At 36.0% G+C, this 61,736-nt stretch overlaps 1 long non-coding RNA gene and 1 pseudogene across 1 annotated transcript; one reads left to right on the forward strand and one right to left on the reverse strand.

Moving 5' to 3' along the window:
- Positions 1 to 6,211: 6,211 nt before the first annotated feature.
- On the reverse strand, positions 6,212 to 7,768 carry LOC138156068 (E3 ubiquitin-protein ligase HACE1 pseudogene; annotated as a pseudogene).
- Positions 7,769 to 10,934: 3,166 nt separating this feature from the next.
- On the forward strand, positions 10,935 to 60,087 carry LOC138155743 (uncharacterized). The gene is made up of 2 exons (XR_011166981.1): positions 10,935 to 10,975; positions 59,419 to 60,087. It is a non-coding gene; the product is annotated as an uncharacterized lncRNA (long non-coding RNA).
- Positions 60,088 to 61,736: the final 1,649 nt, after the last annotated feature.

A 61,736-nucleotide genomic window follows, 5' to 3' on the forward strand; every position in this document is an offset into this window, starting at 1 on the left:
TAGGGGTAAAAAAGCACCCCTTTTTATTTATCCTTTCAACTCTTGTCATGGTTACTCCTAAAACCCCAACTTCCACAAGAGTTAGGGCCACTAAAATTACCTTAAAGCTTCCATGAGTCTCAAGACAAAACAAGAAATGGTACAGGGGAAGGGACTTCTCCCCCATTAGCCTCCTTATATTTATAAGCTTTCATAAAATTAAAGCACAGAAATATACTGCATTAATTTTTTTTCATTACTAGCTTTCAATTCATACTGTAAATTGGAGTAGTACACCTTCCTATATTACTACCTTTATTTAGCTTTCCCTGCTCTAAAGAATCAGGTACAAACTGAAAGAGAAGATAGGAGAGAGGAACAAAGGGAAGGGAAGAGAAAACTATGTACAACGTAAATATGTATACAAAACAATCTTAAATGATCAATGGGTTCAATAGTTCATTTTAAGTTCAATTCAATAAACATTTATTAAGGACCTACCATGTTCCATGGGGCACCTAGGTGGTACAGTGGATAGAGTGCCAAGTTTGGAGTAAGGAAGTCTCATCTTTATGAGTTCAAATACAGCCTCAGACACTTAGTATCTCTGACCCTGGGCAAGTCACTTAACCCTGTTTGCCTCAGTTTCTCATCTGTGAAAATGAACTGGAGAAAGAAATAGTAAACCACTCCAGTATCTTTACTAAGAAAGCCCTAAATGGGGTCTAGGCCTTGTAACTGCCTCATCTTGTACATAATAAATATTTATTGATTCTGACTTTGAGCTTACTCTACTCTTATGGAACTCAACAAATGAGTATTGAGTGTAACTCCCTATTATGTACAGGATCAAATATAAACACTGTCTTTGAAAGCTCTTCAAATCTTGGCCCCTTCTTTCCTTTCCAGTATTATTACACTGGACTCCTGTCTAAGCACAGGATGGTCTAGTTACATTGACCTACTTGCAGTTCTTCAAATAAGACTCTCCATCTCTGGTCTCCAAATATTTGCACTCTCTGTCCCCCAAGTCTAAAATGCTTAATCTTCTCACTTCCTGACTTCCCTTCAGGATTCAGCTCAAACCTGCCTTCTGTAGGAGACCTTTTCTAGTCTTCTAACTTCTTTCTCACTATTCCCCCCCATCTCCATATTAATACTTCCCTCTTTCAATCATCCTTGAGCCTACTCTAAATAAATCTTTTTCATACCTAGTTATTTACATATTTCCAACATTAGAATGTGAGCTATTTAAGTGTAGAGATTATATCAGCTTTTCTTTGTGTCTTCAGTGCTTAACACACACTACCTGATACATACTAAGCACTTGATAAATATTTGTTAAGTGACTGATCTTTCACCTCTAAATCTGTCATCAATATCCTTAGCAATATCTCATATGCCACATTAGTGGCATATTACCATATACTTATAGCCACTGTGTGACTTTCTATTTCTCATGGCACTAGTTATAACTTTTATGTCCTTATAATCAGAATGTCCCCTAAATATTTATTACACAAAATAGTGTTTCTGTCAGGGGTGTATTGGCAAACATTTAACAGTTAACTTTCTGGGGGGGGGGAGTTAGGGGGATGTGTCCACTACATACTTTCATTAATCTTCATTATTAAGTTTTCATATTGCTTTCTTAAATTGAGGCAATCAATTAAATAATAAATCAAGCCCAGATTTTTAGTGTTTGCTAATTCTCTAGGTTTAAATGCTCAAAATGAAAACTAAACAATTGTTTGTTCAAGTTGGCTTAAATACCAATCAGAAATGTATCCTATGTTAATTCTGTTATTTGGAAAAGCTCTCTCATATCATCTATAGACATTTCCCAACATTGAATGACAAGACATGAAATCTAACAAAGTATTAAGAAGTAATAATAATAAGAGCTAATTTTATGACTTTTCAAATATTATACTCCATTTCCCCCATGATAACTCTTTGATATAAGATTATAGGAATTATTGGCATTAACAGATGAGGAAACTGAGTCTTGCCCATGATCACATAACTACTTTTTAATTGTAGGGTTAGAATTTGAATCCAGGTTTTTATGACTCCAAGTAGAGCATGATAGCCCCTGAAGTTCTCTTCCTCTCAAAGTAGTCAAGTTATATATCCTAAAGTGATGCCCATTTCAACACTATTTTCCGGAGTTGGCCACAAGTAGAGGACAGACACCACACTATTATTGTAAAACTACTTAAAGAAAAAGTGAGCATAAATAGGGCAAAGACATCTTGAGATAAAGAATAATACATGAAAACAAAAAAAGGTTTATTCATCAAAGTGTATAAATTAAAATGCACATGGAAGTGGATAAAAATTCCAGCAACTATGCTTCTATCTATCTTTTACATTGAAGAAAATACTTAGGGCTGATCTGTCAAGCATGAAAAAGGGAACTTAATGTGAATCTGAAACCAACAAATAATTAGCATAATATCCTTTTTGTTCAGCTGGGAGTCAATGTTAGTGATTGTACAACCTGTGAGGTTGAATTTCTAACAATGATGACTTTTAAAATATTTATCATTTTCTTTCATCTTAATCTATTTAAAATTTATCAGAAGAAAAAATCAATCATGTAGTAGCAATGAGAAAAGCAATATAGAAGTATACATTCCCATTAAAATGGGCATATCAAGGTTACGAAGCAAGACTGGGGAATTTCACATTATTTTAGCAAGAACCTTAAAAGGAAAATATTTTCCTTCTTCAAAATAAAATTCAGACTAATAGCAAACATGTTAAAATTTTGGCCAAGGCAAATAACAAAATCATTTGAAATCTCTACCTGGTAAACCAATCCTCTTTATATCATTTTCTAAAATCTCTAGTAATGCTGAGCTTTTTAACCTGACAGTCAACTGGCAGTTATATGCTGTAGTAGTAATGTAATTTCAAGATCCCCCTGTATTGGCTTGGTTTTTGGTTTGATTGTGTTAAAACCCAGAGCTTGTGAATCCCACTTGTGGGATGGACTTGTTGACGTGAAAAGAGAGGGCTGAACTGGGTAGAGCTGGTGAAATAAATTTAGAGAGACACAAGAAAACAGAGAGGCAGAACAACCTTTTTGGAAGCAGCACCTTTGGAGGCAGAGAGAGAGAGATGGAGAGGATTGCTGAAGGCCACTTTGAATTGCCCAGGACTTTGGGAGCTGCCACCCAGAGCTGCCAAGGACTGAGGAGACATGGCTGTTATGCTGGTACTTTGTCTGTTTTGATGTTGTTTTGCCAGATTTGTCCACTGGTGAAGGACAGTCCTGTTGTTGCAGAGGTTTTGGAACCTTGCTGTTGGTTCAGAGCTCCTAAGACTGTTCTGCAGACAGAGAGTGAATTCTGTTCCCTGGAGAAGGACAGTGCTGTTGTTGCAGAGGTCTTGGAACCTTGCTGTTGGTTCAGAGCTCCAAAGACTGTTCTGCAGACAGAGAGTGAATTCTGTCCCCTGGTGAAGGACAGTGCTGTTGTTGCAGAGTTCTTGGAACCTTGCTGTTGGTTCAGAATCCCTGAAGAAGGATTTTCTTGTTGTATGTTTACAGAAATCCTGGAAGAGAGTTTTGCTAAAGTTTTTAGGGGTGCTAGGACTGGTCTTCAGACAGAGAATGAATTAATGAAGAGTCTGGCAATGTATCTTGTGGCCTTGCTAAGCTTTGTCTCCTCAGGAACAAAGATTGCTGAGAACTTGCCTTGTGTCAAGATGAAGAAAAGACTTCCATTTGGGTATTAAATGCTCTGCTTAAGCTTGTTGTAACTCTGGGTAGATTCAATTGTGATCCAAGTGTGGGGAACTTTTGACCTTTTTGTACTCTGTGATTGAACAAATGAATGTACTTTACTTATGATTGGAAACTAATCTCCATTTGAGAAGAGGGGCTTTGTGATGGACTAAATGAATGTAAAGCCTAAGGGTAGAGTAGTACTTAGAGATTATTGAATCACACTTGGTAAATGCTGTATTTTGAATGATGTTAAATTTTGATTCTATCTGTTCTTAATTTGTCACTGAATAAAATGGAGAGCACCTATGCTGGTATTTTGAACCTTGGGAAGTTGCCTTTGCTTAGCATTACATATGCTAAGGGATTAGCTCCCTTCTGATTTACCTTTGCCTCAATGATGATGGGTCTAGATATCAAATATCCATTAGATAATAATATTTTTCTTTAAACATGTGGTATAGTATAAAGAATAGTAGTTTGGAATGAGAAGACTTAGGAGCCCAGTTCTGGAGCTTACAACATGTATAGGGCAAGCTATTTAATACCTCTATGACTCAACTTCCTGATAGGTAAAAGAGGGTAATTGGACCACTAGATGATCTCTAATATTCCTTACAACTGTATCTCCTGTGTCTTATATACGGCCCTATGCTTCTCTGCTAACTGTTTCTGTCCCATTTGTCAGAAACAAGAAGGACTTGCATTTACTTTAAAAACTTGGATTACAATAGATTCCAATGGGAGGCTTTGTGCAAAGCTCTCAGAAATAGTAGCAAATGACAGTTTGGAGACATTACTATCAACAAGATGACTTGAGCAAAATTTCCATTTATCATAGACCAGAGAAGCTTTTTCACTTGCTTATATCATGCTGCAGTGATTTCTTGTAAGTTCTAGGATCCCAGGTTCTACTTTTCTGATGATAATTAGCTCCATTTACTCTAAACTAAATGATATCTTTGATATTTTTTAATGATACAGGTAGATCTAGAGTAGTACAAAGAACAACTCTCTTGAAGGGGTTGCATTGCTCAATTTTTCACTGCATGTTTCAATTGAGTTGAAATCAATGACAGTATCTTACATAATTATAACCTTTAATAGTGAAAATTCAAATACATGTAAACAATTCAGGATATTTATTTTTCTTACTAATTGAGACCAAGTTTAATATATTAATATGTCTCTGATCTCATCTATGTAAGTATACCTTCCAGTAATGCACATTGCACCCCAACCATACTTGTTTCTCCTGTGTAACTCTTGTCTTGTGATTTGGATGACTGATCACATAAAACTAGGGGAATTGGGAAAATTTTATATTGTCATAACTGTTCAGAACCCATTCTTACTAGTGGACCCAAACGTTACTGTATTCTTTCCCCAAATTATTTCTATAGATAGTCATCCTATGGTAACCTTTAAGAAGGAAAATCTTTTATTAACCCCAAATTACATATTGATCAATGTGTTTGACATTCTTTCAAAATCATAGATTTTTGGAGTTAGAAGAGAGAGTCTAACAGAATCTCTTTGTTTAAGGTCATATAGCTATTTAATGACAAAGCTGAGAGGAGAACCCTTAATCCCAATTCCCAATGAATTTTTCCATTACTCTACACTACAAATACCAGCTTGCTCTAAAAGGTAAATTGCAGGAATGGATTTTCCAAAATAATGTCTTACATGAAGAATATGCAGGATCCAGACACATATTATACTGAGGATCACTGTTAAATCTTGTTCTAATCTATCTTATTAAGGAAGGGGTAAGAACTAAAGATTATTTGACTTGTTTAACATAAAAGGATTTTTTTGTCCAATGCAGTGTAAACTTTAATATGCAAATTAGATGTCATTTCATCACCTATTTATCAATGTCATTGGTCTAAACTTTATTTTTTATGTTAAAATATTAAAAAGCTTAACATCGCACTATAGATACAATGTGAGGAAATACATATTTTTAGCTTTATATACCAATTCAACCCATCTCACTTTTTTCTAACAAAAAAAAAATACTTTATATGCAGCAAAAAAAAGTCTGGGAGAGTCTATATAAGATTCAAGATGAGAACAAAAATGGAAATAAACAAACAGAAACTACCCTTTGAAGCCTAACAGTTAAATGGCAGAAATGGAATGTAAAATAGGATTTTGGCTTAACATATTTGGTGTAGATTAAGGCTACATGAATAAGGAAAGAAGCTATTTCAAATACAAAACTATATACATGTTGATAGGTACACATGTAAATGTATGTGCTTGTATATATATTTACAAATGAAATTTATTGTAATTTGTATTTTTGGTAAATGTAACATAAACTTTGACAAATGTACAATAAAAGGGAATATAAATAATTCTTTAGGAATTTTAAACCCCAGCCCTGAATTAAACCCCTGAATTTAGACTGCTTCTCTGTTGATAGTTTCTTAAATGACTTCTGTCACCCTGAATCATGCATCAGTAGTCAGATGAGTTTACTAGACTTCATTATGCCATCATGTAACCACAATTCTCACAATGTAATACCACAAGCAACCTCTCCTTAAGGATTTCCTTACTTGGATATTCAGGCATGTTGATGCATGTCCTTGATGTTGGTAGCAGATTTGGAGTATAGGGCCAGATATTTATTGTAAAATTTTCCATTCCATTTCCACCCCTGATATTAAAAAAGACAACTTGCGAGATCCTGGAAGAGCTAGTAACAAATTGCAAAAGAAGGACTTTTTCCTCTTGAGTTATGCTTTCCACAAATTCCCCAAACCAGTGAACAAATGAATCATCTTTTTCAGATCCACTTGTGTATTCTGCATTTTTTATCTAATCAGTCACATCAACTTCTGGCATACCAAAAAGCAGAAACTCCTCTTCATATTCATCAAAAAGTTGTATAAGGGAAGGTGGAATAAACATGTGAAAGCCTTTTAAGAAACCACTAATCTGAGACTGAATAGCTTTTGTCTTTGGGAGTTCAGTAAAAAGTTCAACATATTCCTTGTTGCTTTGTTTCACAAGACATTTGCATCCCCAGGTTTCAGAAGTACTTCTTCCTTTGCTCCAAACACATCATGATTCTGCCTGTAGAATGATGTCAAAAAGTAAATGTTGATTAGCTGCTGTGGACAACTAGGTTACGCAATGGGTAGAGCACTGGGCTGGAAATCTGTAAGACTCATCTTCCTGAGTTCCAATCCAGCCTCAGACACTTATTGACTGTGTGACCCTAGGCAAGTCACTTGACCCTGTTTGGGGTTCTGTTCCTCATCTGTAAAATGAGTGGGAGAAGGAAATGGCAAAGCACTCCAGTATCTTTGCCCAGAAAATGCCAAATGGAGTAATGAAGGGTCTGACACACAAAGGAACAAGCTACTGTGTTTCAAAGCTAAACTTAAGATCTGTCCAGCAAACCGAAAATAGTTCCAGTGATCAGGATTGACATGAGTTGCTATTAGGCTGAAAAGTTGTTCAATCAGTTGACTAGGTGAATAGAGTATAATCAGGATTAACTATCTCATTAGATAAAATATCAAACCACTGAAGCACAACACCTGACTCATGCCTTCTCCATGGAAACACACAGCAATCCCCTGTTTTGCTGCTGTTCAGTTAGCTTTGCACAATTTGCTTTAGACAAAACTTCACAGATACTCCTAAAATAGAATCTCTGAACCAGAAAGATATAATTTCCATTCACTTGCCTGTGTACCACATCTGAATCTGATTTCCCTGCATGCAAATGTTTGTAGAACCACTCAAAATTATATTTAAAAGACTGTGCTTTTATGATATGTGTGAACCTTGGTATCAGTTCAGGACACTCAAGGAAGAAGTGAAAAAAACTTAAAAATATATTTGGGGCTTTAAGTTGATTGCATTTTTATTACCTTCAGGCTGCTCCAAGGTGGGGGCATAGAGTAGCTAGCCAGTCAGGCAGCTGAGCTGCTCCAATGCTCTCTTCATCTTCCTGTACCTTGCTCTTTCTCTCTCTCAGTCACTTGGGCCAGTGCTTGGAACCTACTTGCCTACATTCATGGTGAAACCCATGGTGCTCCAGAGAGGTTAGAGTTCCCCAGGACATGAAGGGTTATGGTTCTAGCTCTAGTTCTGGGGATTCAAGTGGGACTAGCAAACAGAACATTCAACTGGGGGAAAGAGTAAGAACTGATCAGCATAGTGAAAGTGTGGCAACTAGGGATTTGTTGTATAACTTCGGGGAGGAAAAAAGTTATTTCTCCTTGATTACTGGAGAGAAGCAGTACATTGGTACCTTACCCTCAGGGTGGGGTTGGGAAGGTGGAAAGAAAGACATAACATTTGTGAAGGGATGTTTTGTCTAGATACAGTGTGTGATACAGTACCCCCATTGGTAGAAAATGTAGTGTATATATAGATATATTTGGATTCATCAATTTTCATAGTACCTCTAGATGCAAGCTTTGGGGAGGAAACAGTCCTTTCACACTATTCTTTTATTTACAGTGAAAAACTCATTTCTTCTTCTTTTCCTCCTCATCCTCCTACTCCTGCTCCTCCTCCTTCTTCACTTCTCTTTTCCTTATCCCTCTCACTTACTCTCCCTTCTTTCCTCTCCTCATATTTCTATCTCTGTCTCTTTCTCCTTGATCTTCCCAGAATTCTCCACTGACCACTCCTAGTCATGTACATTTATTCACAATTCCAGAGGTTTTCCCTAGACATGCCTTGCTCTACATCCTGGGATGGCTTTGCCTCAAAGGCCATTTTGCATTCATAAACATTAACAAAGTATGTGGCAAAGTGCATGATACTGTGACATGTTCTAGGCCAATTGGTTCTCAACCTTTGTTGGTCTCATGATCCCTTTACACTCTTAAAAATTATTTGTGACCTCCTTCTCCCTATTAATATTAATTGTATTAGAAATTAAAACAACTTGATATTATTATGAAAAATAATTTGAATCCATGGAAGACTCTGGAGGACTCCCAATGATTCCCATACTGCACTTTGAGAACTATGAATGGTTCTACATCCTGAATCTAAATACTACTCATGAATTCAGAGCTGATAGGAACGGAATCATGATAGATATATTTCCAATCATTAATGGTATCAAAAGAGTTTTGTGTTCTAGAACTCCTTTTTCATCTTTATTAAAATGAGACAATTGTTAAAATGTACTATGAACTTGTGTTAAAACAAATAGGAACAGGGTGGCTAGGTGGTGCAGTGAGTAAAAGTGCCAGCCCTGGATTTGGGAGGACCTGAGTTCGATTCCAGCCTCAGACACTTAACACAAAAAAATTAGCCGTGTAACCTTGGGCAAGTTACTTAACCCCAATTTCCCTCCAAAAGGAAAACAAAACAAAACAAAACACCCAAACAGGAACATTTACATCCTCCTTCTATAGGTTGACAATTTGGTATTCTTGTCTTTAGCTAGGAGAAATCTTCAGCAGTAGGAAAGATGTGGAATGGTTATTGCCAGTAGGATTGACGATATGAATTTTTAAGAAAAATCAGTTGCAGCATCTATGTTTCAAAATTCAGACTTAAACCCAGCTCTTCATGCTTCTTATGTCCCTGCTTTCTCTGCTATACCTCACTTCTTCACAGGCAACTATTGTTTAATCATAACAATCTCTGATTCCCCATGAAAGAGTTCACAGATCATCCTTCCAACAATATATTAAAAAATTTTAACAGGATCTAAGATTAGGATTGTCAGTTGATAGTTTGAAGAAGATTTACCTTCTTCAAAACTGGAATGATATTTGACTGCCTGTAGTCTTGTAGAACGTATTTCAATTTCCCAATTTTTTCAAAGATTACTGACAGAAATCACGTTGTTCAGTTCTTTCATTACCTGGGATGGAATTCATTTATAACTAGTCATTAAAGTCATTGCAAGTGGTTAGATTCCTTTTTGCCATTGCCTAACTTGTCTTTCAATTACTTGTTAAACACTCCTTTGATTCTATCCTTCCCAGTTTGAAAATCATTCTCATTGGAAGAGAAAATAGAAGTAAAATAGAAGTAAAAAGTTCTACCTTTTCTGTCATCAATTACTATTATTCATTCCATATTCAACATAAGTCCAAGCCCATCCTTGATTCTTTTCTGATCTGTTCTGTGGTTCTCAATTTAGCTAGCAACTCCATTTTGATCTTATTATTGATCACATCTCAGATTATTTTAGGATTTTGTCTTCCTTATCTCACAGAAATATGTCATTCTTTCATGTCCATATTCAATTATCTACCTTTGCTTCAATTTTCCTTAGGTGTATTTTAAAGAAGAGTTACTCAACAAGTTCCGTATTTCATCAATATAATTAAATCCTTCCCCCACCCCACCCCTTTTCATTTGTTTTATGCAGTCAGGAAGTATTACTAAAGGTGAAATTATTGTGATCAAGGGGTATACTTATGTTTATGAATTTTTTATAAGTTACTTAGTACCATGAGGTTGCCTTAAAAAAGATGAATTTGTAATTCTAAAAACAATGAGTGGGTGTATATGTTTCCTCCAAACCTGTTATCATTGAGTTTCATTGCTTTTAATTATTTCCCCAGTATGAGGGATATGAGATGATACTTCAAATTTCCTTTATTTATTCATTTGTTTGTTGGATAGAACATTTTTGAGTACTTATTAATTTATATTTCCTCTTTTGAAGACTGTGTTATTTGACAGTCTATCCATCACTGGCCCTTCACAGTCTTTAATATATCTCAAAAGTAATTTCAAAAATGCAAAATCCTTCCCCTTCAAAAGCTCTAGAAATACTGCTATTTCCATCATGCTAATCCCCATCCTTGGGTTCCCACTAAATTTCCGGTTCCCACTTTGAAGTCCTAGTTGGGATAATTTATTAAGTAGTTCTTAGTTGGTATGTGTCATGGCAAGCACAGAAGTACTTCACACCTTGTTTCAGCTATTGAATTAACACCTTCTTTCACTTCAAGTTTCTTTTGAGTGTTGTATCAAAGTCTGTTAAGAAACAGAATGTGTGAACCCCACAACTTGTTAACCCTAGAACTCATGAACTTCTGCAACAGGAAAGGGAGGAGCTAATTACCACATACAAGGAGACAGCAGAACTGAGAAGAGGACTCTTGTGGTGGCAGAGTCAAGAAGGAGAATACTTGTTTATCCCGGCACTCTGTCTGCTCTGTCTGTGCTGATATTTTTATGTGATACTTTATACAGAAGCTCTGGGACCTTACTGGAAGCCCTGAAAGAGGATTTTCTTGTTGTATGTGCATAGAAGTCCTGGAGGAGGGTTTTGGAGGTTCTGGGACTTTACTGATGATTTGTGCTGACCTCTTAAGCTTTACTTGTAGGTCTGTGTTGATTTCTGTGTTGATGATTTGTGCTGACCTCTTGGACCTTGTTTGTGGGTCTGTGTTGATTGCTATGTTGATGATTTGTGTTGAGTTCTTAAACCTTGTTGGTGTGTCTGAGTTGATCTCACAGTCAGATAGTGAATTGATGATGGTGCCAGCAATGTGCATGAATATTATTGTGGCTCTGTCAAGCTTTGTTTTCCCAGAAACAGGAACTGTGAAGGACTTGAGGTGGACTGCACACTGTGAACTTCAATATGGAATGGGAACTGGATGAAGAAATGGACAAGGAGCTGGACAAGGAACTGGGAGCTGCCTGCCTTTGAACCCAGGTGACAGTTGGAAGCTGGGACCATGGAAGAGGAACCATGGAAGCTGAGAGCCAGCCTCGAGTCAAACTGAAAGAAGATTTTACTTGGATACTGTGTACTGACTGAGAAGATTATGATTTACTGTTAACTAGGGGTGGAGAATTTTGACTTTTGTACTTTGTGATTGAATTAAGGATTTTGTGATTGACTAAATGAATGTGCTTTGTTGAAAACCATGTGGCCACTGTGGTGAAAACTATGTGGCCATTTTAGTGATAAGTTGTTGAGTTGTGACATGGTGAATGCTGTACCTTGATTTTCTGTGAATGTTTTGCTCTGATTCATTATTGAATAAAAAGAGAGGTCACTATACTATGTAATCACAACCTTGAAAGCTATTCAAGCTGCTCATGCATGGCTTTACAGTGTGTTACACATTTATACTATTTAACCTAAAATTAGCCCCAAACACTGCATAATATTCTTTCTTTTCACCTTCAGTTCATCCCTATCATTCATTCCACAGCTATTATAAACTTTTTCCATTTTTCTCAAACTAAAACATTTGAGATAAAAAAGAGGGAAATTACATAGAAAAGGGCAACCCCCCATCCCCAAAACCAAAATGCATATATGTGTTTCTATAAACCAAAAGAGAATGCTACAACTGAATGTCTGGAGAGGAAGAATTCATCTGTGAATAAGCTAGCAAGGAGTGCATAGGCATGGGTAACATGGTAAGAGGTGAAAGAAGATCAATGTGCATTCAAGAATCATGTTTTGGACCCAGTGGATAGTTATCTTGGGATCTTGACACTATTACTAATTTTATACAGGCACATGTGAGAAGCCATAATGGGACTTAATAAAGCCAATGAAGTCCAAGGTATTTATAGAGAGAGGTAATTGTTTGATTTCCTACCCCTTATATTGTAGTGGGAGAGGCACCATTCGAAAGGCTTCATAGAACACAAAAATTTCTCAAATGGGATGCCTCCTCCAGACAGAGGAGATTACAGAAAAAGGAGATGATCTCTCACAGATTAAGAGCAGAAATATACCCTATCTAAGAAAGGAAGACTTGCAAAATCAGTAGTTTCTGGACCACTACAATGTGTTTTCTTTAAATTTAAAATTTACTATTTATTTATTTCAACATTCTTTTAAAAAAAATGTTGAGTTCCAAATTCTCTTCCTCCCTCCAGTCCCTCCCTACTCACTAAGAAGGTAAGTAATGTGATAGAGCATTTTTCATCATGAATTTTTCAGAATTGTCTTAGATCATTGTATTGAAGTCTTTCACAGTTGATCACCATTATGATATTGTTGTTGCTGTGTACAGTGATATGTTTCTGCTCACTTCACTCTGCATCATTTATATAGATCTTCCTACAGTTTTCTGAAACCATCCTTATAATCATTTTGGATAGCACAAGAATAATTTATTACAATCATATGACACAACTTCTTGTCATTTCCCAGTTGATGGAAATCCCCTCAATTTCCAGTTTTTTGCCACCACAAAAAAAGCTGCTATAAACATTTTTGTGCAAGTAAGTCATAGATCTGTCATATTGACCTTCTAAGGTGTATAGGTCTGGAAAAATATTTTGCCTTGACATTTTCTTGGCTAGGCCACTCCAGAATGAGAATTGACCATATTTCAAAGTTGTTTGGAGAGGACTGTTGGAAAAGTTCATCTGGGTTGCTGCTTCTACTCTGCCATCTTGGCTCTGTCCTTACACTGGATTTCTGTGACTTTTGCTTCTTGGTATTTTTTATTGCTGTTTTTACTGGAATATTAAGACAATATTGATCCTAGAGAAGCAAGCAAAAAATTACTTGAAATAATAAACAATTTTAGCAAAGTTATAGGATATAAAATTAACCCACACAATCCACTGACATTTCTACATATTACTAACAAAGCTAACAGGAAGAGATAGAAAGAGAAATTCTATTGAAAGTTACTGTAGACATTACAAAAATATTTGGGAGTCTACCTTCTAAAAAAAACCCAGGAAGTATATGAACACAATTACAAAATACTTTTCACATAAATAAAGTCAGATCTAAATAATTGGAAAAAAATACCATTTGCTCATGGGTAAGCCAAGTTAAAATAATAAAAAATACATTTCTAAATTAATTTTTTACTTCAGTGTCATACCAATCAAACAAGCAAAAATTATTTTCTAGACCTAGAAAAAATAATAACAAAATTCATCTGGAAGAACAAAAGATCCAGAACATCAAAGGAATTAATGAAAAGAAATACACTGGAAGATTGTCTAGTCATACCAGATATTAAATTGTATTACAAAGCAGCAATCCCCAAAACCACTTGGTACTGGCAAAGGAAAAGAATGGTGGGTCATTGGAATAGGTTAGCTATATAAGACACAGTAGTCTATGATAATTGTAATCTAGTGTTTGATAAACCCAAAGACTCCATCTTGTGGAATTTGAATTCACTATTTAACAAAAACTGCTGGAAATATTGGAAAATAGCATGGCAGAAAGTAGACATAGACCTACATCTTATACCCTACAATAAAATAAAGTCAAAGTGGGTACACGATTTAAATAAAAAGACTGATACTGTAAGAACTGAGAGAGCAAGGATAAGTTTGCCTGTCAGATTTATGGATAATGGAAGAATTTATGACCAAACAAGAGAGAACATTATGAAATGCAAAATGGATAATTTTAACTATATTAAATTGAAAAGTTTTTGTAGAAGCAAAGTCATGCAAACAAGGTTAGGATGGGAGCAGAAAACTGGGAAAGAGTTTTTACTACCAGTGTCTCTGATAAAGGTCTCATTACTAAAACATGTAGAGAACTGAGTCAAATTTATAAAAATACAAGTCATTCCCCAACTGACAAATGGCCAAAGGATTTAAAAAGGCAGTTTTAAGATGAAGAAATTAAACCTATCAATAATCATCTTTAAAAAAAGCTCTAAATCACTGTTGACCAGAGAAATGCAAATCAAAAGAACTTGAAGGTATCACATAAGATCTATCAGATTGACTAGCATGAAAAAACAGGAAAATGACTAATATTGTAGAAGATGTGGGAAAATTGGAACACTGTTTTATTGCTGGTGGAGTTGTGAACTTGTCCAACCATTCTGGAGAGCAATTTAAAATTATGCCACAAGAGCTGTAAAACTGTTGGCCCAGCAGTAGTACTTCTAAGTCTGTATCCCAAAAGATCATAAAAACGGAAAAAGGACCCATATGCACAAAAATAATTATTAGCAGCTGTTTTTGTGGTAACCAAAATTGGAAATTGAGGGGATTGCCATCAATTGGAGCATGACTGAACAAGTTGTGGTATATGAATGTAATGGAATACTATTGTGCTATAAGAAATGAGGAGCAAGTGAATTTCAGAAAAACTTGAAATATTTATGTTAATAGATGGTGAGTAAAATGAGCAGAACAGGAGAACATTGTACATGTAACAACCACAATGTGTGATGAATAACTTTGATAGACTTAACTCTTCCCAGCAATGCAAGAAGCTAAGACAACTCCAAAAAACTCACAATGGAAAATGCTATCCACATCCAGAGAAAGTACTTTGGAGTCTGAATGTAGATGGAAGCATACTATTTGCTCTCCTTTTCTTTTGTTGTTTTGTTTCTTCTTTCTCCTGATTCCTCCCATTAGTTTTAACTTTCTTTACATCATGACTAAAGTGAAACTATGTTTAATATGAATGAATAAGTAGACCCTATATAAAATTGCACACCATTTTGGGGATTGTTGGGGGAGAGGGAGGGAGAAAAAATTTGAAATGCAAAGTCTTATGGAGTGAATGTTGAAAACTAAAAATAAGTAAATTTATTAAAATGGCTTTAAAAAGACAATATTGACAGATGTCCTAACTAATCATATCATGACAGGAAGTGATTATGGGATCTCAAAGACTATTCCAGAAGAATGCAAGTTCAACCAAGTGAAAAAAGACTTTGAGTATGATTCTTAGAACAGGTTGTATTTCTTTTCAGAGAACTAGTCATACTAAATTTGGAAAGACATCATCAGTATATTGATAATTAGGTGATGAATTTTTTGCCCACTGGGACATGTAAAAATTTTTTGTTAATTGCCTTAATTTCTATGTAAACCTTTTAGTTTTTTTTCAGTGATGGTGGGAGAATAGCAAAAAAAAACCATGGAATATTAAAAATTATATAACTTTTAGACCATCTCTGAACATTAATTTAACTGTTAGTATTTCGTACGTGATATTCTCTTCAAATGGCCCAAAGTTTATATACCGCTAAAAGTTTCTAAATTACATTACTACTGGCATGTTCTCCATAAACAAAACTAGAACACATAATGATGCTTTCATTAATTGGAAGAATAGCTTTCAGGTCATCTTTGCAAAGATATATGTGGGAATTTGAAAAGTTTTTTTTTTCCATGACGTACTAAAAGGCAAAAATAAATTTTATTTGATGGAATACATAGTAACCTCACTTTGCACTGTTCATCACAAGCATAAGCTAAAAGACTATCAAGAAGATAATGTCAGTTTATGCACCATCTTGTTTTAAGAATAAAGGTATAGAGAGCTTCTTTGATGAACTTTATGGGATTTTCCAGATCGATTACTAATGATCTATATTTTTTGAAAATGGATGTAGCAAACTGTAAAAACATGTTGGAAAATACGCTTCAGAATTAGTAATTAAAAGTGACTGTAAGTTTGTGGGTCACCTAGAAGTCTCATGGAGATTTATCATGACTGGTATTCATGTGCTGTGAATGATAACACAAAATATGAAATTAATTTCAATAAGCAGAAAATTATCAGTTGCTCCTGTCAGAGTAATTTTCCAATGTGTTGTCCACTTATAATTAGACTATTGACTCATAGAGCAAAGTTCAAAATTAATAACTAAATAGAAGAATTGGTAAATAGAAATGAATAACTCTTACCTGTTCAACCAAATATTAATGTAAAAAAATGAGAAATAAGGTAAAAGAAAATAGTGACACAATCTATCACAATTTTAACATAAGTCTAATAAAGGAAAATAAATAAACATAACATAAAGCCCCAAAGATCCTAGAAACTGCCTCAGCCAGCAAACACTTATTTTCTTTGTCAATGAAAGAGAGATGACTGGAAGAGCTAATCCTGAGTTAGAATAAAAAGCAACTTTAAAAGCATTGCAAAGGAGGATGTTGAATGTTGCTAATAGAGGATGACATTGTGTGCATTCTAGATTTTTAAGGCATTATTTTCTTCAGTATTTTTATATCTCTTTAACCTAATTAATTCTCATTTCATAATTATTTTGAATAGCCCCTAATTCTTTTCCATTTTTTTTCTTATGCTGCTTGATTTTGAGTTTTAAAATCCTCTTTTTTCTTGGAGTGGCAAAAGAGGTCAATCTCACTTGGTTAAAAAAAAAAAGAAGCACATTCCAGGACAAGAAATATCCTAGCAAGTCATCAGCAAGCCCCATCTCAGCAAACCAGCAGGTTATTCTGTATCCCAGTGTGGAGGAACAGGCAAATGTCAACAGCCAGGGGTAGCAGACTCCACATTCAATAACCACCATGTCCTTGAGTGCAGACCAGAAACCTACAGTGAATGGACATCTTTCAGTCACCAGACCTCCATATGCCTCAATGCATCTAGGGTAAACAGGCATCCTCCAGCAACTAGATCTACACATACTTCAATGTAGCCCAGGGAAATGAAGAAAAATCCCATCTGTCCTCAGTACATGCCAGACACCACCACTAGGACACCAGCTTAGTTCCAGGTAAAGTTCAGGGCCCTACAACCTCCAGCAGTGAAAGCTACAACCACCCTACTCCCCCAATACTGTACCAGATATGAAAGTCTCTCATGGGCCTCAGGGCAACATTGTCATAGCACCAGGTAAACAGCCAGGACCTGCAGCTATTGGCACAAAAATCCTGAAAAAGAGCCCTTTCCATTCTGGGAGCAGAGATCAAATTTAAAAGAAAGAAAGAAATACAGGTCAAAAAGATGAGCAAAAATGATTTAAAAAAATTGAATATGACTATAGAAAGCTATTATGGTGACAGGGAAGATCAAGACACAAACTCAGAAGAGGACAACAATGTCAAAACATCTATGGGCAAAAACTCAAAGAAAAATAGGAAGTGGTCACAAGGCCAGAAAGAACTCATGGAAGAGCTTAAAAAGCAGACTAAAGGGGCAGCTAGGTGGTGCAGTGAATAGAGCACTGGCCCTGGAGTCAGGAGGTCCTGAGTTCAAATCTGGCCTCAGACACTTAACACAAAAACTAGCCATGTGACCTTGGCAAGTGACTTAACCCCAATTGCCCTCCAAAAAGCAAAAAAAAAAAAAAGCAGACTAAAAATAATCTGAGAGGTAGAAGAAAAATGGGGAAAAGAAATGACAATTTGAAGCAAGAGAATTATAGGGAAAAAAGACTCAATAGCTTGGAAAATTGCTTAAAAAGTATAATTGGTCAAATGGAAAAGGAGATACAAAAATCCACTGAAGCGGACAACTCCTTAAAGAGTACAATTGGTCAAATGGAAAAACACACACACACACACACACACACACACACAAAAGCTAACTGGCCTGGAAAATAGATCCAGGAGACACAATCTCAGAATCATTGAACTACCTGAAAGCCACAATCAAAAGTAGGACCTGGATAGCATCTTTCAAGAAATTTTCAAGGAAAACTGCTCTGATGTCCTAGATCCAGAGGTCAAAATAGGCATTGAAAGAATACACCAATCACCTCAGGAGAGAGACCCCAACACAAAAACCGTAAGGAACATGATAGCCAAATTTTAGAACTATCAGGTTAAGGAAAAAAGTTATACTACAGTGGCCATAGACAATTCATATATCTGGGAGTAACAAACAGGATCACACAGGACTTGGCAGCTGCAACAATTAAAGGACTGGAGGTAATGGAACATGATATTCTATAGGGAAAAGGAGGTAGGACTACAATCAAGAATCACTTACGAGGCAAAATTATGCATAATACATCAAGGGGGGAAATAGTCATTCAACAAAATAGAAGGACTTGAAGACTTCATAAAGAAAAGACCTGAACTAAAGCAAAAATGTGATCTGCAATATCAAGACACACGAGAAGTATAAACAGGTAAAAAGTGAAAAGTAAACAAGAAATTCAACAGAGCTTAACTGTTTATATCCATACACAGGAAGATGACACTTGTAACTCTTAAAAATTATATTACTGACAGTACAGATAAAGGAATATGAATAGACCAAAGGTATGGGTATAAGGTGAATCTGAGGGAATGATGTAAAAAAAAGGGATGATAAAGAGGAATACAATGGGTGCAGAAGGAAGGGACAGATAGAATGGGGTAACTTATCTCATATGAAGAGGTTAGAAAGACCTTTTACAGTGGAGGGGAAGATGGGAGGGGGGCAATGGACATTGTCTGAACCTTATTCTCATTAGTATTGACTCAAAGAGGGAATAATATACACAATCTGTTGAACATAGAGATCCTATCTTACCTAACTGGGTATTAGTAGAGAAGAATATTAAACAAAGATGGGTGTGTTGGAACTGACAGAATGGAAGACAGATCAGGGCAGATAGTAGACAGAAACAAAACACTGGAGAGGTGAGAAAGGGTGAAAGGATAAAGAGTACAAAAATAGGAAGTATGGGGTGGAGGGGAATACATAGGTAGTAATCATAACTGTGATTGTGAATGGGATGAACTCTCCCATAAAATGGAAGCAAATAGCATAGTGGATAAAAAACCAGAATCCTACAATATGATGCTTAGAGGAAACATGCTTGAAACATAAAAACACACACAGAGTAAAGGTAAGGGGTTAGAGAAGAATCTATCTATTCAGCTGAAGTGAAAAATTAGCAGGAGTAGCAATTATCATTTTAGCAAAGAAAAAGAAAAAAGTAGACCTAATTCAAAGAGATAAGAAAGGAAGCTATATCTTGCTAAAAGGTACCATAGACAATGAAGTAATCAAATTAGAAGAATAAAGAATAGTTTACCTGTCAGATGTATGATGGATGGAAGAATTCATGATCAAACATAAGATAGACAGCATTACAAAATGTAGAATAGATAATTTTGATGATATTAATTGAAAAGCTTTTGTACAAGCAAAGCCAATGCAACCAAGATTAGAAGGAATGCAGAAAGCTGGGATGCAATCTTTACAGCCAGCATCTCTGATAAAGTCCTCATTTCTCAAAAGTATAGAGAGTGGTGTCAAATTTGTGAGAATACAAACCATTCCCCATTTGATAAATGGTCAAAGGATATGAATAGGTAGTTTTCAAATGAAAAATCAAAACTCTCTTCAGGCATGAAGAAGTGATTTAAATCACTTTTGGTTAGAGAAACACAAATTAAAACAACTCTGAAATACCACCTGACACCAATCAGATTGGTTAATATGACAGAAAGAAGAAAATGATAAATGTTGGAGAAGATGTGGGAAAATAGGGACACTACTGCACTGTTGGTAGAGTTGAGAACTGATCCAACTATTCTGGAGAGCAATTTGGAATTATGCTCAAAGGGCAACCAAACTATGCATATACCCTTTGTACATACCCAGCAATACCACTACTAATTCTATACCCCAAAGAGATAATAAAAAAGGAAAAAGGACCCACATATTAAAAATAAATTGATCTTGGCAATATATTGGAATTGAGGTAACATCCATCAATTGGAGAATGGCTGAACAAACCATGACATATGAATGTAATAGAATACTATTGTGCCATAAGAAACAATGAAGAGGCACAATTCAGAAAAACCTGGAAAGACCAATACCAAGTGATGTAAAGTGAAATGAGCAGAACCAGGAAAAGATTGTACACAGTATCAGCAATGTTGTGTGATGATCAGCTCGGCTTTTCTCAGCAATGCAGTGATGCAAGATAAGTGCAAAGGATTCACAAAGGAAATTGTTATCCATATCCAGATAAAGAGCTGCTGGATTCTGAATGCAGATTGAAGCATATTTTTTTAATTTACTTTATTCTTTTCCCCCTTTTGATCTTTTTCTTCTTCCACAACCATGATAAGTATGGAAACGTTTTACAAGATAGCATATGTATAAACTATATCAAACTTCCTACCATTTTCAGAAGAGGGGAAGAGAGGGAGAAAAATTTGGAACTCAAAATCTTGTAAAAATGAGTGCAAAAATTTTTCTTGATACGTGATTGTGGGAAAAAATAAAATAGAATTTAAATCAAAACAAAAAAGTAAATAAAATCCTTTTCTCTTTTGCTGACATCACAATCCATGGTGCTTTAGCCTGTTGTTGGGTCACTGCTATTGTGTTGCATACCTGGTTAGCCTTTACTCTAGTATCTACAGATCTCTCTATCTTTCTAAGCTTCCCTGGGCTGTGGGGGAAAAAAAGACTCACTTAGGTTTTTCCTTGGCTTTCCCAATCTGAATTCATTTTGGAATGCTTTCTAGGTCATTGTGAAGGAGGTTGTGAGAGAACTAAGGCAAAATTATTATCCCTCACTCTGCTATCTTGACTCTGCCCAACTCCCTCCCCTATGCACATTGTAGTATTCTAGAATTAAGTATAATTAGCACAACACCTATTCAATGAGTTAAACATATGCATGAAAGAGATTGACCTAAACAATTAAACAAAATATGGAAGAAAACATATTTAAGAGAGGAACCATGAGTCTTGTCCAAATGATTACTTGCTTTTGGATTTAGACCATCAGTACCAATTATCTTCGGCAAGTAATAAAGCTAGTAGGTGATCTAGACCCAGAAATGAAAAAAAGGAGAGAAGAATATGAGTTTTATTTAGAAAAATAATGATCTAGAATGTTCAGAATACAAAGCTGCTTCTTTTCATTAAAAAACATTCATTTTTGACTATTTATTTTTTAAAATGTGTTTGCTTTTAGTTTACAATATTCAGTTCCACAAACTTTGAGTTCCAAATTTTCTCCTCCTCTTTCCCCTCCTACCTTCCTCCCTATAGCAGCATGCAATCTGATATAAACTTTACATATAACTTCACACCAAACACTAGTCAAGTTGTGAAGAATTATGACCAATGGAATGAACAACAAGAAAGAAGAAACAAAAGAAAACAAAAAAGAGACAAAGTAGTTTGTTTCAATCTGCATTCAGATTCTGTAATTCTTTCTCTGTATGTGGATAGCCTTTTCCATCATGAGTCTTTTGGAGTTGTCTTATAGCCTTGTATTGCTGAGAAGAGGCCAGTCTATCAAAGTTAGCTGTCACAGATACAATGTGTCTGTAATTGTGTACGATGCTCTCCTGGTTCTGCTCCCTTTATTCAGCATCATTTTATGTCTCTCCAAGTTACTATGAAGTATGTCTGCTCCTCATTTCTTATAGCACAATAGTTTTCCATTACATTCATATGGCACAGCTTGTTTAGCCATTCTGTAATTCATGGGCATCCCCTTGATTTCCAATTCTTTGTCACCACAAAAAGAGCTGCTATAAATATTTTTGTTCATAGAAATCCTCCTTCCACTTTTATGATCCCATTTGGATATAGCCCTAGAAGTGGTATTGCTGGGTCAAAAGGTATACACATTTTTGTAGTTCTTTGGGCATAGTTCCAAATTGCTCTACAGAACAGCTGGATTAGTTTACAACTTCACCAACAATGCATTAATTTTCCAATTTTCCCACATCTTCTCCAGCATTTATCATTTACGTTTTGTTTTGTTAGCTAATCTAACCAGTGAGATGTAGTAACTAAGAGTGTTTTTATTTGTATTTCTATTTTTTAATTTTTCATTTGTTTCTAGATGTCTTTAATTTCTTTAAAAAAAACCATTGGGGGTAAGTAACTTGCCCAAGTTTTCACAGCTGTTTTTTTTTGTGTGGGTATTGAGTAGGCGAGTCCAGAACTGATCCTGGGTCCTCCTGACTCTGGGGCCAGCACTCTTACTCACTCTGTCATCTAGACGCCCCAATGTCTTTAATTTCTTACTCTGAAAACTGCCTATTCATATCCTTTGACCACTTATCAATTGGGGAATGACATATTCTTATAAATTTGACTAACTTCTCTTTATATTTTAGAAGCGAGGCCTTTATCAGAGATACTGATAGTAAAAATTCTTTCCCAATTTTCTGCTCCCCTCTTAATCTTGGTTATATTGGCTTTGTTTGTACAAAACCTTTTCAATTTGAAGTAATAAAAAATATCCATCTTGTATTTTGTAATGCTCTCTATCTCTTGTTTAGTCATATACACTTTGCTTCTCCATAAATTTGACAGGTAAACTATTCTTTGCTCTCCCATATTGCTTACAGTATCAGCCTTTAAATCTAAATTGTGAATGAATTTTGACTTTATTTTGGTATATGGTATAAGACATTGGTCTATGCCCAATTTCTGCCATACTATTTACCATAGTCATTGGCTACTATGTCTTAAGTACCTTATCTATTCCACTGATCCAGCACTATATTTCTTAGTCAGTACCAAATAGGTTTGATGATTGCTGCTTTATCATACAGTTTAAGATCTTGTATGGCTAGGCCGGCCCTTCCTTAGCATTTCTTTTTTATTCATTCCCTTGATATTCTGGACCTTTTGTTGTTTCAGATTAATTTTGTTATTGTTTTTTCTAGCTCTATAAAATAATTTTGGTAGTTTGACTGGTAGGGCAGTAAATAGGGAAATTATTTTATCTAGAATTGTCATTTTTATTATATTAGTTTGGCATACCCATGAGCAACTGGTGTTTTTCCAGATATATACATATATATATATATATATATCTGACTTTATTCATATGAAAAGTGTTTTGTAATTGTGCTCATATAGTTCCTGGGTTTCTTTTGGCAGGCAGACTCCCAAATATTTTGTAATGTCTACAGAAACATTAAATGGAATTTCTCTTTCTTCCTATTGGGATTTGTTAGAAATATTTAGGAATGCCGTTTATGTGGCTTTCTTTTATATCCTGCATCTTTGGTAAAGTTGATTATTTCTTCAAGTAGTTTTTTACTTGATTCTCAAGGATTCTCTAAGTATATCATCATATCATCTGCAAAGAGTGATAGCTTAGTGTCTTCTTTGCTTATTTGAATTCATTCAATTTCTTTTTCTACTCTTATTGCCACAGCTAACATTTTTAGTACCAAATTGAATAATAGGGGTGATAGTGGACATCCTTATTTCACTCCTGATCTTACTGGAAATGCTTCAAGCTTATCCCCATTACATATAATACTTGCTGATGGATTTAGGTAGATGCTACTTATTATTTTAAGGAAGATTTCATTTATTCCTGTTTCCTAATGTTTTTAATAGGAATGGGTGTAGTATTTTGTCAAAAGCTTTTTCTGCATCTAATCAGATAATCTTATTATTGCTACTAGTTTTTGTTGATATGATCAATTATACTGATAGTTATCCTTATATTGAACCAGTCTTGCATTCCTTGTTTAAATTCTATCTGATCTAATTTTATTATTCTCATGATAAGTTGCTGCAATTTTTTTGCTAATATTTTATTTAACTTTTTTTGCATCTATATTCATTTAGGAAATTGGTCTATAATTGTCTTTCTCTGTTTTGCCTCTTCCTGATTTAGGTATCAGTACCATACTTGTATCATAAAAAGAATTTTGTAGGACTCCACCACTTTTCCCAAATAGCCTATACAGTATTGAAATTAATTGTTCTTTAAATCTTTAATACAATTCACTTTTAAATCCATCTGGTCCTGGAGATTTTTTCCTAGAGAGTACATTGATGACTTTTTCAATTTCTTTTTCTCAGATGGTGCTATTTAAGTATTTTACCTCCTCTTCTGTTCATCTGGGCATCATATAGTTTTTGTAAATATTCATCCATTTCACTGATTGTCAATCTTATGGGCATTGAAATAGGCAAAATGATTTCTAATAATTTTTTTAATTTCCTCTTCAATGCAGGTAAATTTACTCTTATTATTTTTGATACTGGAAATTTGGTTTTCTTCTTTTTTTTTAATCAAATTGAGTAAAGGTTTATTAAAACAATTTATTTTATTTCATTGAACCATCCCTTAGTTTTATTTATTAGTTCAGTAGTTTTCTTAATTTCAAATTTACTAATCTCTACTTTGGTTTTCATTATTTCCAATTTGGTATTTAATTGGGGGTTTTTCCATTTGTTCTTTTTCTAGCTTTTTCAGTTGCATTCCCAATCCATTGATCTTTTTTTCTCTATTTTGTTTATGTGTGCATTCTGGGATATAAAACTTCCCCTAAGAACCACTTTTGCTGCATCCCATAAGCTTTGGTATGTTGTTTCATTATTGATGTTGTCTTGAATGAAGTTTTTGATAGTTTCTGTGATTTGTTGTTTGACCCACTCATTCTTAAGGATTAGATTATTTAGTTTTCAATTAGCTTTTAATCTATCTTTCCATGGCCCTTTATTACAAGTAATTTTTATTGAATCATGATCTTAAAAGTATGTGTTTAATATTTCTGCCTTTCTGCACTGGATTGTGAGGATTTTATGCCCTATTATATGGTCAATTTTTGTGTATGTGTCATGTACTGTGGAGAAGAAGGTATATCTCCATTCACTTTTCTCCAAAGGTCTATCATATCTATCTTCTTTAAAATTCTATTCACCTCCTTAAATTCTTTCTTTTTTATTTTGCAGCTAGATTTATCAAGTTCAAAGAGGGGGAGGTTGAGGTCCCCCACTAGTATAGTTTTGCTACCTATTTCTTCCTCTAACTCCCTTAACTTCTCTAAGAATTTAGATGCTATACCACCTTGGTGCATATATGTTTAGTAATGATATTACTTTGTTGTCAGTAGTGCCTTTTTAGCTGGATTTAGTTTCCTTCCTTATGTCTTTTAATTAGATCTATTTTTTTTTCTTTTGCTTTGTCTGAGATTAGGATTTCTACCCTATTTTTTTTACTTTAGCTTAAGCATAATATATTCTATTCTAGCCTTTTCCCTTTACCCTGTGTGTATCCCCCAGTTTTAAATGTGTTTCTTGTAAACAACATAATGTAAGATTTTGTTTTTAATCCATTCTGCTATCTGTCTTGGTTTTATGGGAGAGTTCATCTCATTCACATTCACAGTTATGATTGCTATGTCTCTTTCCCTCCATCCTATTCCCTCACCTGTTTATGCTTTTATTTCTCCCTTCTCCCTAACCTTCTTCAATAGTTTTGCTTTTGACCACCTCCTCCCTCAGTATTTCCTCTTTATCAGCCCTCATTCCTTTTCCTACTCATTCCCCTTCCTTCTTCTTCCCTCCCTTTTAATCATACCTCTTTTTCTTTCCCCTTTCCTATCCTACTCCCTTTAGGGCACATTAGATTTTTATACTTAACAAAGTATGTTATTCCCTTCTTGAGCCAAATGGAATGAGAGTTAATCTCAAGCAATACTTTTCATCCTCCTTTCTTTCCCTCTGCTATAATAAGTTTTTGTGTCTCTTCACATTATATTCCTATACTAAACTAAGCATGTTATTCCCTCCTTGAACCAAAACCAATGAGAGGAAAGCTCATACAATGCTCATTTTCCTCCATTCTTTCCTCTACTATAATGTGTTTTTGTGCCATATCATGTGGTATAATTTATACTTTTCTGCCTCATCCTTTCCTATTCTCCTATTACAATTCCTTAATTAGTTTTTTATCATCACATCACTTAATTTATAGCCATGCCATCTATCTATGTATATCCCTCTTACATGTCATGATAATTATACACTTTTCAAGATTTAAGGGTATCATCTTCCCACATAGGGATATAAACTGTTTGCCCTTATTGAATAACAAATTTGATGGTGTGTGTGTGTGTGTTTCCCTTTTTGCCTTTTTATGTCTCACTTGAGTTGTATTTGAAGATCAAATTTTCCATTGATCCCTGACCTTTTCATAAGGAACGTCTGGAAGTACTTTATTTTATTGAATGACCATATCCTTGCTTGAAAGATCATGCTTAGTTTTTATGCTTAATTGATCTTTGGTTGTAATCCAAGCTTCTTTGCCCTACAATATATTACATTCCAATCCCTCCAATCTTTTAATGTAGAAGCTGCAAGGTCCTTTGTGATCCTGTCTGTAGTTCCATATTTGAATTGTTTCTTTCTGACTACTTGCAGTGTTTTCTCCCTGACCTGATAATTCTGCAATTTGTCTACAGCATTCCTTTGAGTTTTCAATTTGGGATCTCTTTCAAGAGGTGAATGGTGGATTCTTGCAGTGACTATTGTACTCCCTCGTTCTAGGACCTCAGGAAAGTTTTCCTTGATGATTTATTGGAAGATACTGTCCAGACTCTACTGTCCAGGTTCTTTTTTTTATCATGACTTTCTGATAGAACAATAATTCTTAGATCGTCTCTCCTGGATATGTTATCCAGATTAGTTGTTTTTCTAATGAGATAGCTTACATTTTCATTATTTTTTCCTTCTTTGGATTTTGTTTTACTGATATGTGATGCCTCAAAGAGTTATATTTTTTATTTTATTTTAAATTAATTTTTAGTTTACAACATTCAGTTCCATAGTCCCTTGAGTTTCAAAATTTCTCCCCCTCCCTCTCCTCCTCCCCCTCCCCAGCATGGCAGTATGCACTCAAATATAGGATCTACAAATATCTTCACATTAATTATTAGTCAGGTTGTAAAGAAGGATTATAGTTGATAGAATGATCAGTGGGAAACAGGAAACAAAACAAAAGGAGAAAAAGAAATACAGCATGTACTTTGTTTCAATCTGCATTCAGACTCCATAGCTTTTTCTCTGGTTGTGGATATCTCTTTCCATCATGAGTCTTTTGGAGTTGTTTTATAGCCTTACATTGCTGAGAGGAACCCAGTCTATTGAAGTTAATTGTCACATATGCATTGTTTCTGTGATTGTGTACAGGTTTCTCCTAGTTCTGCTCTTCTCACTCAACGTTAATTTATATAAGTCACTCCAGGTTATTATGAAATCTGTCTGCTCCTCATTTCTTATAGCACAGTAGTATTCTATTACATTCATATACCACAACTAGTTCAGTCATTCCTCAATTGATGGGCATCTGCTTGATTTCCAATTCTTTGCCACCACAAAAGAGCTGCTATAAATATTTTTGTACATATGGGTCCTCCTCCCACTTCTCTGATCTCTTTGGGATATAACCCTAGAAGTGGTATTGCTTGGTAGGCACTTATTTATAGCCCTTTGGACATAGTTCTAGATTGCTCTCCAGAATGGTTGGATCAGTTCACAAGTCTACCAACAATACATTAGTGTTCCAATTTTTCCACATTCTCTCCAGCATTTATCATTTTCCTGTTTTGTCATCTTTGCCAATATGGCTGGTGGTACCTCAGAGTTGTTTGGATTTGCATTTCTCTAATCAATAGTGATTTAGAGCATTTTTCATATTCTTATAGATATCTTTAATTTCATCTTCTGAGAACTGCCTGTTCATATCCTTTGACCATTTGTCAATTAGGGAGTATCTTGCATTTATATAGATTTGACTCAATTCTTTGTATATTTTAGAAATTAGGCCTTTATCAGAGACATTGGTTGTAAAAATTTTTTCCCAGTTTTCCACTTCCTTCTTAATCTTGATTACATTGGCTTTATTTGTCCAGAAACTTTTCGATTTAATGCAATCAAAATTATCCGTTTTACATTTTATAATGTTCTCTAACTCTTGTTTCATGAGAAAATCTTCCCCTCTCCATAGATCTGACAGAAAAAGTATTCCTTGTTCTCCCAGATTGCTTACAGCATTAGCCTTTATTCCTAAATTGTGCAATCATTTCAACTTTAATTTGGTGTACAGTGTTAGATATTGGTCTATGCCCAATTTCTGCCATACCATGCTCCAATTTTCCCAAGAGTTTTTGTCAAATAGTGCATTCTTATGCCCAAAACTGGGTCTTTGCATTTATCAAACAGTAGAATACTTTAGTCATTGACTGCAGAGCCTCATGTACCCAATCTATTCCATTGATCCACTACTCTATGCCTCAGCCAGTACCAAATAGTTTTGATGATTGCTCATGTATAATACAGAATAAAATTGGTATGGCTAGGCCACTTACCCTAGCATTTCTTTTCATTAATTGCCTTGGTATTCTGGACCTTTTGTCCTTCCAAATGAATTGTTCTACTATTTTTTCTATCTCTACAAAGTCATTTTTTGGTAGAGTGATTGGTATGGCACTAAATGTGTAATTTAACTTAGGTATAATTGTAATTTTTATTATATTAGTTCAACCCAGCTATGAGCAATTGATGTTTTTTTTCCAAATAGTTAGATCTGACTTTATTTGTGTAAAAAGTGTTTTGAAATTGTGTTCATATAAGTCCTGGGTTTGTTTTGGCAGTTAGATTCCCAAATGTTTTATAATGTCTACAGGAACTTCAAATGGGATTTCTCTTTCTATTTCTTGTTGTTGGATTTCATTAGAAATATACAAGAATGCCAAGGATTTGTATGGGTTTATTTTATATCCTGCAAATTTGACAAATTTATTTTTTATTTGCCAAATTTATATTTAAATACTATCTCAAGTAGTTTTTTTACTTGATTCTCTAGGATTCTCTACATATATCATCATATCATCTGCAAAAAGTGATAGTTTAGTCTTTCTTTGCCTAATTTAATTCCTTAAATTTATTTTTCTTCTATTATTGTTACTGCTGATATTTCTAGTACTAGATTGAATAAAAGGGTTCATAGTGGACACCTTGCTTCACCACTGATCTTATTGGAAATGTTTTTAGGTTACTCCCATTACATATAATACTTTTTGATGGTTTTAGACAGATGCTACTTATTATTTTAAGGAAGACTTCATTTATTTCTGTACTTTTTTTTTTTAAGCAATCGGGGTTAAGTAACTTGCTCAAGGTTACACGGCCAGTTATTATTTCTGGGTGTGGTGCTGAGTATCTGAGCCCAGATTTGATCCAGGTTATCCCAACACTGGAGCCGGTGCTCTTACTCGCTGAGCCACCTGGCCGCCCCAATTCCTGTACTTTCCAGTGTTTTTAATAGGAATGGGTGTTGTATTTTTTCAAAAGCCTTTTCTGCATCTATTGAGATAATCATATGGTTTCTGCTAGTTTTGTTGTTGAAGTGATCAATTATATTGATAGTTTTCCTGATATTGAACCACCTTTGTATTCCTGGAATAAATCCTACCTGATCAAAGTGCATTATTCTCATGATAAATTGCTGTAGTCTTTTTGCTAATATTTTATTTAGAATTTTTGCATCTATATTCATGAGAGAAATTGGTCTATGATTTTCCTTCTCTTTTTTATCTCTTCCCAATTTAGGTATCAGTACCATATTTGTGTCATGAAAAGAATTTGATAGGACTCCTTCTCCAATTTTCCTGACTAGTTTGTAAAGTATTGGAATCAACTGTTCTTTAACTGTTGGGTAGGATTCACTAGTAAATCCATCTGGCCCTGGAGATTTTTTTCCTAGGGAGTTCATTGATGTCTTGTTCGATTTCTTTTTCTGAGATGGGGTTATTTAAGTAGTTTACTTTCTCTTAAGTTAACCTGGGAAATTTATATTTTTGTAAATATTCATCCTTTTCACTAAGATTGTCAAATTTATGTGCATACAATTGGGCAAAATAATTCCTAATTATTGTTTTAATTTTCTCTTCATTGGGGGTAGATTCACCCTTTTACTTTTTGATACTTGTAATTTGGTTTTCTTCTTTCTTTATTTTATCATATTGACTAAAGGTCTATCAATTTTATTGTTTTTTTTTTCATAGTACCAGCTCTTAGTTTTACTTATTAACTCAATAGTTTCCTTAAATTCAGTTTTGTTAATTTCTCCTTTGGTTTTCATCATTTCTAATTTTGTATTTAATTGCGGATTTTCAATTTGTTCTTTTGCTAGCTTTTTCAGTTGCATACCCAATTTATTGACCTCCATTTGATCTATTTTATTTATGTGTGCATTCTGGGATATAAAACTTCTCCTATGAACTGTTTTTGCTACATCCCATGAGTTTTGGTATGTTGTCTCCTTATTGTCATTCTCTTGAAATAAATTACTGATTGATTCTAAAATTTCTTGTTTGACTCACTCATTCTTTAAGATTAAGTTTTTTAGTTTCCAATTAGTTTTTAATCTATCTTTCCATGGCCTTTTATTACATGTAATTTGTATTGCATCATGATCTGAGAAGGATGCATTTAATATTTTTGCCTTTCTGCACTGAATTGTAAGGTTTTTATGCCCTATTACATGGTCAATTTTTTGTGTATGTGTCATGTACTGTGGAGAAAAAGTTATATTCCTTTTTATCCTCATAAAATTTTCTCCAGAGTTCTACCATATCTATCTTCTCTAAGATTCTATTTACCTCCTTTTTAACTTCTTTATTGTTTATTTTGCAGCTAGATTTATCAAGTTCAGAGAGGGGGAGATTGAGGTCCCCCACTAGTATAGTTTTGGTATCTATTTCTTTCTCTAACTCCCTTAACTTCTCCTTTAGCAATTTGGATGCTGTACTGCTTGGTGCATAACTGTTTATTAATGATAGCTCTTCTAAGAATGCTTTCTGGGCTTGAGACCAGTTCATATTCCCTGTTGAGGCTTTAGCTGTGGGTGTGGAATCAATCCCCTCTCCTTTTGAATTTGGTTCCTCCCTCTTGCAATAATAGGATTCTAGAGGGTTTGTCTTTGCAATCTGTTTTTTACCCTTTTTGAGGCAAGGCCTTAGACATGCCCTTCTTCTAGTACTTCCAGGTCTTTACTGTTTAAATTTTTTGCTCTGGGGCAATAATTTCTGTGTTTTCAGGGTGGGGCAGGGATTGGAGCAGCTGGGGTTCACTCTGCCATCCTGGTCCCTAGAAGTTCAGATAGGTGCTTTTTAAACTTCCAGGCTATGGGTTGATAGTCCCAGGAGTAGTTCCTGCCACTTGCACAGGCCCTGCATTTATCTCCTACTGAGCTTCAACAGATCCCAGCCCTGTGGTGGTAGGCCTGGCAATGGCCCTTGTGGTTTGTGGATCAACTTGCCACCACTTTGTCTGGGCCTTTGCCTCATAGAGTCATTAACTTAAAGTTGTCTGATTCTAATTTTTAACCAAATGTTTTCCTTGGTTAGTTTTCGTACCTCCTTTTCCATTTGGACAATTTTTACTTTTAAGGAATTATTTTTTCCAGTTAGGTTTATTACCTCCTTTTCCATTTGACTAATCACACATTTTAAGGAGTTGTTTTCTTTGGTGAATTTTTTTACCCATTTTACCAATTGTATTTTTAAAATAATTGTTCAATTTATCTTCTACCTCTCTAATATGGCTTTTGAAATCCTTCTTGAACTCTTCCAAGAATACTTTTTGAGCTTGAGACCAGTTCATTTACCCTTTTGAGGGTTCAGATGTGGGTAATTATGAGGTGCAGGCTCTGGGAACCCCCTTGAGCTCTCCTTGAATCTTTGAGGTATAGGCTCTGGAAACCCCCTTGAACTCTGATTAAATCATCCCATTTGATGAGGCATTTGCATGAGGTCATAAGCCTTACATTGTGGCTGGGCCCAAACCTCTGTTACTGGACTTCTCACCCTTGAGCCTATCAAAATATCAATTCCCCCCCTTGAACTGGCCTAGTCCACCATTGTCTATAGTCTCCAGGTAGCCTCCAGCAACTTCCCACCCTTAATCACTCATTGACTTCATCTGAATCCTGAAGACCCTCCCCAAACTCCTCCTCTACACCACCCCTAGATTCCTCCTACAACCTTTCTGTATATAAGAACCCATCTTCCTTCCATGTGGTGTGAGAGTGCCATAGAGTGACCTAGCACAGACTTACTCTGTGTCAGATAATTCTGCCTCACTTGTCCAATGCAAGCTTCACAGATACCTAGGCTCCTTAAGAGTCTACCCAATATGGTAAACTTTTAATAAACTTTGCTTTTCTTTGGCTGAGAAGACTTGAGTCAAATTCTTTTGGCAGGACCCAGTGTGTTGGTATTTTGAAGTCTCCAGAGCAACCCTAACCCTCTTTATAGGTAACCACTTTGTTATAAAAATTATAAAATGACTATAAAATTATAAAAATGAAGGATGATTTCTAGGATTTTTTTGATCATGACTTTTAGTCAGTCCAATCATTTAAAAATGATATCTCCTGTATCTATTTTCCAGGTCAGTGGGTTTTCCAATGAGATATTTCACATTGACTTTTTTTTCATTTGTTTAGCTCAAGTGTCTTGATTTCTTATAAAATCATTAGCTTCCATTTGCTCCAATCTAATCCTGAAGGATTATTCTCTTCAGTGAGTTTTTGAAATTCCTTTTATAACTGGGCAATTTTGCTTTTTAATGCATTTTTCTCTTCATTGGCTTTTTGGGCTTCTTTTTCCATTTGAGTAAGTCAATTTTTTAAGGTGTTATTTTCTTCATTATTTTTGGGGGGTTTCCTTTAGCAGGATGTCAACTTGCTTTTCATGGTTTTCTTGCATCATTCTCTTTTCTCTTCCTAATTTTTCCTCTACTTTTTTGCTTGAATTTAAAAATCCATCTTGAGCTCCTCCATGGCCTGTAACCAATTCATATTTTTCTGGAAAGCTTTTGATTAAGAACTTTTGACATTGTTGTCTTCTTCTCATTCCATATTTTGACCCTTTTTGTCCTCCAAAAAGGATTCTGTGGTCTGATTTGGTTCCTTTGCTTGCTCATCTTGCCAGCTAATTACTTGACTTTTCAGCTCTTTGCCATGGTAGAACTCTGCTTCCAGAGTAGAGAGAGCTTTGTCCCAAATTGCTGGGATTTTATCAATTGTCAGAGATCTGAGGAGGGCACCCTCTGTATAGCCACCACAAGCTCTGGCATACTAGCGGTTCTCACCCCAGGACCACCATCCAAGGCTGTGACCCAGATCCAAGCAGGACAAAGCAAGTGTTATTACCCTCTGAATGGTTGCTTTGGCCCCCTATGCTCTGCAGACCATGAGCTCTGGACTTAGTCACCTGGTAGCAGCTGCAGCTAATGTGCCTCAGCCTCCTTTCTCAATGAGGTGCAGGGACCAGACTGTACTCTTCTGTCATTGAGTTCCAACAGAGTTTTCCACTGACCTTTCACTGTGTCTTTGGTGTTTATGGATTGAGAAGTATGGAAACCACCACAGCTGCCAGTGATTCAGTCTTCTGAAGTCTGCTCTGGCCATTCTGGGCCACTAATTGGGGCTGCCCCAGGTCTGGGACTGAGTGGTTCATGTGGGATTGTTCTTGACTCCCAGCCTGTTGTGATAGATACACCCTGTTGGCCTACCAGGCTGTCTTCAGTGGGAGATTTGTTTCTCTTTGTTACTTTGTGGGTTCTGTAGTTCTTAAATTTGTTTTGAGTCATATTTTACAGATATTGGAGATGGTTGGTGTGGGAGCTCAATCAATTTCCTGCTTCTATTCCACCATCTTGCCTCCACTCCCCTTGAAATTATTTTCCTCTTACTCTATATAGTCTCCATTTGAGATAACCTTAAATAAAAATTTCAGATGAATCAAGGATTATAGATAGAGATATATATGGTGCTAATGACAATTACGTGGTACAGTAGAGTGCTTGGCCTGGAGCCAGGAAGATATGTTTTCCTGAGTTCAAATCTGTCCTCAGACACTTAATCGCTTTGTGACCCTGGGCAAGTCACTTATCCCTGTTTGCCTCAGTTTCTTTATCTGTAAAATGAGTTGGAGAAGGAAATGGTAAACCAGTACAAAAGAAAACCCCAAATAGGTTCAAGAAGAGTGACTGAAACCACTAAATAACAACAAATGGTGGCTAAAAGGGGCAGTTGAATACTTTCCATAATGACATATACAAAAAAATGACATAAAAATATGGCAAATGCAAGACTCAAAAAGGAGGTGGGCCAGTCAGGTAATGAATAAAAGATGAAATAAATGGAACAAGTACTGCATTGGTATACCTGGATGTTAAACTATATAGAATAGTTTCTTAGCCTCATTTCTGGACATATAAAAAATATACATTATGATAACGATTACAATAGGACTGTTTTTTTTTTTGTATTGCTATGTATTTGTTTTATGCATCTAAAAACATTCTTAGAAGGGCTTCATAGGCATAAGCAGATGGCCAGAGAGATCCATCACAACCACACACACACACACACACACACACACACACACACACACACACACACACTGTTAAGAACCCCTGACCAACTGGAAGGTCTCTAGTGATGATTTATGTAAATCTTCTATGTAAGATTTATTTGAGAATATGGAATAGATTCTTTTGCAATGAAAAAAGTCTTTGGATTATGGAATACATCATTGGAGAAATTACTCATATTGATGATCATATCTAGATTAAATGCTGGAAGGGAATTTAAAGAGCATATGATCCTATAACTTCTTTTAAATATGAGGAAACTGGGGCGGCTAGGTGGCACAGTGAATAGAGCAACAGCCCTGGAGTTAGGAGGACCTGAGTTCAAATCTGGCCTCAGATACTTGACACACTTACTGGCTATGTGACTTTGGGCAAGCCACTTAATCCCAATTGCCCTCCCAAAAGCAAACAAACAAAAAAAAAGATGAGGAAACTGAGGTTCTGATAGTTTAAATGATTTGTTTTAGGTCATATGTTTAGAATTTGAAACTAGATGCTCTAATTACAAACCAAGAACTAATAGTACTGAATCACATTCCCTTCAGATTTATGTACTGTAATATTGAGAAGATAGACTACCTTGTGACCTCTCACTACTTTGTCTTTTCAGAAGTCTTTCATATTTTAAAATAATTTCAAAAATATGAAACAAAATATTTCCAACTGTGTATGGTAAAACCAAGTACAATATTTTTAGATATGCATGTATGTTGTACATAAACAAGGCAAATAAAAAAGCAAAATCAACTGTATTATTGACATTTCCCTGCCACCAAACCAAGAAACAAACAAATTAAATAGTTTTCTGACAGTTAGAGTATATTTTTGTTCATGTTTTTTCTTATTCAGTTCTTTGGTTCTTTACTAGAACATAAAGTTTTCTTTTATTTTTAACTAGTTACAAAACTACTCTAAGTCATTATTGAAATGAGATACTGTTAGTAGGGCTAATTAAATAAGCAGAATTTATTTTCAAATATTAGTCAAAAATCGTATGCATTTCTTTTAATAGGTTTCTTCATTAATATTTAAGCTTTAATCTTAAATGTGAAGTTATTTATGACTAGTAAAAAATGAACATAGCTTATTTGACAGAATCTTGTCAGCCTGACCATAAGTCTATCAATCAACAGTGTTGTGTGTTTATCTTTATTGCAGTACAGATTTTAGGCACAAATTTCTTTTCAACATTAAAAATAAATTTAGAACTACAAAACGTTCATTTTATTTACTATATTTTTGGCATCTTAATCTTTCTGAGAATGATGTTCTTTTTCATTTGCTTCTTATTGCTCAGACATCTTTTGTGTTTAGTAAAAAAAGGAAATATATTTGTTATGTGATATCATTTGTGTCTTGTATATTATTCAACAAGGTGAATGAATACCAACATGTTTTAAATTTTAATAATGATTGCATGTAAAGCATGCGTTTTTACGAAGTCACCTTTAATCATGATATTCTTTTATACTTTCCATTTTCATGATAATTAATAATTAATATTTGGATCATCTAATAAAGATTAATTTCATTTAAAATTGTGTTGACATTTTGGCATTGTATAATTTTTTTCAAAGATGAAAGTTATAAATTTAGTAAAAGCTTCACACGCCAAGTCTCTTCTCATTATATTATGTATAATTTAAAATATTAAAGTTTTCTTTCAAATTAATTTGCTTAGTATACTCATGATACTATAAATATAACTTCTATTTTAATATAGTGGTCAAATAAATGTCTTCAATAATTCCTTGAAAGAAAAGTATTACCTCAAGAGTGAAAAATTCCAGATCCACTTAATTATTTATATTTATAGGATTGTAGAATAACAAAAATTTATATTAATCAATTATTTTCAATACATTATGAGAGTAGAATGTTTCATTCTTTGTATTTATATCCTTGGTACCTGGCAAATTGCCTGTAATATAGTTGCTTATTAATGCTAATTGATTGATCAATTAAGCTAACCTTTTACAGCTTTCACTAAGATCATTCAAGTGAAGCAATTTAAATTTAATCTCCCTCCCCTTTCCTCTACTCATATTTAACTGATATATTGATTGATAGGGAAATGTTAAAGTAGAATTAAGAGAGCAGAAGCAAAGTGTACATACCATTTAAAGACCACATAATTAGACTATATTTAATAATAATAAATAGGAAGGAATTATAGGATAAATTATTTATGTGGAATCTTCTGCTCTATGCTTTTACACATAGACTTTGGACATGTGTTTTTGTAATGGAAATACAAATTTAAAGATCTTCTGTGCCCCTAGGTTAAGTGCACCTGGAGCCTGTGGTTGGAGGCTTGTTTTTCAAGAGATACTTTGTGACTGGGCAGTAGGTCAAGAGGGTTGTTACATTTCTCTGAGCCAGGAAAAAGCTATATAATCCCTGATGTGAGGCATTGTTATGGGGCTCACTTTGAGAAGTGTTGTGTGATTTGACCAGATGAGACTCTGGGCAGCCATTGAGAGCCCCCAGCTTTGAAAACCTAGATGTTGATGCTTCCCTCTCTGGTAACTGTGATTTGGTATGGATGTAATATTTGGACAGTTTGGAAGGCTGTCTGCTTGATCTGTTTCTCTGTCTTGTAACATCTGTCTGCATACTATGAAGTTTGGGGTGCTGACCTTTTCTCCCGGAACTAGGTAAACAATGTATGTTTGATTGATTAAAGTATGCTTGTTAACCCATTTTGAGTTGCTTTCCTTTAGCAAAGCAGATCTAAGAACCTGTGTTGGCAGCCATCCTGGGTATGCTAGGGTGCTTGCGGCTACAGTTGTGTCTATATGTTCTTAAAATTATGTCTGGATTTGTTCAGTTCTTTTTATTTTTTATTTGTTTTATTTGTTATATATATACACACACATATATTTGAATATTTGATTTTAAAACTTTCAATTCCAGATTCATTCCCTTCCTCACCTGCCACCCACCCCCACTGGGGAGACAAGCAGTTCAGTATAGGTTGTACATGTGTGGCTAATGCAAAACAATAACATAGTAGATGTATTGTAGAAGACTGACTATATTTCCCTCCCTCCTATCCCACATCCCACTTGTTCTATTCTCTACTTTGATCCTGTCCCTTTTCACAAGTGGGTGCTTCCAACTTCCCTCCCCCCAGCCTGCCCTCCCTTCCATCATCCCCCCTCACATCCCCTTCCCCCCCCTATTCTCCTGGAGGGTGAGATCCCCTATTTAGTATGTACTTCCCTCCCTCCTCAAGCCAGATTCAATAGGAATAAGGTTTACCCATTCCCTTTTGCCTTCCTATTCTTCCCCTCCATTGTAACCATTTTCCCTTGCCTCTTCTGTATGACATAGTTGCCCCACTCTGTCTCTCCCCATCTCCTCTCATTATATTCCTCTCACCTCTTAATTTCACCTTTTAAGTATCATCCCTTCCTGTTAAATTGGTCCCGTGCCCTATATATATTTCTAAACCCTTCAACTACTGAGAAAAGTTTCATAAGTTACAATTATTGTTTTTCCATGTAGGAATGTTAATAGTTCAACTTTGGCCAGGTGGCTCAGCGAGCAAGAGCACCGGCCCCAGTGCCGGGACGACCCAGATCAAATCTGGGCCCAGACACTCAACACCACACCCAGAAACAACGACTGGCCATGCAACCCTGAGCAAGCCACTCAACCCCAATTGCTTTAAAAAAAATTGTTCAACTTTGATAAGTTCCTTATGATTTCTTTTCCCTGTTTACCTTCTCATGCTTCTCTTGCTTCTTGTATCTGAATGTCAAATTTTCTGTTCAACTCTGGTTTTTTCAGCAAGAATGCTTGAAAGTCCTCTATTCCACTGAATGACCATATTTTCCCCTGAAACATGATACTCAGTTTTGCTGGGTAGGTGACTCTTGGTTTTAATCCCAGCTCCCTTGACCTCCGGAATATCACATTCCAGGCCCTTTGATCCCTCAGTGTAGAAGCTGCCAGATCCTGGGTTTTCCTGATTGTGTTTCCACAATATTCAAATTGTTTCTTCCTGGCTGCTTGTAATATTCTCTCCTTGATCTGGGAATTCCGAAACCTGGCTATAATATTCCTAGGAGTTTACTTTTTGGGATCTTTTTCAGGAGGTGATTTTTGGATTCTTTCAACCTCTATTTTGCCCTCTGGTTCTAAAACATCAGGGCAGTTTTCTTTGAGAACTTCCTGGAGGAAGCTTTCCAGGCTCTTACTTTGGTCATGGCTCTCAGGCAGTCCAATAATTTTTAAATGATCTCTCCTGGATCTATTTTCCAGGTCAGTGGTTTTTCCCATGAGATATTTCACATTGCCTTCTATTCTTTCATTTGTTTGCATCTGTTTAACAGCATCTTGATTTCTCATAAAGTCATTAGCTTCCATTTGCTCCAATCTAATTCTGAAGCAATGATTCTCCTCAGTGAGCTTTTGAGATTCTTTTTCCATCTGGCAAATTTGACTTTTTAAGGCATTCTTCTCCTCATTGCCTTTTTGAGCCTCCTTTGCCATTTGAGTCAGTCTGTTTTTTAAGGTATTATTTTCTTCAGTCAGGCTGTTGACTCTCATTTCATAATTTTCTTGCATTGTTCTCATTTCTCTTCCCAATTTTTCCTCCACTTCTCTTATCTGTTTCTTAACGTCCTATATGGCCTGTAACTAGCTTGTATTTTCCTTTGAAGCTTTTGGTGCAGGAGTTCTGACTTCACTGATTTCCTCCTGTTCCATGCCTCGCTCCTTCTTATCCCCAAAATAGGAGTGTAATGTTGGAATCTTCTGTCTGCTTTGTTTCCTTTGCCTGCTCATTTTGCCACTGAATGATTTGTCTTTTGGGCTTTTTGCCACAGTAGGACTCTGCCACCAGAGAGGGGAGTTTTGATCCCAAACACTGGGGTTTTCTCAGCTGCCGGAGGTATTAGATGGGTGCCCTCTCTGAGGTCTCCACATGCTCTGGCAAGCTGGACACACACCCCAGGACCTCCACCCTAGACTGCAATCCAGATCCAAGCAGGTTAAAGCAAGAGCAATTACCCCTCAGCCTGGTCCTTGGTCCCCCTACACTCTGCAGGCCAGGAGCTGAAGCCTCCACTTGGCGCTGGCAGGCTGTGCCAGAGTCTCAGTGGTTTCTCGCCCCGGGGGTAAAAGCCATGCACTCCCACTTACTGCGTCCCAAAGTCCAGAATGCACTGGCCTCTCACCTTGTCCTTCGCATCTATGTATTGATAAATCTGGAAACGGCCACAACTGCTGCTGATCTGGAGTCCCTCTGGCTGGCGGCTTGTCAGGCCTGCCCTGGGGCTAAAGCCTCTGCGAGGTGCTGGGCTCAGCTCCCAGAGCGTTGCGCTGTCCGATTCCTGTGGGCCTTCCCGACTGTTCTCAGGGGGAGGTTAGCTTCTCTGTGTCGTTTTGTGGGTTCTGCAGCTCCAAAGTTTGTTTAGAGTCCTCTTTTTACATGGATTGGGGAGGGTGGAAGCCGGAGCTGCAGGAGCGTCGTGCTTCTACCCTGGCATCTTGGCTCCGCCCCCGATTTGTTCAATTCTTACCAATGGGTTAATTTATTTGAGGGAAGGAGGCAAATCAGACTTAATTTGGCATTTCATAAACAACAAGAACAAACCAACATTTCTCTCTCCTTCATTTCAATTGTTCTGGCATGGCCTAGGAATAGCCTAGAATTCTGAAAAGCTGAAATATAAAGAAGAATACGAAGGTTGCTTAAGGTCTGAAGGATACTGAGGTATTATTCTTTAGTTAATGTACTATTAACAGAAATTGATAAAATCTCACAAATCTTCATTATTGACCTATTCTCCCTGTTATAACTCATATAATAGAAAAGAACATGAGAAAATGTACTTTTGCTGCATGCTTATAACATTGGCTGAATTCCTAAGTACTGTAGGAATATTGGGTATAAAATATACTTAGAGATACAACAATTTTGGGAAGCCATGGGCAAAGTAATTGTCTTGAATATTCTGATATGAGGAAGTGAAGTAAATCTGAAAATTAAAAGGAAAAATTGGAATTGTTTTCTTCTTAGATATGTAGACACAGGCATTTTCCAGAACATCAAAACTTTATGAAATAGAATATTTCTTCTAGATATGACATTAAGATGAAAGAATTCACTAAATTCTATTCCAATTATATCTTAATAGCATAAAGATGTCTCTGATTTCTCAAAAGCTGTGGATATAAAATATGAGCCCTGGGAGAACCTACCAAGTTTTAAAGGGTTTGGATATGAGGACCACAATGTAAGGTATTATCTATCATTTAATTAAGGAGTTTAATTTAGGCAAGGATCATCACCTGAGGCTTGGCCATCAGTTGATGGTGTTTTTTTTTTCTTTCCATGATAACACTAACAACTAAAGGACTGAGAATTTATAATTGTCATGGGTAGAAAAACTACTTGTTTCAGTGGAAAGAACTCTAAGATTTTCATACTGAGCTTGGACTCAGGACCTGAGTTTAAATTTCACCTCTCTCTTACAATCTTTGTGATCTGGAGTAATTCACTTAATGCTTTAGTTCTCAGTTTCCTCATGTGTAAACTGAGGCAATTGGTCTGGGAAGTCTCTAAGATACCTCTCAACTCTCTCTCTATAACCTTATGAATACAGATACCAATGAAGTTGACTATCTTATATTACTGTATTAAGATATTAGTACAGTGAGTGATATATAGAAGGTGCTTACTAAATGCTTATGGTTGATTTTTGTGGGTAATTGACACAAATCTAACACCAAGAGCTATTCCCCTATTCATAGATAAGTGTTTGAACAATATGAACAATTTTCATAAGATTTGTAAAATGTAAATAGATATAAATAGTGATATAAATACAAATTAAACCAGTACTACAGCTTCACCTGAACCTGTGCACATTGGGAAAAAATATTTTTTATACTGATAATAATGTTGAGGATCTTCAAGAGTGGTCTGGTGCACTATTGATGGAATTGTAAAGTAGTCAAAATTTTGAACATAAGTTTAGAATTATGCAAGAAAAATATGCAAAAATGAATTAAAAAAAACACAAAACCAACAGCCCTAAACTGTTCATATCCTGTAACTCAGCAATCTCATTCCTGGGGGATATATCCAGCTAGAAACAAAGGTTGGATATCACATAAATATTTATATCATTCTTTGTAGTAGCAAAGAACTGGTAACAAGAGGGTACATGTTGTTTATAGTGTATCTAAAAATATGGATGTAAAACTGTTTGAATATTTTAATTCAGAGAAGTTTTTAATGATTCTGAGTCAGCCTTGGAAGTCACCAGTGGAGTGATTCCAGGGATCTACGTTTGGTTTTTGGCAACTTAAAGGTTTTTTTTTTCTTTTTTACAAAAAAATCCATTGCTTGGATAAAGTAATAGGTGACTGTAATGCCAAGCAAAGGCAAATTCCCAAGGTTCAAAATACCAGCATAGGGTCTCTCCATTTTATTCGGTGAAAAATTAAGAACAGAGAAAATCAAAATATAGCATAATTCAAAATACAGCATTCACCAAGTATAATTCAATAATATCCAAGTACTACTCCACCCCTGGTCATTATAATTCATTTAGATCCCAAAGACCCTCTTCTAAGTACTACTCTACCCCTAGGCGGTACATTCATTTAGTCAACCACAAAGCCCCGCTTCACAAATGGAGATTAGTTTCCAATCATAAGTAAAGTACATTTATTTGGTCAATCACAGAGCACAAAAAGGTCAAAAGTTCTCCACCCTTGGATCACAGTTGAATCTACCCCAAAGTTACAACAAGCTCAAGCACATCATTTAATACCCAAAGAGAGGTCTTTTCTTCATGTTGACCTGAAGCAAGTTCTTAGCAATCTTTGTTCCTGGGGAGAATAGAGGGATGGCTAGGTGGCCCAATGAATAGAGCTTTTTGGAGGGCAATTGGGGTTAAGTGACTCGCCCAAGATCACACAGTAAGTGTTAAGTGTCTGAGGCCAAATTTGAACTCAGGTTCTCCTAACTCCAGGGCTGTTGCTCTATTCACTTCACCACCTACCCATCCCTCTATTCTCTTTTGATATCATCATCAAAAATGCCTTCACTATCTGTCTGTATTATTTTAATAAGATGAGAAATTAGGTATAATGGTTAGTAGCAATTGACATTCTCTTCATTGTCTTTTTGGGGGTAATAAGACCTGAAGATATTGTCCCTTGACGTGGCTTTGTTATCTTCCCCTCATCATGATGTATTAATTGTCTTTAAAAAAAAAAAGACAATTGTCTTTACAAATCTGTTATGTCCAATACAACCTCTTGTTTGTAACTGGTCTAGTTCAATTGCTTTCTTCATCTCTATTTTCTTCAGTGTAATTTTTATTTCATCTGCAAGCAAATCTATGACTATGATATTAAAATCCAAATAAGTTCCTTGAGAACAGGGACTGTCTTTTTGCCTTTTATGGCATCTCCAACATTTACCACAATGCCTCAAAAATAGTAAGCATTTAACAACTATTTATTTATTTTGACTGAGTTAAAATATTTGTTGCAAAAACTTTTGCAGGTATTTTCCATCTTTTATATCTGATAGTTGTTGCAGTTTCATCACTATGTCTTTGCTTATTTCGGTCTCCTGTGAGATTTTCTTTAAATTTGTTTTTATATCACCCCTGCTTTTCACTATTGTATGAGATGGTGTTTCCCAGACATTTAATCATCCTACTCCATTAGTTATTTTACAAATGATATTACATTTTAAAAAGATTATGTGATGGCTACTATGTATCTCCAACTAGCTGAATGAAAAGCACTTATTAAGTGTTGACTCTGTGTTTAGCATTGTGCTAAGTACAGAAATAGAAAAAAAATGAGACTATTTGCTTTTAGGGAGCTTAATTCTTTTTTTTCCCCTTTGGGAGGCAATCGGGAATAAGTGACTTGGCCAGGATGACACAACTGATAAATGTCTGGGGTCAAATTTGAACTCAGGTCCTCCTGACTTGAGGTCAGGTGCTCTATCCACTGCACCACATAGCTTAATTCTTATAAATGTTGTCCAAAGAATGTCATTTTTGTCTGAAAATTTATAGTGGTGATGAGTAGAGCTATATAAAAGTGATTGATAGGTCCTTTTATAGGTCATTATGACTGGGTCACTTATAGTCATAGTGACTTGATAATGGCTCCCAGAGCAAGAAACAATCAGGTGGAGTTCCCTCAATGTTAACTGTACTGCATTACTTCCCCCTGAGCTATTAAGTTAAATTTCCCAAGGAATGACCTTATGTGGTTCACTTTGGTTTGAATGGTGCATTGTCAGGGTAGGCAGCAAGAAGATGGTCAGAGAGGGTGACTGGATGAAATTTGAAGCCTAGTCTTGTCAGTTACAGAGTGTCTGAAAAATAGGGATTCAAAACTACTTGAATATCCAGAGAATTGTCATTAATGGTTCCATGTCAACTTAGAAGGAGGTTATAAGTAGCGTGACAAGTCTAGATATATTGCAATAGTAATATTTGTTCTTACTCCCTCACCAATCAAGACAGCGTGTTCCCAGGGTAAGAGTTCCAAATAAAGATAAATAGATTAAGTCTACCCAGTCATGGTCTCTGGTTTTCTAGAGAGTACAGAAACAGCATGTGTGGCTGGAAAGAAGACTTGGCAAGTAGTTAACATGATTTCTGCTAGAGATTTTTAAAACTTTTTCATTCCATTAATTCATTTATATTAGTTTTAAACTTCCATCTACTCTGTATGTATATTGTAAATAACTAGGTAAATACAAGTTGTCTCCCCTAAGTTCTGTGTTCCTTAAGTGTAAGGAATATTTTTTTTAATTTTCTTTTTATCTCCAACACTTAGCATAGTAAGTGTTACATACTAGGAGGTAATAAATGCTTACTTGTTTACTTAGCTTGTGTGAAATTACTACAGTTAGTAATAATGTCCTTTCCTTCATTCATTTCTAATCTTTTAAAATTATTGCTTGCTTAAATAGGACAGTTTGGCATTAGTCTAAAAGTCTACCTTATATTTTCATAATTTTTAATCTTTATTCTGGCTTTCTATTACTATTGATTTTTGATTAAAAAAAAAACACAGACAATTTATCCAGGTTGATTCCCACATCAGTAACCAGTTGGTTTCTGTCCATTAAAGTGTTATCAATCTATTTTGGTTTTATGTTGATCATATCCAGTCTCTTCCAATTATTTTTCTAGAAGAAATTATTCATAAACTATAAGCATGAACCTTCTGTATAGTCTATAATTCATTAGCCTCCTTCATTCTTTCTTCCTAAACCCCATTTACCACTGTTTTTCCTCCATATCTAATGTCTAGCTCTACATTGAAATTATCAAATATCCAAGTATATGTTGATTAAATTTGAAGGATCTTACAATGCTTTTTTGGAAACTTTCTTATTCTTTTAAAACAGAAATTGTCACATAAATTAAAATTATTTTCTTGCTAATCCTTTTTCAAATACTTATCATGAAAACTAAATTATGAGATGACCAACTATCCCATGAAATATTGTTTTTTAAATTCCTTTTGATATATGAGTAAACTAACTTTTCTAACTGCATTATTTGCCTCTTAAGCAGAATTTATGAATCAATCTTCTATTTGGCTACAATGTATTTATTTTCTCTTTTAATTTCTCACAAGATTGAGGTACTGAGTAGCCATGCCAGTGGAAGCAGTAACAGCATACTCAAAAGTTATACCACAATTAGTGAGGATGAGAACTTTTGAGAGCAGTACGATGACAGTTCCAGAAGACATCAGTGGTACTACAACAATAGAAGTGTGGAATTTTTTTTTTCCATACCTGTGTTCTGGCTTCAAATGCCTTCTATGTATGTACCCTTCATGGATTATCCCTATGTATGCTTATTATCCCCACTGATGGTGAATAACTTTAGGGATCACCATAGTTTTATGGGTAGGGAGGATTGTTCATTTATGAATGCTGTTATTTTGTCATTTCATAAAATGCTTTATCCTTGAATTAATTGTGAACTCTAAATAGAGGAAAAATAAATATATTTGTGATTTATAAGCTATAAATCTGATTTGATATAGACTCCAATTAAATACTTTGCAACTAGGAAAGCTACTTTGGGCACCCCATGTATGAGAAGGGGAGGCTCAGGACCACATCATTCATTGATTCTTGTCAGCCTCTAGCCTTTTTTCTCTCACCATGCCACAGTCTCTATAGAAATGGAAAAAAATAATATGATATAGCACTGAGGACCGTTGTAGTTTTTTTTCTTTTTTTCATGGATTTCAAAAGAAATCATTACCAAAGGGTCAGCTTACCATTGATAGGAAACTCTCCATAATATTTAGGCTGGTGATCAAAAAGCAGATATGCTCAAAGCCTTTCTGGCATGGTAAGCCTACAAGGACAGGAAACTAGGTGGCACAGTGGTTAGAGTGCTGGATCTGGAGTTAGGAGAACCTGAGTTCAAATCTAGCCTCACACACTTACAAGCTGTGTGACCCAGGGCAAATCATTCAACCCTATTTGTCTCAGTTTCCTCAACTATGAAATTGGGACCCTGGAGAAGGAAATGACAAACTTTTACAGTATCTTCACTAAGAAATTCCCACAAAGATTATGAAGAGTCAGATATGACTAAAAACAACAACAACAACAACAAGCTATTAAGCCAATAAGTGCTGTGTCCCAAATTCATAGCCTTTGAAAATCCAGGCTGTTTCCCTGACATGATGACTTTGCAAAAAAAAGGATGAAGAGGTGAAGCTCAAACTAGGAGGAAGGCAAGTATCAAACAGAATTCAAGTCAGGTTGGTACCATAGTGTCTTGAACTCTAGATCACATTTAATTTGGTGTTTGGTGTCAGGAGATAAACATTGGATCAGGACACCAAAATGAAGGAAAGTGCCAGGGAGCTGTGCTCTGATTGAATTGTTTCCTAAAACAGGAATTTAAAATTTTTTAATGGCTTCTATCCCCCCCCCCCAGTCAACATTAATGTATTGATATGGTCATGGGCAAAGTCAACCAAGCATCTCCAGAGTGACCTGCTTCCATTTAGCCCTAGGCTCTTGTACTCACCATTATCACCAGTACAGAGGCATTGATAATTAGATGCCCCAAATCCATGTAGGCATATATGGCTAAAACTTGTGACCAACCAGGGCAGTAGTGCCACGTGGTTTCCTACTGTCCAAAGACAATGAGGAAATAGCAGATTTTCATAATTAAAAATAGCTTTCACCCTCCTTCCAGAAGCCGGTTTCATTTTTTTTTCAGTGACCCCATGTATGAACAATGAGGTATTCAGAGTGCCTACAGTAACTATAAATATGCTGACATGGTTATTAATCACAAAATATACCAGGCTCTCTACATGGGGAATAAAGTTAGAACATTTATTCAAATACCAGAAAACTGAGTCCCCAAACCATAAAGTCAAAGCCATCACAGTAGTTATGAAGTTGGCACTCGTAGTTAATGCAGTAAACACCCACATTCTCAAGCTTTCAAAACAGAACAGGCTACTTCAGGCAAAGGTCCTCCTCTCCCCACTCACAGCAACTGCTCAGCGTCAACGAGTGCTCCCAGCAGCTCAGGCCCCCCACAGTTCCTGTCCTTGGCCGTCCTCAGCATGAGTCCTTAGCAGAAATTCTGTCTGGCTCAAAAAAAGAAGGAGTTCTCACTGCCAGCACCACCATGTTGCTGCCACTGCCGCTGCCATCACCATGCCTCCGTTGCCTCAAAAGCTCCAGCTTGGCTTCTGCTTCCTCTTGCCTCACCCCTTCCTGCTACATCAGCAAGTTCGACAGGGCATGGAAGATGTTTAAATCCCATAGCTCTTACACTCCACATGGTGTTTTCTTGGCAAAGATGCCAGAGTGATTTGCCATTTTCTTTTCCAGCTCATTTTATAGATGAGGAAACTGAGCACTCAGGGTTAAGTGACTTACATAGGGTCACACAGTAAATGTCTGAGGTCAGATTTGAACATAGATTTGAGTCTTCCTGACTCTAGGCCTGACACTTTATTCACTGTGCCACCTAGCTACCCCTCTAAGAGCCTGACCCTGGAGCTAATCAATTAATCTTCCCCATTGATCTAGAGCTGTGGTATCAAGAATGGGGCTACTAAACTTTACACATGGATCCTTGCCAGGATATGTGAACTTTATTGTATTTTTATTTATTTTGTAAAATATTTCCCAATTACATTTTAATCTGGTTCAGCCACACATGAAAGTGTGATGGGCCACATGGGGGCAATTATTTGGCACCTCTCATATAGAGCTTCCTAAACTTCAAGTTCTGTGGATAAAAGTTGTCCTGAACACAGAAAGCTTCAGGCAAATTATAAGGTAGAGTCAAACTAAGAACACTGGATTCTGGTATAGCATAGGGCCTAACCATTAATGACACAGACTGAGACCATTATCAAAGCAAATGATTGCCATGTTCATAAATTTATAGATTTAAATTTAGAAAGGGCCTTAAAGGCAAACTCTTTAAATCTCCATATTTTACAGAAGTGAAACCTGAGGCCCAGAGAGTTTAAGTGACTTGCCCAGGTCATATAACACATAAATAGAAGACCTGGGACATAAAATACCCATGTTCTCTGATTTAAAGTCAAGCAGAGTGCACCTTGCCCTGTGAACTCCTTTAGAACAAGGACTGGTTTTTGCATTTTTTTGTGTGTGTTTTTTACTCCTCCAGAGCTTAGTACATTGCCTTGCACAAAGAAGGTATTTAATAAATAGTTTGATGACTGACTGGCAAGATTGCCTTTACATATGTCTTTATTGTCTTTTTTTTTTTAATAATGTTTTCTAAATATGTTTCTCATTCTTTCCTCATGCTTCAATTCCCCTGACTCTTAATCCCTGCCTGAAATATCTTCCCTTCTACCCTCCACCTAGATCTAAATGCGATTCAATCTTCAAGCCTTGGCTGAAATTCCAGTTACTGTGAAAACTGTCTGGCAGAAGCTATATTTTCCTTTAAAGTTTTAAAAAATAAATCTTGTTCAACTCTAAGAAGGAGAGTATATATTATAATCTCTGAATTACAGATAAGGAAACTGAAGCCCAAAGGTTTGAGTGATTTGGTCAGATTATACAGCAAGTAACATCAAGGGATTAGAACAGACCTCAGGAATGTTAGTCCAATTCTATCTACACTATACCCTATTTCCATCATATTTAACAATTTGTTTAAATAAATGCTGTAAATTATTTGACCAATTTTCCTTTCCACTACTATTAATTAGTAAGCTGGTTTAATTAGTTCACCCTTGATAAGACCCAACTATAGGAAATGATCATTCCTGAAAGAATTTAAACTATTCTTGTCTATTTTCCATAAACTCTATGGGGAATAGATCAGATAAAGCTTTCTTAGGAATGTAGTATGTGCTGATCCTACATACATCTTATTTATTATTACTCTCTATTCCCCAAGTGTGGTTGTCTGTGTTCCTGGGTTGCATTCATTTGGTTCTGAGTCTCAAAGAATGGCAAAATGTTAACACTTATTTCTAGTTTGACTCCAGAATTAACAACATGCAAACTACTTACTAATGACACACAAACTCATGCAAAAAAGACATGAGGAGAGGGGAAGCATCCTTCAAGCCTAGTTCACCTTTTAATATTGCTTTAGTTTGGGGTAAATGAAAGTATGATTGTATCTCTAAGAAAATTCCTCTTTTCAGCCTCTGGACTAATTTGGAACTTCCTAAGGCAGGTAAAGACTTTGTAGTGTCAAGCTGTTGTAGACAAAAGAATACTGGAGACTTTATAAATTTAGCACTCTAAGGTAAGTATACTCTAGGCATTTTTGAAAGCATCATTCTTAAGTCATTTAGCTAGTCACAAGCACCTGATTTGGTAGAAATGTTCTTGTGAACCACCTATTTTGGCTGCTTCTATCTATGTGTTCCACCTCCTAACTCTGGAAGAGGGGCTAAAGCTTTTTCTATCCTAATCAATATTTAAGAGATGAGCACTCTTTCTGGGCCTGAGTTGTATAAGATTTATATAAGTTGTATAAGTTTCCTTCTTTCTTCAATCTCAGTTACCCTCTAGGCCTATATTTTCTTTCCTGTTTTTACTCATCCCCTCTCTCTCTCTTTTCTCTCTATTGGCTACTACATTGCATTTTAAACAATGACACACTGTTCTCTTCCCTCTTACAAGATCTGCTATTGGATGAAATTGGAGAAAGTGATCACATAACAAGCCCACATCTTGCCCCATCTATTCGATCTCCAAATAATTTCATAAACTGAGGGGAATTAATTTGAGATGGTCCCAGGGAGGACTTCAGCCCACATCCTTGTGCTTTCTTTTGCCTCAGAGCACCTCCATGTTTTTTATGGTGAGAAACTCTGCTAAATGCAACTTTATGAAAGGTCTCTGAGGAAGTTCTAAAGTAGTTGCTTTTCTCTTGAGTTGTCTTGGCTGTGTTACATATACTCTGTCAGGAGAGACTATGACATGCTTAGCAAAAAATCTGAGGGACAGTTTGAGATGTTTCTGTTGTATAGACAAAGCCTGAGTTCTGAATTTTAAGGGGAGAATATATTTTTGTTGTTCATTTTCAATTGTTTATTTTTTCCTCGAAGAAATGTCTCTCAAGTACAGTGTTAGCTTTCAAATTTAAGATGATAGACAGGATGGTATTATTTAGAGCAGGAAAACAATATAGTAGAAATAAAAATTTATATAGTATCTACTATATTCCAGGCACTATGCTAAGTACTTTTACAAATATCATACTTCATAATCTCTACTCCCTCAATTCTCTCCAAAAGTTATACATACAAGTTGTTTTTATTATTATGTCTATGATTTAATGGGAAAAGAATTGAGCTTTTTATTAGTAATTGGGCTTTTAAATCTATTTTTCTTCTGTGTTTTGTTATATTTTTGCATTTCAGTTTTAGACCTCCACAACCCCTTATAATGCCATGCACGAGCAGCCTCCCAGAAGAATGCTACTGTGAACAGCTTTTAAGGTTCTGATTACACAGTATAGTGAATACTTTATTCCATAACAAATCAAAGCAACACATTCACAGAAAATCAAGGTACAGCGTTCACAATATTACAACTTATCACAGAAAATCACAAAATAGTATTCACAACAGCTTATCATTAAAATGGCCACATAGTTTTCACCAAAGTGGTCACAATATTTAGAACAAAGAACAGTCATCTGAAAGTACAATAGTCAAAGTTTTCCACTCATGGAGCAACTAGGTTAACTCAATCAGTCACTTATTCAAAGTCTTCCACTCATGGGGCAACTAAGTTAACTCAATCAGTCACTTACCAATAACAATCATTTCAGTACAGTAGTCAAAGTCTTCCACACATGGGGTAGTCTTCCACTCGTGGGGCACACTTAAGTTAATTCAATCAGTCACTTATTCAGCAATCAATTACTAAGTATCATACACAAACCCTCCACCCCTAGATCAACTAAAATTTCATCATTACTCAGTGACTTGGGGCCAGTTATCAGATTCCCTGGATTGCCTTCTGTGGTCCCAGATTCTACCTGGATTCACCAGACTATCACCTGGGTTCAATGGCAGACAGGTCCCGGTTCCTTGTCCAGCTCTCTGGGTAGGTCCTGCTCCACACTGAAGTTCACAGGGTCCAGTCCATCTCAACTCCTTCATAATTTCTACTTCCAGGAATTCAAGGTTCAACCAAGCCACAAACAGACAAAGTCGTCCTGGTCATGCTTCCTGTCTTCTGCTTCCTCAGTCTTCTCCTGGTCTCCTGGTTCCTGGTCTCCTGGCTCCTAGGCTCCTGTTCAGAAGAAGCTCCACCACCACAAGTTCCCAGGAAATTCTGGCTCAGCTCGACACTGTCTCCTCTGTAGCTGATCTGCCACCAGATGCTTGTCCCAAGAAATTCTGACTGTGCCTCTCTGGGACTTTTCTTATATACAAAGCATTAGCTACTTCCTGTTTCAGACAACCTCTTCAAGTTACATCAGTAACAGGAGACAGGAGTTCATACCTTCTGTTTCCCCAGCAGAGGCTGGATCAATTCCTAAGTGCTAAGTACTTGTTACCTTTGTCAAAACAAAGGGATCTTCAAATTCAAATTACATTACCCCTACACCCCTCTCCTGGAACACAACTCTGGAACACAACTCTCCTCTTTCCCCACAGTTATAGAAAAATGACTGAAGGAACTGAGATTCCTGAAAGGAGATCGAAAACAATGACTACAATCACAACTAGCATTTATATGTTACTTTGAGATTTCCAAAACACTTAATAAATATTATCTCATTTTATCCCTAAAAGGAATGTAATAATTTTTGTATCACCTACTAGGTGGCAGACACTGTTCTAAGTGCCCCCCCCAAAAAAAAATATCTAATTTGAGACTCAAAACCACCCTGCAAAGTAGTAACTGATATTTTCCCTATTTGAAATTGAAGAAACTGAAGCAAACAAAAGCTTAGGGATTTTCCCTGGGTCATTTAACAAGTGTCTGGGGCCTCATTTGAACTGAGGTCTTCTGGACTTCAGGCCTAGTACTCTGTCCACTGAGCCACTTATATACCTCTACAATAAACCTGAAAGGTAGACATGGATGTGCTAGTAAATGTTTAATAACTGGATCCTGATTCTCTTTAATTTTTATATTAGCATTTTCTCCATCACTTTCTTAAGTCTGCACGATCAATAGAGCAATCAAGCTGATTTGTAGGGTAGTATTAGCAGATTTCTGAGGTTTAGATGTTCACTCTGAAAATTTAACAATTGCCATACGGGAGCCAACTCCAGCACTCTACAGAAGGTAGTTGGTGGTATTATTTTAATTTTACAGATGAGGAGACTGAGGCATGCAGAGCTTAAGTTACTTGTCAAGGGTTATGTAAATATCTGAAGTGTGTAAATGGTTCTAAGGCAACTGGGTGGAAATAACAGGCAAATGTCTAGAAATTTCAGGGGCCAGTTTCTTGATCATCACAGTTGCATAGTGGAAGAAGTGCTGAACTTAGACACAGGAGAAAAATGGATTCAAATACCAACTCTGACATTTAATAGCTGCATGATTATTGCCAAGTCATTTAACTTCTATAACATCAACTTCTTCATCCATAAAATGTGGATAATCATATCTGTGGTACCTACATCACAAAGTTATTATAAGAAGCAAACGAGATGATAAATACAAAATGATTTTTAAATTCTAAAGGCCATTACTCATTTATATATGTGATTTCATCAACTTGAGAGCCTTCTTTTTCATTGATGCATATCACAACCCAAGGCACCATTCTGATTGACCATTGTTTTTGTCTCTCATAAGATCAACACAAGGTGTCTACACAATACCACCCACACTGGGTAGCTTTCTTATTTTCTTTTGATATAATTAAGGTATAAATATAGGAATCACAAACTCTCATTACTTTGACCCACCCATTTTTTCTTCCTGTTTTATAAGTCTTTGATGGCATCTTTTACTCCTGTCCTTCATGGTTCTTCATTGGTTTTGTGTTGTAGCTCACATATAACATATTGACTGAATGGATGGAAAAAAATATTAAGTACTTACTATATGTCAGATACCATGCTAGATTATGGGAATATAATCGTAAAGGTGAGACAGTCTGCTCCCACGAAGTTCTCAAGGAGTTGGGGGAGACAAAACAACCACAGACACAACTACAACTACAGCAACAACAGTTCAACTTCAGGGTGATGAAAAAAAGCTTAAGGAGGCAGTGTTAAGGTGGCTGACAAGACTAGGAGTCTGTAAATTGTATCAGTGGGTCAGAAGACAGTATTAGAAATCTGCAGAGTATGGAAGCAGCTCAGTGGATAAGGTTTGAAGGACCTTAGGATATAATGGTAAGACAGATTGTAAGGCCTTGTCTGGTGCTCTATCTCACAGGAGACAGGGAAGTAGTGGTTAATGACTCCTATTTTAAACAAGCTATATGAACAATCAGGAATGCTAAGTGGGTTCTGGTGGGCCTGGACTCCACAGAGGGGGAGAGAAGAAGGCAAAGGGAAGAGGGAGTCCCTGGTAGCAGCAATTTTTCCAGCTTTCTGGATGATGGAGATAGGTTCTGGACAACCCAGGGCCAGATTTCCTTAATCTCTTAGAATTACATCCAGACTCCTTGAAACCTTAGTAGCAGATGGCTTTTATTTGTAAAGGCATTTCTAAGTATTTTTACATATTATTTGGAAAGGGCTTTGCCAGTGAGTCAATAAACATTTATTAAATGCCTGCTATGTACCAGGCTCTGTGCTAAGTGCTGGGGACACAAAAAGAGCCAAAAGCAGTCTCTTCCCTCAAGGAGCTTACAAGGTCCCCTAGGCCTCAAGATTCTTATCTTTTAGAATCTCACCCGTGTTCCAGATTGAACAATTCAATTCAATTCATTAGCAAGTGTTTGGTAAGCACCTACTATGGTCCAGACACTGTATTAGGCACCAAGATACAAAGAAAAAAAGAAAGAAGGAGTCCTCATCAGGAAAACAACATGTATAAAGTTAATTAAATACAAAATTATATCAGGGGAACACTGACACTTGGATGGATCAATAAAGAAGTTTGTCAAAAGTTCAAGGTTAGCTAAGGAAATATTATCTCCCCAAAAGGAAAGATAATGATAAAAGGTCTATATATAGCCCCATATTCTCTTTTATCTTGCCTCCTTCTATACCATAAGAATGGTGAAAGCTAGAACTAATGAAAGCAACAATAAAAGTTTTATTTATATGATGCTTTATTGTTACAAAGTGCTTCCACATGAATTAAATAATTTTACTAAAGAAAAACCTTTGAAAATGTCATCTTTGTTACTGTGAAAGTCAAGAGAATATACTGGTAAAAATTAAAGAGGTTTAGAGCCTGAAAAGTTTCTGAAATCCATATAAATTTGTCTGCCAGTGAAATAACATAAAATCTACCAATTATATTAAAATCATAGGGATTTATGATGTGATGAAAACAAACATAAGATATACCCATCAGACTCTTAAAATATGGTTATATACCTCAGTAATCTATTTTTCCTTACAAATACTGAAATTCATAAACACAAAAAGTCTCATGTGCCTTTATTTCTTCTGTTCAATTGGATGTTTCACAATGGCTACTTTTCCAACTTCATTCCTTTACTTTGATCACAAATTGAATCCTTTAATAGTTATTTTTTCACTTATTTCTGAGTCATTAGCTACCCATTTTAATTTATTTTCAATTAAAAAATGCTGAAAATATGGTTTTAATTTCTTATAGGTTAACTATTAGACACAGTGAATAGAGTGCTAGACCTGTTGTCAGTAAGACCTGAGTTCAAATCTGGCCTCAGACACTTAATAAGTCTCTAAATATGGGAAGATCATAACCTCTGTCTGCTTTAGTTTCCTCCTCAGTAAAATGAAGGTAATAGCACCTGCTGCATAGGGTAGTTGTATGGATAAAATGATATATTATTTCTAAAGGGTTTTGCCAGTCAGTCAATAAACATTTATTAAATGCCTGCTATGTACCAGACTATGTGCTAAGTTCTGGGGACACAAAAAGTGTCAAAAGCAGTCCCTTCCCTCAAGGACCTTACAGCTTAATGGGGAAAATAACATACAAACAAATATATACAAAGAGAGCTATGTACAGGATAAATAGGAAATAATTAACAGAAGGAAGGCACAAGAATTAAAAAGGGTTAGAGAAGACACCTTGTAAAAGATGGGAGTTTAGTTGGCACTTAAAGGAAACCAGGCAAGTTAGTAGTTAAGAGGAGGAAAGAGAACATTCCAGGCCTGAGGGACATGCCTGGAACCAGGAGATACAGTATCTTTGGAACAAGGAGTCCAGAATCACAAGTTTGAAGGTTACATGATAGGGGGTAAGATGCAAGAAGACTGGAAAGGTAGGAGGGGCCTAGGTTAAGAAGTGCTTTGAATGGTAAACAGCATTTTGTATTTGATTCTGAAGGCAATAAATATGAAGAGACTGGAATTTTTTGAGTGAAGGTAGGGAGGTGGCATGATCATACCTGCACTTAAAGAAATCATTTTAGTGACTTAATAGAAGATGAATTGGAGTAGAAAGAAACTTGCAGTAGGCAGATTCACTATCAGTCTATTGCAATAATCCTGGCATGAGGTGATGAGGGCCAACATTATAGTGGTGACAGTGTCAGACGAAAGAAGGGGTATATATGGAGGTACTGCAAAGGTGAAACTGATAGACTTTGGCAACAGTTGGGACATGGGAAGTTGAGAGAGAGAGGAAGGAATCAAGTATTACTTCTAGGTTTGGCCCTGAGGATCTGGGAAGATGATGTTTCCATCTACAGTAAAAGGGAAGATAGGAGGATGAAAGTTTTAGGGGAGAAGATAATGAGTTTCATTTTGGAAATATTCAATTTTAGATGTCTTCTACTGGATACCTAGTTTGAGATGTCTGAAAGGCAATTGGAGATGGGAGATTGGAGGTCAGCAGAGAGATTAGGGTCTGGATATGCAGATTTGAGAGTCATCAGCATAGAGATGATACTTAAATCTTTAGAAACTGATGAGAACACCAAATGAAATAATATAGATGGAGAACAGAAGTGGGTACAAGACTGAACACTAAGAGATGCATATGCTTAGAAGACATGATCTTTGCAAATTGTAAAGTCCAAAATACTAACTATTAGATATTGTAGGTGTCTTTGTAGTCAATGTGAAATTAAAGGGACTACTGAGGCAATTATTCGAATAATTGAAGAAAAATTGTGAGAAACAAGTTTCGAACTCACTTATCCAGAATGGCTATGGACCACATTAATGAAATATTCAATTTGCTACTTAACTGCCTATGCTGATAGTGAAAGAAAATGTACCATTAGTATATTTTATGTGGGAAGATGATGATCTGAAATCATTCCAATAATATTTATTTTGAAATTGTTTTGCAGAAATGCTATATTTATGTAATTTTGGTATATACTGAACTATAACAACCTAATTAAAAGTGTCTAAGGAAGTAAATTGCCCATTCCAAATGCCTGTAACATCTTAATGTTAGCATTTGGCAATGAAAAACATGCCTATGATATGGCCAATAAAACAAAATGGGTACACTGATGAAAACAATATTCAACAAGCCTTAAATTAAGTAATCCATATGAAAGGGTTTTTTAATTCTTGTAAAGCTTACATATTTCTATGGCTAATTGAACTTACTTTATTAGTAGGAGTCAGATTTATTTCTGTGTCTGTGATGGCCCACTTGATAAAATGCCTTTAATATGGCTATAATAATAAAATCAAGCACATGATTTTCCCATATAATCTTAAAATTAGAAAAAGATGCTCACTAATATGATAACTGGGTGGTACAGTAAATAGAATGCTAGACTTGGAATCAACAAGACCTAAGTCCAAATCCAGTCTCACATATTTGCATAGTTTTATGACTTTGGACAAGTTATTTGACCTCTGCCTGCCTCAGTTTTCTCATTTACAAAATGGGGATAATAAAAGTGCCTACCTCAGAGGATTTCTGTGAGAATCTTTTTTTTTTTTGTCTTTTGGAGGGAAATTGGGGTTAAGTAACTTGCCTAAGGTTACAAGGCTAGTTTTTTTTGTGTTGGTGTTAAGCATCTGAGGCTGGAACCAAACTCAGGTCTTCCTGACTCTGGGGCCGGCACTTTACTCACTGAGCCACCTAGCCACCCCTCTGTGAGAATCCAATGAGATAACATAGTTAAAATACCAAAATGATATATAAATGTTGTTATTGTTTTTATGATTTCAGAAGCAGGATTTTGTTATTAACTAGATAGGTTTGACCTTTGACCCTGAGACCAGACTGAGTCTCAGAGTGAGAGTGACAATGAGAGAAGTTTCAAGCAACAAGGTTACAAAGGATAGGACAATTAGGTTATGAATCAAAGTGGTTCCTTACTTTCTATAGTTGTTAGCAAGAACTGGTCTATTTCTAATGATAGCTTTTGTGCAAGACGATTATCTGTGGCATATATGACCACAAAAGGGTATAGGTCATGTGGTTATTGATAATGAAAGGTGAGAATTTGTAAATGATTTCCAGTTAGCACTTGTGTAAATGGTTCATATGCTGATGTGATTCTGGGTTCATTAAAATAATAGGTATAAATAAATAATCAAGTCCTACTTGAGTAGGATGCCCAGAAGCTTGTAGATTTAATTAGTGGCAGGACAGGGTAGTAGAAGCCTAGGTCAGTGTTTTGGGTAAAAGAAAACCAGGGAAAAAGAGAAAAAAGTCAAGGACCAGGGAATCCTGGCAAAATTGGGAGAAAAAGAGTTACTGAGGTGGGAGGTTGGAAGTAATAGAATAATGAAACAAAATGATCTGGTAGGAGAGAGAGAATGACTCCTTTGCACCATCAGTGTCTATCAGAACTGAGGGAAGACAAACAAAATGATGGATTAATAAGTCTGGTCAGAAATCAAAGTTTCCGTATATACATATGAATGCAGACACTATATATATGTACATACATATATATATATATATATAAACACTCAATAGACACATTTATACATATGTGTATTTATACACATACACACTAAACACTTTACATAAATATTAATACTTTACAAATATTATTTCCTTTGATCAGTCTGGGATCTGACAGTTCTGGGAAGTGGGTAATAGATGCATAGCCCCACAGAAGGGGATCCAGGAGCATGCAAATGGCAGATGTCTAGGTATGGAGATAATTGGTGTTAGAAAAACTGAGAACAAATATTAGTGACACAGGCATAGGTTTGGGGCAGGGAAAATTATCTAGGGAATGAAAATTCCTGGTGTGGGTTGTGGAGTAATAGCCAGTCTAGAAGAAATCTGAGAATTGGCCACATAACAAAAGCAGAGATCTAGGCAAAAAATGATGACACAGGACTCCATGACAGAAACTGGGTTACAATATTAATGAATAGTCTCAACAGCAATAAGACTGTACCCTAGTTACTGAAATCAGGGAGCAAAGTCCAAGGATAGAACTCTTTATATTTCACAGCTGATGCACAAGGGAGGGAAGGAGAGGACACAGCTACATGCATCCTGCAAGCTAGATAACAAAGAGATTAGTGGCTATGATAGAGGATGGAAAATATAATGGTATAGTAGCAGCTCAGAAAAAGTAATGTCCAAAAAAAAAGACAATAATTAACCTCATAGCATCACTTTTCTATAGGTAAATTCATAGAGTATGCGTAACAGAGAAGACAAACTAGGTATCTTAATACAAACAATTAGTCAGCATCATGAGTATCACTGAGTCTTGGCTGAACAAGAATGATGCTACTAACTAGCATATTGTTATAGAAGACTCTTGGAGTAGCTGTGATAGTAATGGCAATTAAAGATTCCCCTGTATTGGCTTGGTTTTCAAATTGATTGTGTTAAAACCCAGAGCTTGTTAATCCCACCTGTGGGATGGACTTGTTGATGTGAAAAGAAAGTCCTGAACTGGGAGGAGCTGGTGACGTAGATTTGGAGAGATAAGAGAGAGGTGGAAGATCTTTTTGGAAGCAGCACCTCGTGGAGAGAGAGAGAGACTAAGAGAATTGCTGGTGGCTGCTTTGAATTGCCCTGGACTTTTGAGACCTGCCCCCCTGAGCTGCCAAGGACTGAGGAGACATGGCTGTTTTGCTGGTACTTTGTCTGTCTGTTTTGATGTTATTTTGCCAGATTTGTTCACTGGTGAAAGACAGTCCTTTTGTTGAAGAAGTCCTGGAACCTGGCTGTTCGCTAAGAAGCCCTGAGACTGTCCTGCAGACAGAGAGTGAATACTGTCCACTGGTGAAGGACAGTGCTGTTGTTGCAGGGGTCTGGAGACTGTCCTGCAGACAGAGTGAATACTGTCCACTGGTGAAGGACAGTGCTGTTGTTGCAGGGGTCTGGGAGCCTTTCTGTTGGTTCAGAAGCCCTGAAGAAGGATTTTCTTGTTGTACGTTTACAGAAATCCTGGGAGAGGGCTTTGCTAATGTGTTCAGGGGTTCTAGGACTGTTCTACAGACAGAGGATAAATTCATGAAGGGACTGGCAATGTATCTTATGGCCTTGCTAAGCCTTGTCTCCCCAGGAACTAAGATTGCTGAGAACTTGCCTCGTGTCAAGATGAAGAAAAGACCTCCATTTGGGTATTAAGTGCTGTGTTTAAACTTGATGTAACTCTGGGGTAGATTCAATTGTGATCCAGGGGTGGGGAACTTTTGACCTTATTGTGCTCTGTGATTGACAAATGAAGGTACTTTACCTATGTTTGGAAACTAATCTCCATTTGAGAAGAGGGGTTTTGTGGTGGACCAAATGAAGGTATAGCCTAGGGGTGGAGAAGTATTTAGAACAGGGACTTTGTAATTGATTGAATGATTGGAAGGTCCTGGGGTGGGGTAGTCCTTGTAGATTATTTAATCACATTTAGTAAATGCTGTATTTGGAATGATGTCATGTTTTGATCTTCTCTGTTCTTGGTTGGTCACTGAATAAAATGGAGAGCACCTATGCTGGTATTCTGAACCTTGGGAAGTTGCCTTTCCTTGGCATTACATTACAGTAGCTAAAGTACAGGGCCTGGATTCAGGAAGACTCATCTTTATGAATTAAAATCTGGTCTGAGACACTTAGTAGTTGTGTGTCCCTGGGTAAATCACTTAATCCCCTTTTCCTCAGTTTCCTCATCTATAAAATGAGCTGGAGAAGGAAATAGCAAACCACTTTTGTATCTTTGCCAAGAAAACCCCAAATGAGATCACAAAGAGTCTGAAACTACTGAAAATGATGGAACAACAAGAAAATAGAAGGCTATACTTTATTCAAAAGGAAAGAATAGATTTTAAAAGTGCAGAGCAGTATTTTATATTTATATTAGGAAATTCATGTACTGAGGGTGGAGCAGGATTGGGAGAACATTTGGGAGAACAAGAAATGATGGGAGAAAAATAAATGATAGTATGGTAAGATTGTATGACAGTTCTCTTCAAAAAAGAGAATAAAAGATGATAGATTGGTGAAACCAAGTGCAAACCTTTCAGAATAGAAGATTTGCTAGAGATTGGGCACATCAGCTCTCTTGATATTTGCTGAAATAAAACATTCCTTAAAGTCAAGATACTGATATAGTCTTGGCTTATCTTAGTAATAATTTTATTATTCCAAATGCAGAGTAAGTATCAAATGAATTATTACATACCACATAAGTTTGATCAATAGAAGAAATAATTTACTGAAATGGGAATGATAGGAATCAGGAATTGACTATTTCATCTTATGCAGAGAGGGAACAAAGTGACTGGAAAGGGTATGGAGGTGGGAAGAATGGATAATTAGCCCTAACTAGATAATTAGATTTCTACTTGTAGAAAGGTTCTATTTGTACCTGTTGTGCTAAAGAGTGGTAGCTATGTATTAATTGCCAATTTAAGGCAACCCTTAGCTATTGAGAAAGAGCTTAGAGCCAGAGCTAGGAATTTTTATTCAGACAATATGAATGAAAAGACTAGATGAATGTTGCTTGACTCTTGAAGACAAAACTATGAACAATGAATAGAAGTTTCAAAGAGGTAGATTTAGGCTTGAAATATAAGTCTGGGAATCCTCTGGACACCTCATCCAGAATCAATTAAGCAGAGATATAAACTAGGTGTGAACAAGGCCTAGAAATTTCTATAAAATCCAACATCCCAGGCCACTTTAAGTATCCACCTTAAGTTTATTAGTGTATATCAGTATTACTTTGCTGAATCAATCAAAGGCATTTCAACAAGGTGCAACAGGATGTATATAGGAATTGTTTGAGGAGAACCAACTCCTTGTGGAGCTTGTATAAATAAGCAAGCTAATTTTCTTTAAGTTGTTTAAGTGTCAAGCAGCATAGAAGGCAACATTTCAGCCAAGCTAGGGCAAATCATTAGGAAAGTAACTTCAAATAAACCTCAAGCTCTTCTCTGTCTCCTTTACCAAATGAAGACATTATGAACTTGTGAGAACTGGAGGATTTGGACTTCTCATGGGTGTCCTAGTAATATATCCAGAATGATAATGACTGGTAGCTCTGTTTATGTTGGGAACCAAAGACAAACCACACACATTGAGGAAAGATCTTTGCCATATGTGACTTCTTAGTTTGAGCACTCTGGACTCTATATATACTTGTGCAGGAATGTATC

Source organism: Petaurus breviceps, unplaced genomic scaffold, assembly GCF_028583685.1.
Source record: "Petaurus breviceps papuanus isolate PSGF00001 unplaced genomic scaffold, PetGlider_PUasm1.0 98, whole genome shotgun sequence".
NCBI classification, from domain to species: Eukaryota; Metazoa; Chordata; class Mammalia; order Diprotodontia; family Petauridae; genus Petaurus; species Petaurus breviceps.